Below are 72089 nucleotides of genomic sequence, written 5' to 3' on the forward strand. Positions count from 1 at the left end.
TGGCTCATTGATGCTACCAGATAATATTTACTTGTACATTGTTCTTATTAGTCTGAGTATTGCTATAAAGCTAGAGGATATATAGCCTCTCCACTAGCGGTTATAAAATGTACTTCCAGATGGAAGCTGAGACAAATGCAAGAATAGGACTCTTTTAGAAATATTTCAGAAAGAAGTAAAAGCAACTTGAAGTGGCAGAGGCCAGAAAACTCACAAAGAATACACAGTGTCTTATACAGAGATAATGCCCATTCTTCCCCAGGTCTCATGTCCTGCCTGTAGCGTCCAAAAAAGGTGACACAAAGTGGATGAATGATTATTAGTAACTGTAAGGTCAAGAGGTAAGCCAGCAAGGTGGGTGTTTGCTGTAATTAAATCCAAAGGTTGATGCTTTCTGGAACCATGAGTCGTAATCTTTGCCTCTTGTGTTACTTTCATGATTCCTTCCCACCATTATGTTTGCTCCTTTCCTGTTCTACTTTTATGTCCTTTTCCTTCTTCCTTTCCCTCTACATTTGATGTAAAGACAGGAATCTTTAATGTACCATCAGTTTGTTGAAGAACCCCTTACTAGTCTTTTACTATACAGAAGGCTCTCTAGAATATAGTCCTTATGATGGTAGACTGACTCTATCTTTTTTGAAGCTTAGGGTCTTAAATACACATATGGTCAGGAAACGGAAATAAAAATTGTGCTTTCTGACTCTCTACTTGTAAAGGACCATGGGATTAGTGCTGTCAGAGAGAGAGAAAGCAAGGACTCATCACAATAGATAGTTCAATATGTTTGCCCACTGCTGTATGCTTTGCAGAAATATGGCAACCTTCATAAAAAGTAATAACAGTGGGCAGGAGTAGATTGTTATTGAAAGAGATAGAAGTGGACTAGAAGAAGGCAACTAATCAGAAACACGTGGTCCAATGTCATGGTGTACAACTATCAGCATTCATTACCTTGTCCAGCTTTGTGATAGAACTTCTGTGCTTTCTGATAGAATTTCCGGAAGTGTAGTTAATCTATCCTACCTTCAAATTTCCTCTCCTCAATTCACCATCCTCAATATGGTTTTATTCTTCTGTGCCACTAAAATAGTTTGTAAGATGGACTCAAATAGTCACAGAAATGCTGGAAGTACTAGACAGTTTCCATCAGAGGCTCAACATCATTAAAGTACCTCTTTCCAGAGCTCTTTATTCTGCAGAATTCCATGACACTGGATTCTTCAGCCACTTCTGTGACCACTTTTTCCTTTCTTTGTTGCCAGTTTGGCTCACACTTATTTGCCTGTCTCTTAAATTCTGAAACCAGTTGTGGCTCAACCCTAAGACCACTCCAGTTTTTGAGAGTAAATGGCATTTCCTTGACATCTTATCCAGAAAACTGTTTTGTGTATTTTAACCTCCATGGCATTTAACTCTAACAACTCTAGACTCAAGTATAACAGTGTCTCTTAGGTCTTTGTTTAATTGTTCACAGACAACTCAAACATTATGTCCTTCTTAAGGGAAGACTCAAGAGAACAAATATGCCTAAATATGCCAGTGGCTGATATATAACAAAAAAATCTCCTGTGGATGTAGGATAAAGAAAATAGAAACCAGGAATAGAATATATTTTCAACAAAAACAGTAAGATTACATTTAAAAATGGAATGAATTCAGTGTCGAACAGTCTTTAAATGAAATACAAGGCCTTTCATTATTTTGAAATATAAAAATAGGTATAGCTTACAATATAAAAAATAACAAAGAAAAATGTCTTATAAAGTAAGCAGAGGACAATAAATTAAAGCTCTGTACATATGGGCTGGCCTAACAACATATGCATATTTGTTTTCAACAAAATTCTTTTCAATATAATACTTGAAAATTAAATCCAATCATTTTTTCTTGGCTCATGAAGAATTCAAAGAATGTTCAGAAACATCAGGAAACAAAATGGGTTTGCATCAGTGATAGCTGCCATTTTAATATATAAACATTAATTTTTAAAGGTTTACACTTATCAAAGGAACAAGAAGCACACAACATCAAGGAAAACGAAACAAAGATAATCATAGCTGTTTTTTTTTCTTTTAAAAATATCTAGAAAAAAAAGCAAGCAAGTGGGAAAATAAAACAAGAAACAGAAGCCTGTTTATTTTTCAAAGTGGCACTGAACTCACTGTATAGCCAAGGTTCGAATCAACCTTGGAACAAACAATCCTTGTCAATATACCGAACTGACCGTGATATCTACATAAAAGGGTACATTATAGTGAAAGAAATGAAAAGACATGGGAAGATTATAATCCGGTGGTATCTTTTAGAGTTCTTCAAACTCTTTGCCTGAATCTCCCGACCTGACAACTGAATTTCTGGAAGCAAAAGGCTTTGATTGTATTTTCTCTCATCATTACTTACAATGACATAGACCAGGAACACTCTGAGCACCAGGATCAGTGGGAACATATTTTATCTGGCCCTGTGAAGGGCTGCCTCAAACACACAGAGAAGGGAGCATGGAAAGCTGCAGGAAAACATGGCCTTATCTCAGATTTGTACAAATACTGCCACACAGCCCAGTTATCTGGTTTGTACAAAAGCATCATTAATCTTTTGCTCTCTGAAAGGTGTACATGACTAGAAAAGGATTTTAACTTTTACCCTCCCCCCCCCACTTTTATGATTTCCTTTGTTGCATGTCTTTGACATGTAAAAATGTCTAAGGAAGAGAATGACTTCCTTCGTGGATCGTCGAATGTAAAGCACCTTTCCTTTTCCTCTCTGCACCCATCCATGTAATCCTGTACACTTAGCTTCCCTATGGCTACCTCCCAACACACCAGTTGCTTCTTGTCTGCCTTCATTAAGGTCTCTTGAAACGGGAAAGCAATGCCAGCCTCTCCTGTGGTAGTTGTTCTTACCTTCTGCAAGCATTGATGTTGTGCTAAGACAACTCTGCAGGCCAAGTTTCAGAGGGGATTCTGGTAAATCCTCTTCATTTACACTACATTTATCTATGAGTCCACCATAGCTCCCTGTCCCACTTTCTGTTTACATACAGATTTCATCTCCTCTCTTTATGTGTTGCCAGAACCCAAAGGCACAGTTTTTCTTTTAATGCATTCCAGTTTCCATAGTACTGTAGGATTGGCTGGCTTGATTTTCTAAGAGACAGCCAGCCCTTTTGTTGAATTACAAAGACTTGAGATTTAACCCAAGATAAATGTTTAATGCTACTTATGGTGCTGGCAAGCATCAGATGCTGGTTGAAAGAGTAGGCCTACCTCTAAGTTGAAAGCAGCTTTCTTGAACCTCCAAGTATACATTCCACTTCCAAGTGCTCCGTCCCCATAGACTCTGACTCACCTTGACCACCTAACCCCTCTTGTCACTTAAGTTCTTTCTCCCCCGTGGAAAATGGAAAAAAGTACAGACTCTAAGATCACTCATTTTTGTCTCTCTGAACACAACTTGCTGATTTCATGTGCTAGTCATTGACAGCCAAAATGACCCCAAAATATCCCAATGGTAACATAAAATTTCTCTGTATGATTTTCTACATATGACCAAAATAGTTTCACGTAGAAAACTTGCATCTAAAGAGCAGTTGTGCAAAAATATCTGCCTCACCTTGCCCTTCCATTGAGCCATTGGTGGGAAGAAAGCATTACAATTTCCTGGTGTAAACCTTTTCTTTTTTCTTTGTCACATCCACTTTCTTACTTTTTTCTTTTAATGTCTATCTTTAAACAATGATTTTATTGATAATTTTGTACGTATTTCAGTTATGCTCATGCCACTCTTCCAACTTCTTCCAGATTCTCTTCTACCCCATCCATTAAATGCCAGGGCAGCCTCTCTCTCTCTCTCTCTCTCTCTCTCTCTCTCTCTCTCTCTCTCTCTCTCTCTCTCTCTCTCTGTCTGTCTGTCTGTCTCTCTCTCTCTGCCTGTCTCTGTCTGTCTCTGTCTGTCTCTGTCTCTCTCTGTCTGTCTCTGTCTCTCTGTCTCTCTGTCTCTCTGTCTCTCTGTCTCTGTCTCTGTCTCTCTCTCTCTCCATCCCTCCCTCCCTCCCTCCCTCCTTCCCTCCCTCCCTGCCTCCTTCCCTCTCTCCCTCCTCCAAAGTAAAACAAAACAAACTAACAATAACAGCAAAGTTAAATAAACAAAAGCAAAACACATGGAGACCAGTTTGTATTATTCCTAAGCATGAGGCCTACCCAGTACACATACCAGATGTCATTACCTTGAAGAAAACAACTGACTTTCTTTTCCAGAAACAATCAAATGTTAATACCTCCTTAGCTAGAGCTGGAGGGCATGTTTGTACACACCTCTCCTCCTCAGTTCTGAGATTTTAGTCTGGCATGACCTTTAATAGATCTTGTACACAACAGTAACCATCTGATAAAGTCTTTTGTTTTGAATCTTCTATTTTTTATCATTTTTAATTCTGCATCTGTATGTGTATGTGAGTATGGTGCTTACAGAGACCAAAGGTATAATAATAATTACAGATAATTGTGAGCAACCAGATACATGTTGGAAACTAAATGTGGGTCAGGGCGCTTACAGATCCTCAGGCATAGGATTCCCCCGAAACTGTAGTTAGAGATGGTTGATGCATGTTGGAAACTGATGTGGATCCTCTGCCAGAGCAGTATGTGTTCTTATGTTCTTAACCGCTTAGCCATGGTTTTAACAAACTCATTCTTCTATTTGACTTCATTTGTCTGCTCTACTTTTAAAGATGTAAAGATTGTGTGTGAATATATGTTTGTGTTATTATATGCACATTAATATGTTTATAGGTCTTTCTTTGAATGTGGGATTTGCCTTTTCCCAGCTAGAGTAGTAATGAACTAGTCTCTGTGATTCTTCTGTCTTTATCCTCAGCCTCTAGATGTTGGGTTAAAGGCAGATTGTGGATGCTCTGTGTATTAAATAAATGCTAGCTTTTGAATTCTGACCTTCCTAGTTATATTCTTCAAGGCATCTCTCTATGCCCTTTAATTACACATTTGTCAAAAATATATTCTCAACAGCAATTAAACAGAAGGTTTAAATTTTCCCTTAATGAGTTTTAATGTGAAATTGGAGGTGGAACTTGGGAGTTAAAAGATATCCCAGCTTCTCTAGAATTCAGTTTTGAGCACCTTCTTCTGGCAGCTCACAAATTCTTAGAGATGTACATCAGGGAATATGATGCTCTCTTGTGGCTCCACAAGTACTCACACATCCTTGGTATATCTACAGACACACACTCACACACACACACCACACGCATACACAACACACATACAACATGCAAAAAAACAGAAAGATGGACAGGGAAAGATAGAGAAACACAATAATATAAACAAAATCTTAAAAAGTACCTTAATGTCTCTATAACATCCTTAAATGCTTAAGGTATCGATATTGTACCATGTTATAAACAATGTAAAAATCTTCCCAGTGGTTATTTTGTTGGTGGTGATGGTTGGTTGATTGGTTGAATGGTTGGTCAGTTGATTGGTTGATTGGCTTGGCTTTAGAAATTAACATTTTTCTCAAGCTTTTGCACATTTATGTGGTGGATGTCATTTGTGTCAGCAAAGTTGTCCCCCAAATATAAAAGTTTACAAGAGTTAATTATACTTAGACCTTCTGTTGCAACTGTAGGATTTGCTTTTGTGACTCTGCTCTGCTTGGCAGGTTCCAAGTTATCCTTTAAAGCTCCACTCAAGTGTAGCAGGTTTTGAAGACTTTTCTAAGTCCTTTGGACAAACTTGTTCTTCAGTTACATCTTCATAGTAGTGTTTGAACCTTATTCAGTGTGTATCATGAAATTTTAACCATTAAATTTTTCAACTAATACTACAAATTCCTCCTGTGTCAGGATGATAAACTCATAACTGAACTCAGAGTCCTCTCTGGCATGACAAAGTCTGGCACTGAACTTATTTCAAGACTGCAGGAAGTGTCTGAGGAGAGGTCGTCCATGGGCCTCACAGAATTCCAGAAGGCATCTGTGAACCATGACTGAGACTGGGAAATGAATCACAGCGATGTCTCTGTTATTTTGTTTAAGAAATGTCCTTGAGCCTCTGTGGAATTCAGTGGGAAATGACATCAATTTCCTAACTGTAATAGTAGACTAAATTGTTATTACCAAACTGTCTGACCCAGAACACTGTAAATTTTATTTCCAGACGAAATATTACAAACCCTTGACTCCGCTCACCATTACAATGTCAGGGTTCATTTTGCTTTCCACTCAAAATTTGATCCTATTTCAAGAATTCTCTTAGTAAATTTATCAAACTTACTAAGTAGACAAATTCTGCTATACAATGTGTCAAGTATTTCTCCCTGTTATAAATATGATATGTCTATGATTATATACATATATATTTATAAGTATAAATGGATTTATGATGAGTCTTTCTGGAAAATTACCATTTGTACTTATCTTATATGCACTCCACATATATGATATATGTGCAGAAAAATGTAAGTCTGATCTCATATCTATAAATTTATATAAGGGTTTCGATGCTGAGAAAGCTGAACTCAGTTAACACACACTCATCATCGTTTGTCTGGGATGAAGGAGATTCTTTAGATGCAGAACTTTTAAATTTAAAACCAAGATGCTTGGAGCTGGACAGTTGGCTCTGTGGTTAAGAGCACTCTTGCTATTGCAGAGCACTCCAGTTCCAGGGGATACACTCTTCTGACTTCTGCAGGCACCAGACACACATGTCATACACATAAATCACAGGTGTAAGACACTCATACAAAATAAAGTAAATATTCCTAAAACGATTTGTTTTAAAATCATGAAAGTCAAGAGGGAAATCAGAAGGAAGAGGTTATTTTATCCTGTATCTAAAGTCACAAGCTAAGAGGTAAATATAACCTTCTAAATCTGTCCTACAAATGTCCTCCAATTCTGTTTTCAACCCACATTTTAACCCTATGGTTTGTATTTTATCTATGGCTTTTCTTTCAATATTGTACCTCATATTGTACAAATAAAAAAATCTTCAAATGCAATTCAAATATTCTAGGAAGTACTTTGATTGAATTTTCAATTATTAATTAGTAGTGCAATTTGAATTTCAGCATCAGATGTTCATCTTCTAGCTACATGCTTCAATTACTACCTAATAGATTAACTTTACATAATGCTAAAGTATAAAAAAAATTCCATGTTTTGTGAACCCCAAAATTATGACCTCTAAGCTTAATTTTAAATAAATTTACAATGGTGAGTAATCAGGCAAGACAAATAATATTTGCATTAATTTGCAAGAAAAAGCAGAACTCCAATGGAAGACCTACAGGAAACTGTCTAAGAACAAATGGAACAAGGAAACAATAGAGGTGTACAGACCACTGCGGAAGGCTCCTCCGAAGACTACACTAGAATTAATGTATTATTTTTATTCTGTTTCTTTACCTCATATGTCTGTTCATACACAAACATAATACTTCGTTGCAAAAAAACTTCTAAAGATTCCATTTTTTTGATTCCTCTCTCTGAAGCCATGATTGAAAAACTCATATAGAAAATAATATGTTTCCAATGACCAATGATAATTTGAAACCCAAGAGTCCATGTTAGAAAATATTGACATAAATGTGTTGTTGATAACACTATATTCTCAATCCACAGACAGTGACATGATGATGTAACATTTTGGAAACAGGTTAGGGTATTTCCTCATTCGTTTTAATTCTACTTTGATCATCAAGGTGGTCCTGAGGACGTCTTGTAAGTGTATGAGAAAGAACAATTATTTTACCTGGTTTATGAGCACATGAGCTTACCTATGGGCCATAATGCATTCTGGGAAAGAAAGTGGATAACTTTAAACAAGAAAATGGATAATAGAAGCTAATTCCAAACATAATTTTACATATAGCTTTTTAAAGAAAATTCTCTGAACTTATGATTCATAGAGAAATGGTTAAGGTGAAAATTCCAATCTAGAAATTCTGTCTTATGGTATGTATTTGAAATTTTAACACGCTTCCCTGTATTATCACTATAGTATCAGGAGAACCTGGGGAGAACATCAAGATGGTGGGTTCCACAATGGTCAAAGGGCTGATAAAGGTTATACTAGTACTGAATCATAAGGACATGGTAGCTCTCCGTGTAAGACACGTCTCCAGATTGATACAACAGCTGCCGCACTACATTTTGATTACTATGAAAATGCCCAAGAATTTATTTCTCATAGTGTAGAAAATAGAATCTCTAGAGAATAGAAAAATCAAAAACCCAGAAGGTAAAATGTCTTGAGGAGTCTTTGTTTTCTGTTTTACAGATGGTGCTGTGATTTGTGTTCTTGCATGTGTGGCAGGAAGGATTTTCAGGGGGGGAAGAATTTCTTTTAAAGGCACTCATCATATTCTTGGGTGCTTTGCCATGTGACCCAATCAACTCTTAAATTCTCCTTCCTGAAAGCATCACAGTGAGAGCTGAAATTGCAACACTTGGATTTGGGGGGAAAAACACAAATATGTAGACCATTGAGTGGGTAAATTATCTTCACATAGCCACATGGCAGGGAAGACCAAGGGAAAAGTATGGTACAGAACAGGCTGGAAGGAGGTTTGGGTAATTCAATGTTGAGGAAAATCTTAAGATATATAGAGCACAGGGGAGTTTGCTGAAAATATTTTAAAATGCAAAGCTGTGTTATAGTATACAATTTGTTGTGAGGGGGGAACACATTTAAGCAAACTTCTCAGTAACAATTCATCATGAGGAGAGACAGCTGCAGCTGGGTCCAATCCCAACGAGTCATCATAGAAGAGAAATTCTAAAAACTGAGAGACAACATCTGCATAACTGAAGGCTGACCCCAAAATATCATCAGGGGGTAGGGACAGCACAAGGGAAGGCTTGGGAAGAGCAAATGAAGATTGGGACTTTTTCAGCTGTTAGAGAAACAAAACAAAGCAAAAACAAAGTCATTATGAGAGTTGACATTACTTATTTGAGGAAAGGAACACTTAAAAAAATAAGATGAGACTGAAGAAAATACCCAGTCAGAATACACTTGAAAGAATGACCCAAAGGAGCACACATGGACAGACAGTCAGACAACAAGAGAAGCATTCACAGACTCTATGGGAAACTGTGGTGATGGGTTTTTGGTTTGGTTTGAACTGGGGTGACCAGAGAAGTCTATGTATGAACTTGGGAAGCCCAGGACTTGAATCTAGGGAAAGTGCACAAGGAGACGAAACATGTACAAAGGATTAAAAAAAAATAGCAGTTGGAGGGTGCTTTACAAATTAAAATCAGCCACATTTATGAATCACTATTAAGAAGGAATTCAGTGACATCATCCATAATTTTGGCAAATCCTAACAAACTGGTTTTACAGACTTAGGGGAAGTAATTGCATCACAAAACCAAGAACTACTTTTTCAACAACTGGAAAAAAACAACCTAAATAAAAAGCAAAAAAAAAAAAAAAAAAAAAAAAAAAAAAAAAAACCCATAAAAGTCCATGAGTAACGCCTTGGAAAGCAGGACATAAAAAGTAAAACAGAAGAAGTAAAAACAGAAAACCAGAACATTTGGGAAAAGCTGGGTAGTTTCTACCCATTCACATCCCAAACATGCTGCAGAAAGTTCCCCACCCACTCACTCTTTCCAAAGCTAAAGATTTATCCCCCCATAGATCCCGTCTCCTGTCTACTCATTCATCCATCAATAGCTTCAAAGGTTATTCTTCCTTTCTTTTTATTTGACCTATAATAATTGTACAAAATAACAAGGTACTTTCTGATCATATGATACATGTGTACAATGTGCACTAATCAAATTGAGCTAAAGAAGACAGTCATGATTGAACATACCTGTAAACCAATTATTCAGGCTGAAACAGGAGGATCACTGTGACTTTGAAGCCATCCTGTTTTTCGCCAGCATACCAAGTACATCCATAGAGATATGTATCAGGCTAGCTAGAATTTCTATCTCAAAACCTAAGCATTTCCCTGTGTTGAGATCCTTAGGCTCTTCTCTTTGAGTTCTTTACAGAACATATAATAAATTTCTTATCAGTTGCTGTCTTAAAATGCTATATAATGCTAGAACTTATTTCTCTTATCTAACTCAATTTCTTATCCTGTTCCCAACATTGTCTCCTTTCCCTACTTCCCTCCCTGTCCTCTACAGATGAACACTCTATACTCTTCTGCACTTTCAGGTTACATCCAGCTCACTGTTTGTGTGATGCTGGCTTATTTCATTTACTATTCCTTTCAATTTTATTTATATCATACCAAAGGGCAAACTTTTATCCATTTTGTGGTTGAATATTTTGGTTTAGTATAAACTTTTTTTATCCATTTATCCATATATGGACAGCTAAGTTGATTCTATATTATGTCTATGTGTCTATTCAATAAACTGAATTCATTTCACTTTTTTCCTGACATAACTCTACCCTATGCCTCTTAAGACTCCTCTTCCTAAGTCTCTTTCCCATATTTATATGTTTGTTTTGTTTTGTTTTGTGACCCACTGATTTTAGGTAAGGCCATTTGTGAGACCCTTAGAGTAGAAATGTCCACTGGACCCTGGTAGCCTCTCTGATGGGTAGACAAAAGGAGTGTATTGGTATCTTCTGCTAAAGATATTATCTTAGTTAAGGTTTTATTATTGTGACAGGACATTGTGACCAAGGCAACTCTTATAAAGAAAAAAACATTTATTTCAGGCTGGATTACAGAGCTTTAATCTATTTATTATCATGACAGGAAACATGCATCATACAGGCTAATGTGGTTCTAGAGATGGAACTGAGAGTTCTACAACTTCATCCATAGGAAACACCAAAGATTGTCTACACCATGATGTGCTTCCTCTCCAATGAAGCTACACCTACCACCTCTTCCTTGAATGTCAGTGATGAGAGTTTTGCATACTTGATGGTTCTTTGTGTGTATGCTTTTAAGCCTGTGTTTGTAGCCTTTTTGTATATTTTTGTTTGATCATTTTGTTAGCCAATCTATTAAAATTCCCGTAAAGTCTAAGTATGAATCTCTTATTAAACAGTTTGCAAAGACTTTCTCTTATTCTGTTTGTTTTGGTTCCTTATCTATGTAGAAATTCCTTAGTTTGATATAATCCTATTTAAGTACTTTGCTTTATGTATTTTGTGTTTTTAAACAGTATTACCTATCCCAGTCATTCTTACTTATTAGCACTCTGCTGTTGGGACATAACGTAAAGGATATTTGGATACAATAAAATAAAATTACTACATTTATTTTATTAAGATAAAAATGTTAAATTATAGTTAAAATAAATATAGTACAGGAACTATAAAAATATGAAAAAGAAACCTCAGTATCAAACTGAGCTCCATTATGAATATAACAAAACAAGTCAGGAATTATAATGAAGGATTAGTCTGGGCCAGAAGTGTTGATGAATGAAAAGTAATTGCTAGGAGACATCAATGATTAGGAGAATAAGGGCTAAAGAAAATGTTAATGATAAGAATTCTGGATAAGTAATCGCATAATTCTTGCTGAAGGCAGGTCAGAACTATCAAATATACCTGAGAGATAGAGATGGAGACTTTGATCAGACAATGATGCTTGGCAACTTTGTTAATTAACTTAGAAATATACTTGCTGGATATATCTTATGGGTAAAAGGCCATTACAATATCTAAGGATGACACCTAGCCAAGAAAAGGACATAAGGGAACAGATTAGAACTGGTAAAGGAAATTGTCATTATCAGATGCTCCAAACTATTCCCACCCAGAAAGGAGTCTCCTGACCTTCCGGTGTCTGCCCCAACATTTCTTTAAAATCTTGCCTTATAGAATCATTGCCAAAAAAAAAAACAGTCTTTCTCTTTCTTTTTCCTGTATATTTGGCCCAGTTACATGAATCATTGAGCAACGTGATAAACAAATTTTAAAGTGATGCTCAGTAGCATTTTCTATCTTGCTTCTTCCACATATGTTCATAAAACCAAGCAATGTTTATTCCCAGGTCATAAAACCCAAGTGATGTTTACTGGGTCACATGGAGGACAGCATCATGGTTATGCTTTGAGAAGAAAATAAATCTCAAGAACTGTAATTTTAAAACTTTTAATTGGACTTGGTCTTAGTCCAATTCTGCCAATACTCAATGTTCTCAAACCTTTTAGAGTTTATCTGAAAGAAGAGGAAATGTGTCCCCAAAGCAAATGGACCCCGGAATCATCATCGGTTATGATGTACATCATTAAAGAAACTTTGTTGAAATCAGACAAAAGTATAGTAGTGATCACCATATTAAAATAAGAAGGAATATTATCAAGCATAGGGTATAAATTAAAAATAATTTCAAAGGATTATACACATAACAATATCTAGAACTTAGTCATCTCATGGTTAACATGCATGTTGTTATTTCATAAGACATTTACTGTTTTTTAGAAAGACACTTCATAGGCGTTTTTCTTTACATTGGTTATATTTTATTTACATTTTAAAAGTTATTCCTTTTTCCAGTATACCCTGCATAAATCCTCTATCATTCCCTTCCCCCTGCATTTATGAGGGTTCTTCACCACCCACCCAACAACCTACCCACCCCCCACTGTTTTGCTACCCTAACATTCTCTTACTCTTGGGAATGGTGACTTCTCAGGACCAGAGACTTCTCTTCCCATTTACAGCCAACAAGGCCATCCTCTACTATATACGCAGCTGGAGTCATGGATCCTTCTGTGTGCACTCTTAGGTTGGTGGTTTAGTCCCTAGGAGCTTTGGTTGGTAGGTATTGTAGTTCTTATGGGGTTGCAAACCACTTCAGCTCCTTCAATCCTATCTCTAGCTCCTCCATTGGGAATTGCATCCTCAGTTTAATGGTTGGCGGTAATCATCTGCCTTTGTATTTGTCAGGTTCTGACAGAGCCACTGAGGAGACTATAAAATACCTTGGAGTGTCCTTAACCGAGCAAGTGAAGGATCTGTATGACAAGAGCTTCAAAATTCTTAAGAAGGAAATTGAAGACGATGGAAAGATCATGGATTGGAAGGATCATCATTGGAAAAATGGCTATCTTGCCAAAAGTGATCTAAAAATTCAATGGAATGCCCATCAAAATGCCAACCCAATTCTTCATAGAGTTGTAAAAAAGAAATTTGCAAATTCACGTGGAATAACAAAAAAACCTAGAGTAGTGAAATCTATTCTTAAGAATAAAATAATACTTCTGGGTAAATCATTTTCTCTGATCTCAAGCTATGTTACAAAGCAATTGTGATAAAAAAAAAATGATGGTATTGATGCAGAGATAGGCAGATGGAATAAGGGAACAGAATTGAAGACACAGAAATGAATTCACATACCTTGATCACTTGATCTTTGACAAAGGAGCTAAAAACATTCAATGGAAAAAGGACAGCTTCTTCAACAAATGGTGTTGGTTCAACTGGCAGTCAGCATGCAGAAGAATGCAAATTGATTGTTCCCTATACCCTTGAACAAAGCTCAAGTTCAAGTGAATCAAAGATCTCCACATAAAACCAGGTACTGCAACTATTAGAAGAGAAAGTTGATAAGAGTTTAGAACACATAGGCACAGGGGAAATTTTCCTAAACAGAACAGCAATGAACGGCTTATGCTATAAGATCAAGAGTTGACAAATGGGACCTCATAAAATTGCAAAGCTTCTGTAAGGCCAAGGACACTGTTAAGAAGACAAAATGGCAGCCTACAGATTGGAAAAGGATCTTTACCAATCCTACATCTGAAAGAGGGCTAGTACCCAATATATACAAGGAACTCAGAAAGCTAGACTATAGAGAAGTAAATAATCCTATTAAAAATGGGTCAAAGAGCTAAACAAACAATTCTCAACTGGGGAACTTCAAATTGCTGAGAAGCACCTAAAGAAATGCTCAATATCCCTAATCATCAGGGACATGCAAATTAAAACACCCTGAGATTCCACCTCACACCAGTTAGAATGGCTAAAATCAAAAAACTCAGGTGACAGCAGATGCTGGCGAGGATGTGGAGAAAGAGGAACACTCCTCCACTCTTGGTTGGGTTGTAAGCTTGTACAACCACTCTGAAAATCAGTCTGGCCGTTCCTCAGAAAATTGAACATAGTACTACCTAAAATCCCATCCACTCCACTCCTGGGATCCCAAAGATGCTCCAACATATTATAAGGACACATGCTCCACCATGTTTATAGCAGCCTTATTTATAATAGCCAGAATCTGGAAAGAACCTAGATGTCCATCAACAGATGAATGGATACTGAATATGTGGTACATTTACACAATGAGTACTACTCAGCTCTTAGAAACAATGACTTCATAAAATTTGTAGGCAAACGGATGGAACTGAAAACTATCATCCTGAGTGAGGTAACAAGAGAACACACATGTTATGCACTCACTGATAAGGGGACACTAGCCTCAGAAAGCTCAGAATACCCAATACCTAAGAAACAATTCACAGACATTATGAAGCTCAAAAAGAAGGAAGGCCAAAACAAGGATGCCTCAGTCCTTCTTAGAAAAGAAAACACAATTCTCCTGAGAGGAAATGCAAGGTCAAATAGAGAAACAGGGATTGAAAAAGTATCACTCAGGAGCCGCCTCACCTGGGGATTGACCACATATGCAGTCACCAAATCCAAGCACTATAGCTGATCCCAAAAGTTACTTACTGGCAGGAACCAAACATAATCCCTCAGGGACTACACTAGAGTCATATAGATACAGCTGAACATGTTTGCAGATAACCATCAGTCTGAACTTGGGGATCCCAATGACTTTGCTAAAGAAAGGACCTAAGAAGCTGAAAGGGGTTGTATACTCAAGAGAAGATAACAACATTATCAACCAAACAAACCTTCTAAAACTCCCATGAAGTAAAACACCAACCTCTATGTGCACCTTTAAAGACCTATTGCTCAAGTTGCATACGTAGCTGAAGATAACAGTGTCTGGCATCAATGTGAGAAGAGGGTTTTGTTCCAGAGAAGGCACATTGTCCCAAGGCAGAGGAATGACAAGACAATGAGGTGGAGAGAGGGATCAGAAGAGAGTGCACCTTTGTGAAGGCAACTGGAATGGAAGGGAGATGGGAACAGAGTCGGGTAAAGGAATAACATCTCAAATGTAAATAGAGTATCTAATTTAAAAAAGCTTAAGAAAGCTATCTTTTTTTCCACTGGATAGTTTTAGCTCATTTATCAAAGATCAAGTGACCAATAATATGTGTTTATTTCTGGGTCTTCAATTCTATTCCACTGATCTACCTTCCTGTTTCTGTACCAATACCATACAGGTTTTATCACTATTGCTCTGTAATACAGCTTGAGGTCAGAGATGTTGATTCCTCTGGAAGTTCTTTTATTGTTGAGAATGATTTTTTGCTATCCTTGGCTTTTTATTATTCCAAATGAATTTGTACATTGTTCTTCTTAACTCTATGAAGAATTTAGTTGGAATTTTGTTGGAGATTTCATTGAATCTGTAGATTGCTTTTTTCAAAATGACCATATTTACAATATTAATTTTGCCAGCCCATGAGCATGGGAGACCTTTCAACCTTCTGATATCTTCAATTTCTTTCTTCAGAGACCTGAAGTTCTTGTCATACAGATCTTTCACTGGCTTGATTAGGGTCACACTTAGGTATTTTATATTATTTCTGACTATTGTGAAAGTATGTTTTTTGTTTCTTATCCTGTTTATCCTTTGAGTGGCTACTTTGCTGAAGTTATTTAATCAGCTTTACTTTTTATTATAATCAGTTTTTAAGACACATAAGAAAATCCTTATTATGAAGTTTGGATTGCCTACCTATTTGTATATTTCTACCATAGTATTTGTTTTTAATTAAAACTGAATCATCCATTCTTCTGAAATATCTAAGTGTACATAGATCAAAGGGCCAACTTACAGCAATGGACTCCAACCCTTTATAGGTTTCCATTTGAATTCTTTGACAAGTGGCTCACTTTACTCTGATGATGTTTTCAATTGTAAGGAGTTTTACAGGACAAAAAGAAAAAAAGAAAAAGAAAAAAGAAAAGGAAAGAAAAGAAAAGAAAACTCAATTCATAATTTCTTTGGAATAAACATAACAATATATTCCCTTCGTGATTCCTCTGGGCATGGGAAAGAAATGCTTCTGCAAATGATTGATGTAGAATACCCTCTTACTGCACTCACCATTGTCAAGGGCCAAGCTGTGCAGTAAACAGCATTTCTGGCAATTTTAGGCATGTAATTTTCAAAGTCGAAATCACAATGTGTTTTCTTTCCAGCATGAACATGATGAAACTCTTGTATTGGTTTTCCCTCTGCTCAGCATTAACAGAGAGCAGTTTCATTCTTTCCTCCCAGCGCAGAACAAAACCACTTGGTGTGAAACAATTTTTCCTGTAATAGGAATATTGACCACATGTACTTTGAAAACAGCATTTTATCGTAAACCTATTTAATTAAAATTCCCTAATTGGAAACCATATCAAGTTCAAGATATTGACTTAAAAGTGTATTTATCGCACACATCCTTAAAGCATCCATCATAAGTGTCTCCCAGCTTTTCATTTTTGTAAGTAGTAGTTTTGGAGAAATAAGTCTAAAACAAGCAGTCAGCAAACTACACAGAATTGTTGTTTATGCCATTCAAATAAACAGACATTTACCTAATATCCAACCATGGCAAAGAAGTTTACATATTTGAAGGAGAAAAAGCATGAGCTGTGTATATCATTGGAGCAATAAAAAGTTATACATCTAGGATTCAGCAGAGACAGATCCATTACATACAGAATTTATAGGCCTGGTACTGGGTCACTGCATTACCTCTGGCCAGCATGATGACTTTAAGGACATTGCACCCTTTGATTCTTGTTGCCTTTTTTAATCCTTAAAGTTCACTTATAATAGGATTGCATCATTTCTCCCTACTACCTTCATTCCTCCGATGCTTTCAGGGTCCCTTCCCTCTACCATTTCCCATGGCTCCCCACCAACCCTTTCCCATATTCATGGGCTCATTTTATTTCATAAGTATTATTACTTATATATGCACAAATATATAACTATAACAAACTGAGTCAATATATTGTATGTATATGTTAATGTATGTATGCATGTGTAATATGCATAGAGTTCCAGACTGATGGCTTGGCATTGGATAGCTAATTAGGGGTTTATCTTTAGGAAAGACTAATTTCTCCACTCTCAGCATTTTTTAGTTGCCTGTTGTTCTTTGTCTGGAGGTGGAACTCTTTATGAGTGTTCTCCCTTCTATTTTAACATCTTTAATGGTGTTGTCCTTGTTTAAGTCTTGTTTAGGCAACCATATGTTGGCATATCATGAGAGAAGGTTCCCTGTCATTTCTAGGAGTAGCCTTCTGGTCCTTTTAAAGGTAAATGACAAGACCATGTTCATTAAACTGTCATTTAGAAACAATTTGAAATGGAATAATGTTCATGGCAATGTTCTGGTTAATACAATATAAATATTATAGAAAATATAGAATTCTTTATGTATACACATCACATACATACACACATAATCACCTGGCTTCCATGTTCACTTTGTAAAAATAACATTGAATTATGACTTAGAAAAGATGCCAGAATAAATAAACGAATAAATAAATAGCATTCCTACTGTAGGGTTCACTTATTCATTCAAAATCAACTTAAGAAGATATGAGGTCATAGTAAGTGTTCATAAAGCCTTGTATTGGGAAGCCAACATTAGGGAGTTGAACAAGAAAATTGTATGATATGGTGTGTGTGTGTGTGTGGGTGTGTGTGTGTGTGTGTTTGTGTGTGTGTGTGTGTTTCCCGTGTACAAATCACTGAATAGGAACAAAGCTGAAAGTGCAGGACCAGTCAGGAAGTTATAACAGTGATAAAGGCAGGAAATAAAAGCAGTAAGCAAGAAGACTCAGATGGATGGGAAGGTAGTCTTGGCAAGGTACTGCTGATTTGATATTGATATTGGTTAAAGACTATCTTAAGTAGTCTAAGATATTTTCTAGACATTCTACATGATTAATGAGGAAAACAAACAAAATCTTTCATTAAAATAAATGGGGATGAAGGGAAAACAATCAAACCAGATTTTACTAAAATAAATGGAGATGAAAAAAAGAAAAATAGCTTGAAGCAGAAAGAGCTGAGGAATTCTTTGGGACATCGTGTTTGAGATGGTTCATAGACGCCTAATGGAAGCTGTCCAAATATTAAATGCATACATAGGTGTGACAATTAAGAGAAAAAATAGGTTGAAAAAAATATCTAGTCATCTGCAAATATTTGGGTTTTTTAAACTTTTTGTTTAAACGAGTTAAATAAAAAAATAAAATCTAAAACACCACTTTAGATGTTGTATGAATAAGAAAGTTAGCAAAAGAGGGAAAAATGGTAAGTCGAGCCCAAGTGTCTTTCTCACCATCTTTGATAACCACTATTCTTACATACTTAGAGAAATGTGTTGTGCTGATAGTCTTTTGACAGATGGTTTATTTCACATAATATAATGGCCTCTTTGCTCATATACATTTTCAAAAATAATGGTATTTCCCTCTATTAAGGCTCGATAATGTTTCATTGTATATGCACCACATTTTCTCATGAACATATCTATTGATTAATGTCTTCAAGCTGTCTGTATTTGGAGTACATTGCAAACAAAACTGGGTTAAGCACAGAAGAGTAGGTATTTCTACAATAAACTAATTTGATGGCCTTGTGATATATATCTGCTAGTGGGACTGCTAGGTGATATGGAATTCTTTGAGAAAAATACTCACTGTTTATGTAAAAATTCTTAGGTTACTTTATTTCTCCACATTCTTACTGGTAATTTATACCTTCAATTGTTTATGATAGCCAGTTTTACTAAGTGAGATAATATGTTATCTTGATATGAGTTGTCTGTTTCCTAATAACTAGAAATATCGAAACTGGCAATATTTTATCTTTTCCAAGCATTTATGAGAGTACATAATGTTTGTCTTTGAATGCCTAGTTTATTTCACTATTGTACTATCCTAAAATCTTGCACATATTGTTGCAAATAAAGGAAAGTCTTCCTCTCCTTCCTAATGCTGGGTAAGAATTGTATTGTATATATAAGTCATATATCTCTATCATCAGATGATGGGCCCTTTTACTGCCTCAATAACTTGGTTAGTATAATGAATGATACTGGAAAGAGGACAGGATCATAGAAGTGACTTTGCTATACTGATTTTAGTCTGAGGGATATATTCACAGAAATAAAAATCTGAAACATATGGTAATTCATTTTGTCTTTAGTGACCTCTCTATTACTTTGCATTGTAGTGTATTTTCCTATGAATAGTGTATAGAGAGTTTTCTCTTCTGTCTCTGATACAGTGATATATAATGTAGTTCAAGCTGACACTGGACTCATTGTGTAGCCCAGGATAGCCCAAATCATGATCTTTGGATCTCTGCCTGTCAAGCACTGAGATTAAAAAAAGACACTACTAGGTTGCAGTTTGGAGATCTATTTTTAAAATATATAGTCATTTTTTATTGCTTAGGGTCTTGATGGCACATATAAATTTCTCCCAGGCAATTCATATGAAAACCTTCAATATTGGTCAATTGTATCCATTTTAAAGGGGGGGTGGAATAACCAGAAAATAACCTCAATGTTTCTGTGCAAACCAAAGCAACAAATGGAAGAAATAGTAACACTGACATTCAGTGGGCATTAAATTGCAAAGAAATGGCTTCCTTTATCCACTAGGAGCCACTAATGGCAAGAATTCTACACCCTTTAGAAAAAGAAGCAGAGGAGGCTGTGTGCAGGAAAGAGCATTCTAAGGTTCAGGTGAGGTAAGGAAAGGCCAAAGAGGACCTAGCACATTTTAATGGACCTCAAAGTGGTATGGTTATGACCAAGTCTAAGTATTGTTTAAATAAAGATGATTCCCCCACCTTTCACCTACTCTCTTGCTGATGGCATAACCATAGCAAACAATGCCTGCTTCTCAGTCACGCTCTGCTCTGTATGGGGTCTGTGTTTGTACAGTCACCAGGATATATGTTGCTGCCTTCATTTTCCTCTTGTAACTGCAACACACACACACACACACACACACACACATACACACACACACACACACACACACATGCACACACAGAGAGACTCATATATATATACTAGTAGAGAGTGTTCCTAAATTATAAAAATTATAAAAATTGACTATGTGATTCAAAACCTTCTGGAACATAAAACAAATATTTTGTTTGCTTCTAAGATCTGTCTAGAATGCCAATTTGACAACATCTCAAAAGAATGCAGTCATTTCTGGTTTTTACTGGAAACCTCATAAACTGTTGACATGAATTTAAGAAAACAAACAGATGGGCATGTCTCTGTGACCTCAGTTGGGGTTGGACATATAAATATTCAGAGATAAAAGACAATGTCTCTTTTAATGTTTGTAAATAGAAAGAATGTATCTATGTCATCTGAGCCACCCATGCTTTGCTTAGTTTGTGGGGCGTTTAATGTGACTCGAGCTGTGGAAGTTGGGAAAATATTCAACCATTATCATAGGATTCGTGGTATTTCTCTTTAAAGAGAGAAATAGAGGGGGAGGGAGGGGAAAAAGAAGGAGAGAGAAAACAAAAGAAAGTGGAAGAGAAAAGCAGAAAACAACCCAAAACTTTTTTTTGAAAGTATAAAAGAGGCTATTAGATCAAGCGATTCAAAAATGTGAGGATAGCAAAACTTTTCAGTAATGGCAATATGAAAAAAACATTTTCAATAAAAATAATTTTTAATAAAGATTTATTTTTTATCTTACCAAAAAGCAAACAAACAAACAAAAACCAGGCAACATTTTGCATAAAATTGCACTAGACTTCAGCCAGTCGGAGGTTAGTTTAGAGCTTTGTCTCTCTTTTAATCTGGAAAAATCTAAGCAAAATTATAGTTTCCTAGCCACCCTTTAATCATCCATTTTAGTTGAGGAGGACCCCAGAAAACAGTGATTGTGTAACTTTGAAAATTGAGGCAAAAGAATTTAGAAATCACTGTTACTTAAATAGTACTGTGTTGGAGCAGCCACAAGAGATGACTACTTGGACAGTTTTAGCCAATAAAAAGTCTTTATTAGCCAGCTGGCGACTGCACTGGGTGTTTGGGATCCCGGTGAAGCCCTGAACCTTTTCTAAGAGTGAGATTTTAAGCACGAAGAAAACAGAAGCTAGGTTGACATACTTCAGTTAACAAGATCAGTTAGCCAGGACAGAACTACAGAAACCGAAAGACAAGGTTGGTCCATTTAGGAACTGTTCAGGGCAGGTGACCTTCTCCACTTGTTGATTTATAGCATGATTGCTATTTGCATTATTCAGTCCGTTGGGCTCAGGTCTGGGTGCCTACTAAGGTCTCATGCCTTGTTATAATTTGAGAAAAACTCTACCTTTGCACACAGCATTTGAGATTAAAAGAATGTATGTGTAGGTGTACTATTTTTCTCTTTCTTCATTTGAAGTCACCTCATCAAGAAGTCACTATTTTTTTTTTTCATCAAATGAGATCAGACCTTAACTGTTCCTTTGTAAATTGTAAAATGTAAAACTCATGCATATCAATGGGGCTCTGTAATATTTTAATACTAGTAACTATTTTAGAATGTTTAAATAAGGGTAAGTATACCTCATTCCTCAAAAAATTGATCATTTTTTTAGGGTAAACTTTCTTAGTTTTTTTTTCTTTTTCGGGGTATCAGACATCAGATCACATTATTTTTGTCTGTTGCCACCATAATGTGCAACAACAACAACAACAAAAAAAAAAAAAAAAGGATCCTACTCAGAGCCTCTTATTTTTCATTTAGCTTCTGTTTTTACTATAACTCAGCACATAAGTTAATAAACAGAAATTATATTTGACAAGTATAGTATCAGAAATACTACACGTTTCCACGGCTCATTAATAAATGGTTCTTACATATTCACTGAGTACAGACATTGGTGTCAGCATTAATATTTTCAAGGCTGACCTGGTGGCCAAGTTCTATAACCCCCATTAATTAGGTTGCTGAGAGGGCGGAAAGAATGAGCATCTCAGAGAGACTTTGCCTCAAAAATATAGAAACAGATCTGTAGCATAGTTTAGTGGTACAGCCCTTACCTAACCTAAGTGAGCCTTTAAATTTAATGGCCAATGTAACAAAGACAACAATAATAAATACAAATTAATATATTAATTTTTCTATCTTGCTTTTCTACTGTTCAAAAAGGAAGATTGGTCAAACCAATCTTTGACCAAGGTAATTCGATTGAACTTATATCTGGTGGATCGTTATGCTCTGGCAGAGGCTCTGCCCATGTCACAGATATTCAGTAAGTGGTGTGTAATGAGGTCCTCTCACTTTTTCCTACAAAAATCAGGGGCATAGTAATGAAATAAGCAAAGAGACAGAAGGTCCTGTGATAAATGGATATTTCCTGTTGGAATCTGCAGAGTAACATGAGCTCCCACATTCAGCAAAACTGAATTGTATATCTGAGACTTGAACTTATGTCTCATCCATGTAGAGCGAGCTGATGTACAGACTAAAAAAAAAAAATCAATCTTATTTGGGGGAAAAAACGTTTCTAAAGAAATTTTCTGGATACCTTGGTGTGGTGTTAAAAACAATTTAATGTAATATTTCAGCTTTAGGAACACAAAGGTACATAAAAATTTTGAATATTAAAAATGTATCTTAATGCCATGAAGCTAAATAAAGTATATTCCTCTTAATACATTCAGAGCTGGATAGGTAAAATGCATTTGTGGCTTTGAGAGGGAGGAAATACAGATGTGTGAGTTGGAGGCTTGTTCTGGAGAATGCCCCTCTGCCTTCCTCCACTCGGTTGAGACGTCTATGCCCAAGCAAATGCTCATGCTTCCTGATGAAATTAGATGTCAGTTCAGTTGAGCACACAGCTTTCAGAATGTTCCCGACTATCGTCAGGATGTTCTAGACAATGGAGATGCCTGTCATGTGGGTTAGAATACCTGGCTGTGTTACAGACACACTATGCAGCTGAACAGATTGGTTTTCCCTTCTATTTTGCAGCTGTTATGACAATGTATTTTGCAAAATGTCCAACTCTAAATGTCTAAATAAGGAGTCATAGAAACCCACAAGAAAATGGTAAATTTCACTATTGACCAGAATTTTTTTGTTGTTGTTTCCCAACATTTCCACTTGTGGTAGCTTCTGCCAGAAAAAAATACTTTGATTCATGCTCTGACAGACAACTTAAGAAAAAACAAAGTTCCTGGCTGTACACTTCTCATAAGAGGTTCTCATAAGGGGGACAGAATGACAGCAATGAACATTTCATTCCTAATTCTTTTCTACCAGATTTGCAAAGGAGAGCATCAGAGCCCAGTGTGAGAAAACTTGTACCCATGATGCATTGGAGGCACATTCTCCTATGCAATTTTTCACTGTCCCCACAGTTTCTTATACACCATTCAGAGAAGGAACAGACCTTTGTCAGGTAGGAATGGAATTCATCAAATGAACTCTAAGATAGGAGGAAGGGGCCTCGAACAACGAATTGGTAAGCTACAGACACACTGAGGCAGTATGTACAATTTAAAATTGATAAATTGGGCGAAAAAGCAGGACCCTTTTGCCACCTTGAAAATTGAGAGGGGGCTGCTTATTTGTTTGCTTTGATCTGTGTAATGTTGCCAGAAGCTTGTGAAGGGCAGTGAAAAGGATTCTGGGAGTAGGCAGTGATCCATGAAGACCTAGACAACGTTCTTAAAACTGAAGACCTGTCTGGTGAATTTGATGGCTGGGATAAGAAAACATGTACCATCACTGGGGACTTCTCTTAGCTCTATTTTATGAAAGCAAATATAAAATCACCTTGATTTAGAACAGTTGGTGACCAAAAGACTAGCAAGTAGACATGGTATCTGAACCCACCACAGTGTTGGTTAATCCGGTGTTGCTAACAGCTGTGGCTATTATAAACAGAATTATCTCTAAGAGCGAGAGTTAGGATAACATCTAGATCTAAGCACGGCTTAATGAATAATGCTTCTATTCAGAAAGGCAGAAGGGTCCAAACCAGAAGATGTATGTTAGTGATCCTACACTGATTTCCCGTAAACAGGATGATCCCGTTTCTATGCTGAGGAATGTGTGTATATGCCTGATTTGTGATATATAAACACCCAAGAGCTCAAGCACTGATAACACTTCAAGCCCAGATCAGATCCATGCAGAGGCCTTCTGGACTTAACTCAAGGATTCAAATAAGTTTACAGTCAACTACAAATATTATTCTTTCTTTACATAAGGAAAGTCTCATAACTGACATTGCAAAAAACTATTGATGTTTGCCAGGCGTGGCCTGTATGGTGGCTCCTTAGCAAAAGTCTAAAGAAACACAGAAGTCAGCATTCACCAACGTCTACTCTGGAACTGTGACCAGAGGGAGAAATACTAGAAGTCACAAACATGGATTTGAGTCTGAGGAAACATTTTGAAAAGTTGTCTTTATTATTTTGTACAAAGCATGCAATGCCCTGGACTTAGCTTCCTTGTCTTAATATTACAATTATGCTTATCACCCTCGCTCTAGCAGTCTAAGGAGTGCATTACTTTTGTGGACGGGGCTCTGGAAAGGTGTGGTTGGCCGAGACTAAATCCTCATAGCCACTCAGCCCCTTGACTTCATGGCTGCCTATTGCAGTGCTGGCTACATGTTAGCCACTCAGTGGAGGCTTTGAAATAAATCTTAATGATAAGCTCAAGAGAAAAGAAACAAGGCACCCATACAGACCCAACACTCACAGGTGAAACAGTCTTCCAGAAGGCCAAGGAGACAAGGGCAGAGGTCCATAAAGTGACTGACTTGACTATTGTTCATAGATACTTGCAAGTTTACTTCTGAATGTAAGTAAACTATGAAACAAATACACTTAATGATTGCCCGTTGACTTGAATGTCATGAGTGCAGTTGACTTTGTGTCCCATTCACTCCATGACCTCTACAGTTAGTTATCTACAACGAGACTATCCAGGGAAACTTTCTACACTGATAGCAAAGGCTATCAATGCTGGAGGCTTGCATAGCACCTTCTGGTACCATAAAAGCAAGTCCTTAAGAAGGAAGAATTCAGGTCACATCCAGCTCAGGGGCCTCCAGGGTCTGTTTTTGAGGTTTATGGTGTCTCCAGCAATAGGGACTTAACTTCTGCCTGTGTGTAGGCAACCCAGGATAATAACAAGAGGCTATATGTTCTGGGAGTCTCCTGGACACCCCTGACCAACAACTCAAAAGAGGGTATTGTGCTTCTGAGACCCTTCTTGATAGCCATATTTACCAAAATACTCCTACCATTTGGGCTCCGGGAAGATTCTGAAAGATGGGATTGGAAGAATCATAAGGGTAGCAGGAGATACCTGAGAGATTGTGTCTACTGGTAGTATCAGAGGCTAGACCAATAAAGCCTCACTAGCATGAATGCTGAAACATGAGCTTAGCAAGAACAACAATAGACATTTGAACCTGGATGGAGAAAGGCCACAGGGCTATGGCTATCCACAAAGAACTAAAGACACAGAAGGACTGCTGAGAGAGAGGAATGATCTTTCTTGTGGAAGAGCACATCACTTGGCTATTCATGACCAAATAGTCAGGCATGACCACAGACATATGAGCAACATACAGAGTGAACTAGTTATATTTAGGAATATATATGAATGTTCCATATATGCATGTAATAATAATTAATAAAATATGACATGAAATTGAATAAAAACAATGAAGGTTATGTGAGATGAATAAGAGGAAGACATGATGTAATTACATTATAATCTAAAAAATAAAAGATTCAAAGGTAAGTTATACAATAAAAGTAAATTAAAGAAATAAATGACTACCCACATGTGCTCTATCCAATATGGCCGCTATCAGCTACATGGAGCTTCTAACAACTTCAATTAGACTAACAATGCGACAGAAATCAACTCATAATTTTACATAAATTAAATTAATGTAGAGTTCAACTCAACAGTCCTACGATTAAAGGGTACTCTATTTAATGGCATAGGGCTTTAACTTACACACCAAACAAACGATCATATGTATTGCTGGGATTCTCACACAGCACCGTGGCCAATATGAGCATATGCCCAAAGAAGAATCATTATGAGGAGATTCCAATTGTCAGAACAAAGGTTGTGCTTCCCTGGGCTCAGATTCTAAGGCATCTCTTTGGTAAATCCTGTGCAGTCTCCCCAGCGTAGGGAAGTGGGTGTTGAGTCCTGTCCCACTGCACACAGGCCTCCAGATTTCTGGGATTCGGTGTCTTCCCTTATAGAAGGAAGTTGCTAGGTTTATACAATATGTGGAAGGATTCATATATTTGCTTTTAGGGCTCCTCTGTTACTTCCGGTCTCATGTGGATTTTTCCAGCTTGCTTTTCCCCCTTGCTTCTTCCTTTTGGTTGCATTTCAAAAGAGGATCTCCTGATTCAAAAACTTATTCTTCAGAATTTGGATTGTCAGGGAGATGTGTTTATAAAAAAATATAGACATGTATATATGTGGCTTGCACACTTTAATTAAAAGGATAACTGCAAATAGATCAACATAACTTTTTTAAAAGAGACATTAGCCAAAGATCTAAATGGAGAAAAGATCATTATAAACTTAATAAAGGATTGCAATGTTAAAACCAATCTAAATCACAAAACCCAATTTATTGTATCCTAAGAGGTTTTGAGCACAAAGTAGCTGAAGTTGCAGAAATGCAGATTACTGAAGTGGCCAGTGAACAACTAGAGTTCAAGAAAAAACAATTCTGGAAACTCTCTGGTCCCTCTGGCTCCCCTGGTTCTCTGCTCCCTGGTAAAGAAGAAGATTACACGAGCCCCACCTACTGGACGACATGGAAAAAGCAGCCAAGAGCCCAACTTTAAAGTCTGTTAACTATTAAATGATAGTAATAATCATTTCAATCTTAGAATTCTATTTTGAAGTTATATCCCCAGATATATAAAAGTAAATCTCTATAGAATTGGAAAGAAATGCTTAATTAATAACTGAGCTCCGACTTTCCAGATTTTAGAAATTGTGTTAACTGTGTCAGATCTTGTAACACATTGTGTTTGACATAACAAAATAATGAAATCCTAAGCCACATCCTACAATCATGCTTTTATTTTAGGCTTGGATATGAATACATATATTTTAATAATTTAATCCAATTCCATTTAATCCTTAGAATAAATACTTGATAAATATAGCCCTTAACTTCGAGAAGTGTCCTGTTTTAATATTTAGGGGAAATTAGAGATGTAAATCCTTTTATTTTGCTCAAGAAAAAAAAAAGAGTCTTGTTTATTTTTATCCAGAATCAGTAATGAGCGTTCACGCTGAGCTGTTGTGGGCCTGCAAGTCAGAGTGAAGATTTTTATAAAGTTATTAGAGAGATCAGCCATATTACTGGGTAATATATAAGCATCTTTAAGGCATGAAGGCATACCCTTTCTGTGACCGTATCCATAAAGCAAAAATTCTCCATCAAAACTGAAAGTTTCCGTGATCTTTAAAATGCCTCAGGGACGGAGCTGGGGAATTATCTGGATTGGATTTCAAGCCGTACGTAAACATCCACAAGTCTGGCGTAGATGTAGTCTTCACTGGCTTGGTAGATTGAACTCACATCATTGAACAGCTTCTGTTTGCTTAACGCCATCCACAGAGCTACTTCACACCCTCAAAACCCTTTTAGGTAGAACTAACCCGAAGCCTGGACGATTCTAGGACGAGTGGCATCCGAGTTTCTCCGACTTCATTCGCGCAGCACCTGCGCTCATATAACCAGCTCCATATGAAAGAGGTAAATGGTCACTGCTGTTCAATTCACGTTATACCACATACACTATCTTCATTAGTTTCTAGTTGGTTATGAAATAATCATGGAGATTTCAAAGCCCAAAAGGAACACAGCCTGTGTAAACTCCGCTGGTTTTTGCAGAACATTGTCGCTGCCCTGCGCGGACCAATGTGGATTTCGTGACCTTTGGTTCCCTGTGGATTTAACAACGTTAAATAATTGAGAAAATGCTTGCTGAAGTGGCGGATGAGAACGCTGGAGTTAAATCCCTAAGCCTGCACTGCCACGGTTGTCACGCAAAGCTCTCCCTTTCCAAAACCCTCAAAATAACTCATAATGCCACGTTCCATATGTGCTGTAATAATTGGGCGTACTATGGTACTTGCTGTTGGACAGTCCCTTTTGGAACAGACAAAAGCTATAAAATTCAGCATTTTGCATTTATCCTGCTTTTCGTTTTGAGTGTTTTAAAGAGCATAACGATAATACCACTTGACAACTTGGCAAGCTCGGGACTGAATAATGGGCTCTTTAGGGGTAGGCAGTTTTAGGCTTTTTTAGTTGCCGTCTTTTTGAGACATCTGTTGGGATTTGGAAATCAAAGCGATAGTATAAACGTACAACTCTTGAATCACAAAAATTAAATAAAGAAACTTAAAGGTATAACTTAAAGGATAGTTTTGCAAAGTATATTTTGTAGCTTCAAACACATCCTATAAAACATCCCCCTATTTTTAAATTTTTGACTGAGATTTAAAAGCCCCAAAGATAATCTTTTATTTTATTAATTAGCATTCTCATATTGGGTCTATTCCTATGAGTGAAGAGCATCTCTCTAACCTTGAGTTTACCACATTCATTTAGGCATGTACACCTAGATACCACCAAACTGTTTGCATGAAGCACATGAATGAGCAGACATGAACGAAGAGAGGAAGATTTTGTTGTTTGTAGAATAAGACCAGGATGGCTTAAATCCATTCGTGGCTTTTTTTTTTTCTTGCCATTGTTCATTTATTTTTATTTATTTGTTTATTCTTTCAGGGCAATAAAATGGTTGGGTCTTAAAACAACCTCTCTAAAGCTTTAGACAGATACACAGAGTGAAATACATATATGTATGCACATATACACCCACACATGCATATACATCCAGAGAGAGAGAAGAGAGAGGGGGGGAGGAAGGGAGGGAGGGAGAGAAGGAGGTAGGGAAGAAGAGAGCGAGAAAAGAGGGAGGGAGAAAGGGAGGAAGGGGGAGAGAGCACTCAGGTCAACAAAAAGATCTTTCCAGAATGCAGATAATAAAATGTATTCTTGTAATAAAGGAATAAACATATCTTTCTGATATGTTAATGGGGATAAATCCTTGCTATCTGGTGATGCATTTAGTTAAAACTCAGAGAAAGCACGAAAAACAAGAATGCACAATCCCTCAATACCGAGCCTGTGAACCCAGGATGCTGATGTTGCTCTCAGTGGCCAGGGCTTGAGCTAACTTTTATGCACTGTCATTATGTGTATGTTTATGTATTGAAGGAAGAAAATACCTATACATGATTCTTAAAGTTTCTAAAACTTTGTTTTGTCTTTCAAAATGAGATATAAGTTTGAATATACAGGTGTAATTATTTTTACATTATGTTTGCATGGCTCTGTGTGTGAGACACAAGTCCACATACACATGCACATACAGAGAAAGAGAGAGAGAGAGAGAGAGAGAGAGAGAGAGAGAGAGAGAGAGAGAAAGAGAAAGAGAAAGAGAGAGAGAAAGAGAGAGAGAGAGAGAAAGAGAGAGAGAGATGCACTTCTCACTGACTGCCACACCATGTACTGATAAGATAGAATTTAGACAGTGTCATGGCCATTATCAGAAAACATATATCCATTAAAAATATTAAAAATTTAATGCATATAATTAAAATTGTTTATACCTCTAGACAGGAATTGTTTCCATACAGAGACTTTTTTTTCAGCCACACTTTTACAAACTGGAAAATATATATCACTCCTTAATATATGATATCAGGGCAACATGGCTATGAATTCATGGGCTTTAGCATTTCATGCTTATTCTTAACATGATATAGCGTTAATAATCTAGAATCTTGTAATCTTGTGATGTTATTAACCTCCCAAAGCAGGAGACTTTTTGTGAACATTTAGTTGTTCTTGCCATGGTTTCGTAGAGAAGTATTTATTCTAGAAGTTTCCTGTTCAGATACATACCATCTCAATCAAATTAATCTCAATGCACAGAGTAAGGTTAATGTCTTTAAGAGGACAAGTATTTCCAAGGCATTGCCCGCTGAGATGTGTGAGTGAGAAACATGGACCTTCCTTTCATTCATCCATCAGTTTGTCTGTCCTTCTCTTTTATAATCACTGTAAGTGTGGGAACATCACATTCCTCTAGAGCAGTGGTTCTCAACCTTCCCAATGCTGTGACCTTCAAGTACAATCCCTGATGTTGTGGTGACCCCCAACTGTAAAATTGTGTTGCTACCTTATAACTGTAATTTTGCTACTGCTATAAATCACAATGTAAACGTTTTTGGTGATAGGGGTTTGTCAAAGGGGGTGTTGACCCCACAGGCTGAGAACCAATATCCTAGAGGATCTAAAACAAGGTGAGAGGCACCAGCTTTCCTAGTTGTACTAAGGAGAGTGCAGACATTTCCACCTGGTTCCTCCACACAGCTCTCACTACTGAACACACTTGGGTCATCCCAAGGAGAGGAGGATGAGTCTTGCAGGCATATGGAGTTGAACTATTTATGAGGAGCCTTCCTCTTATCTGATGTTGGTAACACCGTGGGGACATTTGTTCTCAACTTTTAGTGGCCCATTATAGGCTGTCAGAAAAAAAAAAAAAAGAGAGACAGAAATAATGTTTATAGTTTCCACTTTTCAAAATGCAGCTTTCTCTACTAGACCCAGGCTGCTTCTTCACAGTTTTGTTTGTGTGTTTCCCTGCACTGAAAAGCTGCTGCTGCTTACAGCAGATTTTTCAAATAGCCAAACTAGAGGTTCTCAACTAGATTTCTTCTAGCAGTTTGGAGAGTCAGAGAAATATTATTCTCAAGTTCCTACCCTAGGAAACCTTGTTTTTCAGTTGTCTACCCTGAAGCCTTAAAAGGTACATATGAATAGGGCCAGGAAGATGGCTCAGTGGGTAAGGGTGCTTGCTGCTGTGCCTGACAACCTTAGTTCGATCCCCTGGACCCGCACAGCAAGAGGAGAGAACGGACCTCCCCAGTTGTCTTCTGACCTCCAAGGCTGTATACAAGACGCCAAACTCATATACACCAATCAAATTGGTTTTTGAAAAAAAATAGTATATTTATCTGCATACATACACATGTATGCGTGCCTTCATTCCAACAGAGCCTGCTAGAGTCTGGTTCACACAGTGAGCATCAAACAAAGTAAAAGTGTAATCAAATGTAATCATGGGGGGACCTCCACCTTCTCAGAGGTGAAGGGGAGAGGGGAGGACCCATATGATGGGGGACTAGGAGGAGGAAGGGCTTCTATTGGGTTGAAAAGTGAATAAATAAGTTAATGAAAAAGTAGTCTTTCCTAAAATATAGTTTTCCTTTTCAGTTAGCGCACTAAGCAGCAGACATGGCAATGACATCACCGCACATGCGTATAACTATACTTTGATCTCCCAGATACTCTCTCTTGTCGCACCTCCTTCCTCCTACAGGTGAGTTCCTTCCTTCCAAAGGGCTCCATTCTGCTCTTATATCTAAATTTATGAACCACTTATGAGAAAAACATGGGATTTTTTTTGTTCCATTTCATTATTCTCTTTTTTCCTTTGAGGTCCCTTCCCCTCCCAGAACAAGGTACATCTCCTATATTCATACCATATATAAATACTTAAGCAGTATTTAAACATATTCAAATATTTAAATATATTCAAATATAAATGACGAAACATCTGCACTATTGAGTATATTTAGGTAATTAGGTAGCCAGCATTTAAATATAATGAATCCAGATTCTACACATGAGAGAAAACATGTGATATCTGTCATTCTGTGTCTAACTTATTTCACGTTGCCTGATCTTTGGTTCCATTTATTTTGCTGAAAATATTATAATTTTTTTTACAGATGAATAAAAGTCACTCTATGTATGTGTGTTCCTGTGTGTGTGTGTGTGTTCCTCTCTGTGTGTTACTGTGTGTGTGTATGTGTTTTCTATTTTACCCATTCATCCCAGCTAGAACTATTCCAGAACTTAATTGTTGAAAATAATGTTGCCACTCATTGAACATGGAGCCAGCTCTCAGACATGTGTGTGGTCTTGTTGTCAGCACAGCCAGGCCTACACACAGGCAACCATGTCTAAGACACCTGCAGTTAACATTAATCTTGGCACCACCTACTCCTCCTGTGTGGGTGTCCTCCAGCATAGAAAACTGGAAATAATTGCCAATGGCCAGGATAACTGTACCATACCAAGCTATGCTGTTTTCACTGATGTAGGACAATTGATTAGGGATGCGGTTGAGAATCAGGTTGTAATGAGCCTTACCAACACAGTTTTTGATGCCAAACATCTGATCAAACATAGGTTTGATGATGCTGTTGTTCAGTCTGATATAAGCACTGGCCTTTCATGGGGGTGAATGATGTAGGCAGGCCCAAGGTTCAAGTCAAATACAAAGGAGAGACAAAAAATTGTTATCAACAGGAAGTATCCATAAAGGTTCTGACAAAGGTGAAGGAAATTGCAGAAGCTCACCTTGAAAAGACTGTTACCAATGCCATGGTCACAGTGCCAGCCTCCTTCAATGATTCCCAGTGGCAGGCAACAAAAGATGCTGAAAGTATTGCTGGTCTCAATGTACTTCGAATTATCAATGAACCAACTGCTACTGCTATTGCTTATGGCTTTGACAAGAAGGTTGGAGCTGAAAGGAATGTGCCAATTTTTGACTTGGGAGGACACCAGTGAGAACAAACGAGTTGTGTGGTGTCACCACACTGCCTGTGATTGGGCCAAGCACACCATCTCCTCCAGCATCAGACCAGTATTGAGATTGATTCTCTCTATGAGGGAATTGACTCCTATACCTCCATTAACCATGCTTGATTTGAGGAATTAAATGCTGACCTGTTCCATGGCACAGTAGACACTGTGAAGAAGGCCCATCTTTTGCCAAACTAGACAAGTCAGAGATTCATAATATTGTCTTGGTAGGTGGTTCTACCAGAGTCCCCAACATCCAGAAACTTCTGCAAGACTTCGTCAGTGGAAAAGAACTCTATAAGAGTATTAACACCCATGAAGCTATTGCCTAGGATACAGCTGTCCAGGTAGCCATTCTATCTGGATACAAGTCTGAGAATGTTCAGGATATGCTGCTCTTAGATGTCACTCCTCTTTCCCTTGGTATTGAGATGGCTGGTGGAGTCATGACTGTCCTCATAAAGTGCAATACCAGCATTCCCACAGAGCAGACACAGAATTTCACCACCTAATCTGACAACCAACAAGGTGTACTCACCCAGGTATATGAAGGTGAAAGGGCCATGACCAAGGACAACAACCTGCTTGGAAAATTTGAGCTCACAGGCATGTCTCCAGCACTCCGTGTGGTTCCTCAGATTGAGGTTACTTTTTACATTGATGCCAATGACGTCCTCAATGTTTCTGCTGCAGATAAGAGCACAGGAAAGGAGAACAAGATCACCATCACCAATGACAAGGTCCACTTGAGTAAGGAGGATATTGAGCGCATGGTCCAAGCAACTGAGAAGTACAAGGCTGAGTGAGAAGCAGAGAAATAGGGTTTCCTCCAAGAATTCACTGCAGTCTTACGCCTTCAACACGAAAGCAACTGTTGAAGATGAGAAACTTCAAGGCAAGATTAATAATTAGAACAAACAGAATATTATTCATACATGCAATGAAATTATCAGCTGGCTGGATAAGAACAAGACTGCAGAGAAGGAAGAATTTGAGCATCAGCAGAAATAACTGGAGAAAGTCTGCAACCCTTCCATTCCCAAGCTGTACCTGAGTGCTGGTGACATGTCTGGAGGAATGCCTGATGGCTTCCCTGGTGGTAGAGCTCCTCTATCTGGTGCTGCTTCTTCAGGCCCCACCTTTGAAGAGGTGGATTCAATTAGTCCAAGTAGAGCGTGTAGCATTGTTCCACAGGGACCTAAAACAAGTAACAGGAAATAATAAAACTATTTAAATTGATACCTCCCACACACAAAACAAAAGTAAGAAAGAAAACAAAGAATGTTACCATAATCACCAATGTCCAAAGAATCTTTTGGGACATGCTGCCCTTAATTCCTTTATGTACAGTGAGTTCCTAAGCAGCCTCATATATTTGAATGCTTGGTCACCAGGGAATAGCACTACTTGAGAAGGATGTGTGGCCTTGTTGGAGTAGCTATGACTTTGGTGGAGTAGCTGTGGGCTGCTAGTTGGAAGAAGTCCATCACTGAGGGTGGGCTTTGAGGATTCAAAGAGACAATCCCAGTGTCTCTTTCTTCCTGCTGCCTGTGGATCAGGATGTAGAACTCTTGGCTTGTCTAGGACCAAGTCTGTCTACATGCTGCCATTATTCCCACCATAGTGATATTAGACTAAACCTCTGAAGTATAAGCTAGGCCTAATTAAAACTTTTGTTTGTAAGAGTTATCTTGGTCATAGTGTCTCTTCACAGCTACATAACACTCACTAAGACAGAATAAAAAGACTTCAGTTTTCTGCCCATTCTTTCACTGCATATTCTGCCCATATTCTTTCACAAAATATTAGTTACCATTTATTGATATCATTTTATAATAATATTTATAGAACAAATTTATACAAATATTTGATTTATAGTTAAAATGTATCATTAAAACTACATCTTAAAATAATTTAATCACTTATAAAAAGTTCTGAATTTTTTAATTACTTAATCGTTAGGTGTTCTATCCATACATTATTGAATTACTTAGTTAGAATGTGTTTATACATTATTATTTCTTTCTTCTGAAAAGTTTGAGTGATATAATGTCTTTCTCCCCATGTTAATGACTTATCCCTCTATATAAAACTAATCATAACAGGACAGCATGCATGGTTCTGAAACTAAAGTACATATTGCATGTTATTTTCACCCACACAGCAGGATCTCTAATTAAACACTAAACTTTGATAGCATAACCCAGCACCACCACCTGCTGATGAAAAATGAAGTTTCAATTTAGTGCAAGGGTTCTCTAGAAATGAATCCTCAAAGCTAAATATTAGTGAGAATTGTTGTGAGGATAAATGCCACAGTCACCTTGACTGCTCAGATTTTCAGTCTTAAATAATTTGTTTTCTGAGCATGTGTGCTGATTTTACAGTCACACTACTGAAGTGGAAGAGCCAATGAGAAGAAAGTGAGGAAAGCCAGGGTGGTAATGTCCTTTTCCTTAAGTACTGTGCTGTCCCTTAAAAGGAAAAGGGCCAGTTGTTCTGCCACAGTATCTCTACACAAGTACAACACTTACAATAAAATCAGAGAAGATAGAAACTAGTACTGTTTACAACCTAATCTAGTAATATATATTGGTTGAGAATTATCCATGTTTCTTAAACTATTGTATTTCTTGTGTGTGTAGTCACCCCTGATGGAGTGCAGACAAAAAATAGGGCCATCTCATTCTGGGTTAATTCCAACCATCCCACTTGCTAATGCTGCCAGTAGCCCAATCACTTTTCTGAGTTTCAGGCTGTACATATTATAAGTCAAAACATCTGCATGGGCCTTGTGAGATTTTACAAGAAACTGAAATAGTGTTTGTAAAACATCCTGTGTAGACATTGGGCATTGAAAAGCATGGCTTCTCCAACTATATTAGGTTCTTTTTTTAAATTCACAATGTTAGATACAGGAAAACAATTGAAGCCAATCATCTTAACTCGTGCTACGCACATATTCTGGGATGTGTGCCTTTCCACTAAAAAATGGTAGATATCAGGGGATGTGTTCTGAAAGACAGGTAATTCACTTACTCCCAACAGTAAAAAGTGGGGGAAGGGACATAAAGCAGGCGGTGTAGGGAAGTGGTCATACATCTGGGAAGCTTTGGAGAACAAGTGTGAAGTCTAAACTTTTCCTAAGTGCACATATATTAGCATTTATGTTTTGGCATAGTGACTTAGTTCACTGGTTTAAGTTCATTTATTATCCTACTTCAGAATCTATAATATGATCATATGCACCCTGGTTGGCTTAATAGAAACTGTCACTCAAATTCCAGGTTTGAAAGAGTTCAGACAAAAATCACAGAATGAATTGAAGACAGGGAGATGACAAGACAGAAAAACATTTCTTTGAAATATATGGAAGATTGCAGCTTCAGTCAGACACAAGGTGAATCCCACAAGCCCATAGTAGCAGACTATGGTTTTGATCTATAGAAGTTAGAGCAATTCAGAAAGAAGATTCCCTCTCATTAATGAGCTTTTAAAGAACAGGCTTTTATCTCTCTCTTTTTTTCTGGTGAAACTCAACCACACCAACCCCACTGAAAAGATTAATTTTCAAATTTAATATAAGATTTTTAGTTCTAAAATACATAGATGTGCTTACTGGTATTGAGAGAATTATTAAAGCAGGCTCACCAAACATGTCTTAGTCAGGATTTCTATTCCTGCACAAAATATCATGACCAATAAGCAAGCTGGGGAGGAAAGGGTTTATTCAGCTTACACTTCCACATTGCTGTTCATCACCAAAGGAAGTCAGGACTGGAAACAGCTGATGCAGAGGCCATGGGGCGGTGGGGGAGATGTCACTTACTGGCTTGCTTCCCCTGGCTTGCTCAGCTTGCTTTATTATAGAACCCAGGTCTACCAGCCCAGAGATGGAACCACACACAATGGGCTGGGCCCTCCCATCTTGATCACTAGTTGAGAAAATGCCTTACAGCTGGATCTCATGGACACATTTTCTAAACTGAAGCTCCATTCTCTGTGATAACTCCAGCTTGTGTCAAGTTAACACAAAACCAGTCAGTACAAATAAGTATAAGTCTTTGGTAAAACTTGAAGTGATAAAAATCAAATACACCTATACATAAAATGGTATAATGAGTGAATAAGATATTAAACAGATGTTTGAATTGACACATAGCTGTAAAATGAATAGAGAGCTCAAAACTTTACCAAGACATAAAATACAACACTTAAAATAAAAGCAGAAAGGATAGAAAGAAATTAGTACTGTTTACAACCTATTCTCGTCAGGTAGGTAGGTAGGTAGGTAGATAGATAGATAGATAGATAGATAGATAGATAGATAGATAGATAGATAGATAGATGGTAGATAAATGATAGATAGATAATGTCAAGAATTATCAATGTGCTATAAGTCCACAAAGTTTGAGAAGCAGGATGACTACACATCTTCAGAATAGATCTTAATGAAATAGTTATTGAATCCAAATGGAGAAAAATGGTGAATGGTATATTGGAGACAATTTAGGGATACTACCTTACCCAGTGGACAAAGCTAAGTGAATCTCACAGTATAACATCATCATGAAAGGTGCATGGTTCCTGTTGTATTCCTAAGAGAACAAAAGCAACTTGAAGAGGAAAGGGCTGATCTTATTTGTTGGTTAAAGCCTATCTTCAAGAAAGTCAGGACAGAAACTCCAGGTAGAAAGAAACCAGGAGACAGGAGCAGAGGGAGTAAACATGTGGGAATACTACTTACTATTTTTATCCTTCTGATTTACTAAGGCAACCACTCTTCATCATCCATGCCTCAGTAGATAATGATACACCCATGTTCACACAGTGGACCCTAGTTAATCTTGGTAGGTAACAAAGCAAAACAAAATGATATAAATTTGGGAAAGGAACCTGAAGTGGGGAAGATAGGAAAGCACTCATAGTGGGCAAGAGAGATAAGGAAGGGGGTGAATCAGAATATATTATACACCTGTATGAAGTTACCAAATAATAAATTTTAAAAGTTCATATTCTTTCATCCTTAGGTAGCAATATTTATTTTGATACTAAAAGTAATAAAACTAAGTGTTATTTCCATCTCCCTAATTGAAATGTCTTCTGATTATTTTCTTTGTCCAACTTCTACTTTAATATTAGACAAAATTAATCAGACTAGACATCTGTGTTGAAGGTTGGTCTGGTGATGCTGTGTATTCAAATGCTAATACTGCCCTCCAAGATCTAGTTGGCCCCAGACAACATGAAAACATACCTACACCAAAGCCTTAGCATAAATGAACACAATATAGCAATAGCTTTAATAGACACAGGTGAAAATTCTTAACCACATTTTAACAAATTTAATTTATCAAGGATTAATACACAAAGTTCAACAGCAATAGACACCAAGGGTCTAGAAAGAACCAGAGAAATAACATGAATAATTATGTTTTTGTGCTATGAGTAGCTTTCATATCAATCAACTTACTACAATGAAGTCACCATAAAATGTGGTTCTTACTTGTTTTGGTGAAATCTCTTAGTCTTTATTGACTTTTGTTTTCATAAGACCAGTAATTTAAGATTACTGTCAAGTATTTCTGTATTTTGAAGTGAGTTCTTGCTGAGGGCCATATGAGAAGATCAACAAATAGCTTTACTCATGGAATGCTAGCACAGTCATGATGGGTGTGCCTTAGAGAGGCAGAGCTGGAAGGACTCTGTGTCTGGAGGAATTCATGCTGTTGTGGAGTGTAGCTCTGGCTGTTGCCCTTGCATCCCTCCTAGTCTATAAATTTGTATGAAAATTCTCAGGGGGCTTCCACCTCCTCACTGGGCAGTATCTTTGGCACTCAAAGTAATAGTGCTTGGTTTTTTTAATGCATTGCTGCTGGAGCACATTAATGATTCAATAACCACCCTTGGGGGAAAAACTCAGAAATGTAGCTTGTCAGTAGGGACCACCACCCTTGGAAAGAATTTGGAGGTGAAGATTGTTAGTAAAGTTAAGATGCTTTTGTTACAGGTTCTGATATAGGAAATCTTAAAGAACAATTTGAAGTTCAGAAAGACACAGTCTTAATAGTTGAGCTAAGGACTTGTTTAGGTCAGGGAACAATGGCAGCCCAACCAGCACTAGATGACTTACCTCTCTTGCTAAAGCTAGGGTGGTGACCAAGATGATGATTAATCTCTGGTACTCATTTTTACCCTCAGCTTCCTAATATAATTTAATGAAAAATTGCTATAGAATAGATATCCAACCTGAGGATTCAAAGTAGAAATTACCAATTATTTTTATATAAATGTTTAGATTTGTGGCTCTTTTAAGAGTTTTGTTGCCCTCTGAGAGTGCTCACCCTGTAGCTGACTCAGACAGATACAAACACCGATAGCCAAACAGCGGTGGAGCTTGGGGACCCTTATGGCCAAACAAGAGTAAGGGTTACAGGTCCCAAAGAGATAGAAATGCCACAAGAAGACCAACAGTGTCAACATAGACACTTGGTGCCCTCAGAGTCTGAATTACCAACCAAAGAACACACACGGGGTGGACCTAGGCCTCCCCACACATATGTAGATTTACAGCTTGGTTTTCATGTGGGTCCTGAACAACTGGAATTGTGTCTATCCCAAAAACCATTGCCTGTATGTGGGATATATTCCTTCAGCTGCCTGCCTTGTCTGATCTCCGTGGGATAAAAGGGCCTATCCTTGCAGATACTTGGAGTGCCAGGGCGGGGTGATACTCAGGGCCCCTACCTGCTCAGAAGAGAAGGGGAAAGATGGAAGGATTGTGAAGTGGTAACCATGAGGGAGGCAGTATGTGGGATGTATGTGAATAAGTAAAAATAATATTAATAAAAGGAAAAAAAACCCAAAACTCTAAATTCAAGATCCATATAGACAAAACAATAAATCATAGGAGATGATTGCATTATCAAAATAAAACTCATAGTCTTCTACAAGGAAAATTTGCCTCTGGAAAAAAAATCTCATAAAGGTGCCATGAGGCCAGTGTGGGGATGTGGTGGAGGTGGCACGGCATCTCTGAGCTCATCCACAATAGTGTAACTGAGAGGAATCCCAGTGAGGTACCAGGATTCAGAGTGTAGCAGAAGCCAGAGGCCTCAAACCAGACCAATGACTTAATGCAATGAACTTTTGCCAATAAAGAAGTGTGAACAAAATGGTGTCCTGTCGACACACTGTGACACACTACAGCTCACACAAGGAGATTTTCTTCTTTTGGGAAGTAGGTTATAAGGGTAAGGGAACAACAAAGGGATGAGGATGAGTAGGGTTGAGGTGTACGATGTGGAATTCACAAGGAATCAATTAAAAGTTAAATAAAAAAATTTTAATGAATTTTTATAAAGTTAGTTTTTAAGATAAATAATAAAATAATAAATCCTATTTTTGCAAGCACAAATTGCAACCTGCCAGGAAGAAAAATTAACTGAGAAAATCATTCTGCTTTCTTACACTTTGCTAATCTATAACAAGCTGATCAGTTACACATATATGTGGATTTTTAGAAATAATATGTTGTTTTTACCCGTAAAACATAAAATTATCTATGTACAGGTATCAAAAAATACTATTTTTATAATCATTTGCTAGAGTAAAAATATATAATAACATTGTAAATTTTATATTGCTTGAAATATTTTGCCAGGATATATGAGATGGGGGAGAAAATAAAGTTATTTGAGCTTTCCTTCATCCATCAAACATATGTATGTATATGCGTATGTATCTAAAGTTGTTGGAGCTTTGTTCCACTCACCAAATGTCAAGTGTGTATGTATGTGTGTGTGTGTGTGTGTGTGTGTGTGTGTGTGTGTGTGTGAAATTATTGTAGCTTTGCTTTATCCATCAAATGTTTATGTATGTATATATGAAAAGTGGTTGGAGATTGTTGAAACTTACTTTATCTACCATGTGTGTATCTGTGTGTGTGTATGTGTGTGTATGTGTGTATGTATGTCTATGTGTTCCTATGTGTGTGTTTGTGTGTGTGTGTGTGTGTGTGTGTGTGTGTTCCCCTCACCCTTATTGCCAGTCTCAAAGAGTATTTTGGTAGCCTGACGAAACTTCTCCCTTACCCCAAAGAAACAAGTTTTATTCCCTCAAAGAATACTCTGCTGAGTGATCAATTGCCAACTCTTTACCCCACCTCAGTTTACCCTGGATGTCAAAGCCATTCTCTGACAATTTCTAATGCAACGTTATCATACACCTCCTCTAGTCGTAGGAATGTTTAAATTTAGAGGTTTGAAAATTCCTCATGATGACATAAAGTTTGTAATCAATTTCGTGTAGCTCTATATACTTAGGTACAGTGTGATGACCTTGATGTACATCCTGCTGCTTGGGGACCTCTTTGGCAAAAAAAAAAAAAAAAAAAATAGGAACACTCAAGTGCCACTTGAGCATTCCCACATATTTCAATGCAGCATCAGCCGATAAGGTCTCTGGAGAAAAATTTTCTATGAAAGGAATAAATTGCTTTTTTATGTATGTATGTTTGTTGACATCTGCTTCTGATGGCTATGATTGCATGATGCTTGGGTGGTATCTTATTTGAGCCAATGGTATTGAATGAATGTTTGTATTCTCACAAATTCATGTGTTGAATTCCTTAGTGCCATATCATGGTGTCTGGAGGTGGGAGCTTTGTGACATGTTTAAGTCATAATGATGGAACACCCATGAATAGGATTCAAGGTCCTATAAGAAGAGAGATGGGGGCTGCATAATTGTAAGGAGAGCCTCCCCTCTCCACTATGTACAAATGAAAAGAAGGGTGTCTGTAACAAAAGGGTGACCTTAACCACACTGTTGATCAGCCAACACCTTGATCTTTTCTGGCCTGCAGAATAATGGCATTTTTTCTATTTTAACAGGGTGGCATTACCCTAGTAGGACAGAGGATTCTAAAAAAAAATGCTTTTATGAGTAATCAGTGCATCTACACTTAATTACACAGTGAAAATAAACTCAGTGGGAAACTCAAAGGCATCCTTCCTTCCCTTTTAGGACAGAACACTTTAAACATGACTTTCATTTGGAAGGTGGCCCAAGAGGGGAATAAAATCTGGAGTATAAGCATAAAAATATACTCTTTAAAATAAATAAAAAATATGAATCAGGTTTTTAAAGCATCATAATGCCATTTTTTACACTGACACACTGAGCAAGTATATTGTTAGTATCAAAGACTTGATTAAAACATTTCATTAGCTAGTAGATACAATAGCTTGTATTGTTTATCCCTTTAGTGTGTATGAACTGTGGCAACATTCTGGGCATATACATGTGTGTGTGTGTGTGTGTGTGTGTGTGTGTGTGTGTGTGTGTGTGTGTGTATTTAGCAGAAGTTTAGAAGCAGATTGAGGATTTGCTCTTTAAATTTATGCATGTAGTAATACTTTTAACAAATACCTATTGGTTAAGTAATTTATTTAATAAGGTAACAATGGAAGAATCATGTATATAAAATGATGAATGAGATTCCCTTTGAGAAGGTCACTCTAGGAATGGACAGCGGCATGTGCCAAAATCTCATAGCAACCATATGCTTGATAATGTTTTTAAAAATGGCCAATGTGCTTGCAAAGACTGGGAATTAGATTGAGAGAGTGTTAGGAATGAGTTTCAAAAACTGGTAACCCCATTTTCAATTATTTTAAATTCTGAACTTAAAGTAAGTGGCTCGCAGCAGCACCTTTTCAACACCTTATGAAATGTCTCTCATGTGATATTATCTAATATCAAATAAAAATTTTAGTTGTAATTCCAGGAGGGATGTTTGCTGGTTTTAGTCCCAATTTTGCTTTCCTTTTTTATCATCTCTTTGGATACTTCTGTCTGGGAAAGTCTGTTCCAAGTGCAGCTAAGAAAACTCAACTACCTCCTCTCTCCAGAGTCCATCCATAAAATTACTGAAGTACTCTCATACTTCATCTGCCCATTATGCTCTCAAAGTTTTAAAAGCATGCAAATAAACAGATTTTATTTTATCATGACAGAGTTGTGCTGAGAAAGTTTTCTGGGTTCCAGCTTAGACTTGTTAGCTGTATTTACCACTAAATGAAGGAATGCAACAAGTTCTGTGCAATCCTGAAACCTTATTGTATATGAAACCTTACCAGGAAGAAACATTGATAAGAATAAAGATGTCCTCAATAGCATACTGTTGGCTTGGTTCTGTTTCTGAGAGCTGTTATAGTATTGTACATATAAAAATGAAGCAAGCTTCGCAGAGACTACAGGGTTTGGCTTTCAGAGTGTGTAGACTCACAACGCAAACACAAAAAATTATACAATAATTTATAAATAGAATTTTGATTAAAAACTGAGTATTTTTTCAGAGTGATGAATTATATTTTTATCTAATCTATTAGATATTTAATAGCCAGGTGTAAGACTTAATTTATGTAGAATTTCTATCCTAAGTTATAAATGCATGTCTTCACTTCAATTCCATGCTAAATCATATTGGACCTTTTTGCTCTTCCATAATAGAGGTATGATACTATCTTTGTCCTGGATATGGATTCAGAAGCATATAAGAAAAAGCAAGTACTTAACGAAGCAATAGTTATGATTAAGCAATCCAGTCAAGTTTACATTCAGTGAAACTGGCAGCCAAATGAACAGGTAAATAAGATGAATTCCTTGGTGGCTAGAACAAATTTAATTGCTGGATTTTCTGCATGAAGAAGTCCTATCTTTTTATAGTCTTTCTATGTGCAAACTATTAGCAAAAGGCTTATTAAAAGTACATTAGAAATGAACGTCACTCAGCAACAATGAGGTAACATGGAACACTAGCAGTGAATCTTAATCCAAACAATACACATTAGGTCTGCTATAGAAATGGACAAATTCTCGTAAGACTTTTCTTAGCTGCTCTTTTACATATTCACTACAAGAATGATTTGTTCAGCTGTGATTTCACGGGATAAGAGTCCACAAAAATCTTAGGAACTCCTGGCCTGTGGGCTGCCAAAATGTCTAGAAAATATTATATTAATGAGTGAGTGGAAGGTCCCTGGGCTAGTAAGATGGCTCAGTGGGAAAAAGTATTTTTACAATAATCCTAACAATCTGGATCAAAGTCACTGTCAAAGGATAGAAGCAATTCCTAGACTTTGTCCTTTGACCTGCATACATGTTCACTGCCACACCATACACACACACCACCACCATCACCACTACCACTGCCACCACCGTACCATACCACCACCCACTCCTCCTCCTCCTCCTCCCCCCTCTTCCTCCTCCTCCTCCTCCTCCTCCTCCTCCTCCTCCTCCTTCTTCTTCATCATCACCTTCATTATCATCATGTTCATCACAATTATCATCATCTCTTTTAGCATCATAACACTAATCAACATTTACTTTTAAAATGAGAACAGAATGTCTTTTGATTGCTCACCATTCACCACTCTCATTGGCAAGAGTAAAGCTGCTTAAATTTGATCCATTTACAAAGATGTGGCATGAACTCGTGAGGCTTAACACACAGAATTTAAAATAAAATAATAATATCAACATAATGTCCAGATTAATGTGATCATCAGGCTTCTGTTACTTGGAACAAGAAGTCAAGTGTCCGGGACACCATGCCAACTACTCGCCCGTAGGCTCATATGGCCTGTTGTGTTTCCTTGTGTGACATTTATTTTAGCTTCTGAGTATGCAGGAATTTTCTTTGACTTCTTATTACAAATAGTTCAGTTCTTCATGAAACTCATAGACCCAAATCATCGAACATTCCTTCCACATTAAAGGATGTTTCTATCACCAAAAATAACTCAGCATCAATTTCTGCAAGATACATCCATTTCTACAAAATGCCCAATAAGCACTAAAGTTGGAAACATTCATAGATATTCAAGATCTTTCTCATCATTGGTTGGCAAAAGCTACAAACGGTTGAAACATTTGTTAAAAATATTACTATTTAACAGAGTTAAAACGAGCACCAATCACCACTTTCTGGATTGAGTACAGAGAAATATAATATTCCTTTGTGTTGTTTAAAAAGGACCAATTTTTACAACAGATTATTTCTCACAGTACTGAGGTTTTCCTATTAAAGTGGAGGCAGGAGACAACATCAAAAATGTTGCCACGTTTTTTATAATTCTTGTGTTACTGCTGCTGTCCCCCTTATGCTTCACTCCTCCCAATAGTTTCGAATAGCTTCACTATGCTTATTTTAAATATATATGAATGTATTCATTCCATGTGTGCCAATGTGCCCTCTTATTCTATTTCTCAGTATTTCTACATGTTCTAGATTCCTATGTCTTACATCACTGTTGTTAGTTGACCAAACCAACCTCAAACTTGTTATCCTCCTGTCTCTGTGAATATTACCACTGTGGGGCACTATGCTCAGCTCGTCTTAGGATTTTATCAAACCTTTAAATTGTCACATAAATGAGTTACATAAATTATACTAAAAAATCTGAGCTAAGTGTTTTGGACAATAAAATATGTTTACTAGATGCCTGAATTTAATAAAAATTTATTTACCTAAGGAAAGTAATAAATCTAGAGAAAGCAATAAGAATGTCTGCTATGCAAGCCTTTGGACCTAAGTTTGAATCTCCAGAATCCATGTAAAACAACAAATGTGGCTATGTGTGTCTGCTGTAGACAAGAGAGTATTGTTGCAACTTGCTGGCTGCCAGTCTGTCACTCTGTTCAATGAAAGACTCTGCCTCAAATATAAAAAGAAGAGGGTGATAGAGAAGGTGCCCAGTATATTCCTCTGACTTCTTTGTATTTGCAGGCACAAGCTACACACAAAGAGAAGGGAATATGTTCAAAAGTGCTAATATACATGCTCTTTTCATACCTATCTCTCTTGAAGAAATCCTGTGGTGCTGGGGTTCTCTGCCCTGGTAGAATTCTTATTCTATTAGGTCCTCAGAAACATGTTTTGTACTTCTTGACATCCTCACAGAGAAAGGTCACTTACCAATATTCTTGGTCTTTGGTTTACTTTATAAGTTATTTTATTTGTTGATCAAAGAATCACCTGAGTTTCCACATCGTTATTCTTTTAATGTTAAGTTCAAGACAAGTTTTTGGAGGTATGATCTGACTTTATGCAGGGTATGATTGCTAACATTTGTTGAAACTGTAATAGTTCTATCATATAAGTATGTAATTGATTTTTTCCATCTATTCTAATGAGAAAGGAAATATTTTCTTGTCTAGTATTCTGGGTGTATAAATAGAGGGACAGACCAAAATTACACTTTTTTATAGCACAGCAAAAAGGAATTTTGAGTCAGAATCTATGCCTTTTCACCAGCATCTACTTCTGCACAATACTCTCTAACTATCTCAGAACAGATGACCTGTAAGAAAGTCATGTGTGTCCTCTCTATTATGAATGGCAGTTAGCCCCAATATTGGAAGTTCTGGGTTCTTATTAAATTCCACTGTATTCAAAGCAAGTATAAAAGTATAATAATAATTGGCATGTTAGGGAAATTGCAGAAACTTAAATGAGTTTCTTTTCAAGTTAAGAAAAAAAAATGTCTTGGAAGTTATCCTAAAAGGGAGATTGGAAGACAAAGTTGATCTAATTAGGAATGTGTGAAGAAAATATCCAAATGCAAAACACACGGCTTGTAATAGTCTGGAGGTAAACAAAAAAAATCTGTCTTGATGGTCTGAAATGAGAACATCATAATTGTACAAAACTTCGAACCAACATATTCACTTACAGAACAGATGTTGGCCTAGGCTGGCTTAGATAAAAGCAAGGCTGAGGACCAGACACAGGTGGAGTGTGTTGCAGAAGGGGATCAAGGATGACTTAACCAATAGAGTCGGTGAAAGAATTGCTATGGTCACAGTGAGAAGGCAAAGTAGATGTTCTGACCCCAAGTGTACGACCTATTCTGTGCCATCCCATAATAGGTTCCTCAACAGTGTTGTCTGTTCATCTTTTCTCCATATCATGGATGCATAGGTCTCCATTGGCCCTGCGTAGTATAAAGAAGTGTTTGGTTAAAATCAAGGATTTGAATAGGTAATGGTGGTGGTGGTTTCTATAAAGACATATTATATCATCTATACTAACAGGCTTGTATACTGAGGATGGTACCTATTTCTGTTGATTTGTTCCTAATTTTAGAAATATAAGAATACTAAGTCTACATTTAGTTATCCAAGACTAAAGACAGGAGCATGACGTAGCATGAGTGGCAGGACTGAGATTCTACGCTATGTGAGTCTGCATTAATTATTCTCTACTCTCCACGGTAAGTCTCTCACACCACTGGGTTCATCTTACACCCAAATAATGAATCAACTCCAAGCATCTAAAGTCTGCAAGTTACTATGGGCCTTTTCATATTATGTAAAAGTTAGGTAAATACATACAGTATAGCATCTACACAGAGTTAGTATTCCTCCTAAAAACAATGCTAGCACAAGTAAAAGTGAAATAATTTGCCACCACCAAGCCTTTGACTCCCAAGTCACATCTCCAGGCTTGACTGCTGCTGCTTCTGTGAGAATCTCAATGGCAACTGGACCTACAGCATTTGACTAAGGGACAGAGATTTCCTTTGTTTTTTGTCTAGGCTCTGAGTCTCAGAAGGCTGCAATCCACAGGCATGCATTCATCTGTAAGATGGTAAAACACAGACACATGCTTGTGGTTTTTAATTAATAAACTCATGCACTACATTGAATGAAATTTATCATTTTCTTTATTGTTTCTAAAGCTATTGTCTTATCAAAAACATCAATCTGATGCTCAAATTGATCATTATTTTATTTGAAAGCACTTTGGGGAACCTCTGACTGCATAACTCTCTTCCTGCATTGAACCCTCAGAGTTGAAATTACGTGCTTGCACCAGCATCTTGAGGCATTAAAATAATTCCTCAAAGTATGTAATTCTATCTTCAATGATCTTTATATATTTCCTAATTTAAATCAGATCTTGAGATAAATAGGTATTTTGATTTACATAAAAAGAGAAAATAATTTTCTGATTAGTTATCTTCATAAAGCTGTTCTCAAAATAACCTTAACAATTTTATTTTGAAATACTGACTAGAGGTAATCAAATTTAAAAAAACAAAAAACAAAAAAACAAAAACAAAAAATCTCAGAGCTTGGCATATGCTTAGAAACACTAATTGTAGACGTGGGTTTCTCAGTGTTCTTTGGGAAGCAATAGAACAGTCTTTTCTCTAAGAAACTGAGATAATGATGCGAACAGCCCACAGTCACAGGAAGAAATTGGAATCAGAAAAGAGTGAGAAGGAATTCCAGGGTTAACGCCAACATACCAAGACAAAATGCACAAAGTGATTGATCGCAGCTCCTCACCTTGCAAAGATGAGTTTTTCAGGTCTTCATGGAAAGAGCTGGCTAGAGAATCCTGCTCACAGAAAGCTAGATTTTGCCACGTGTAAAGGTTGCTGAGAGCAGCAGTTACCAAACCTGAATGGCAGTTATTCTTAAAAGCTCACTCTTAAATCTCATTCCTAAGCAACTAAAACTGGGGACAGTGCTGTCTGTTGCTAAAATGACGGGAGTCCAGTAAACTGCTGTAAATCTCAGACCATTAACATTCATGGAGATGACACTCTTGGAAACTCAGATACAGCCTTGAACTTTTTAATAGTAACAGAAGTCTTTGGCAGGCTTTGTGGAGACAACTGAAGGTTGTTTTCATGCCACTGCCATAGAGAAGTTCACCTTTGAAGCCACTGATGTATTGAAAATAGCGCCAACCCATTATAAGCCTAATAAGTTGCATCTCTTGTAACCCATATTGATCTTCTTGACAAATAGTGTGAGGAGGGTTGAAAAGATTGTGAGAACAAGTTGAAGCTCATTTTCAAGGGTTCCTTTGATCGAATGGGCAGGTCTGGTAGCCATTGGTAAGGGCAAAAGAGAGGAAACCTAACAGTGATCATTCCTCAGCTGAGATTTGGTTTCAACAAGTTTAAGTCATATGTTATGGAAATGAAGAGTAAGATAAATCTAACTTTTCTCATTAAGATTATTCATGAAAAATATCCTGAAAAATATTCAGAATCTTCAGAACAATAATAGCTGTGTTCAAGCTTACTATATCGTCATAAGTTTTGGAATGAGGAAGAGATTGAGCTCAACGTGAAAACTAAGTTATCCTGATGATCTGCATCCAGTGGGCAGGATGGGAGATAAAAAAGAATTAAAAAGTATCTGGAAGAAACGTGAATAACAAGAACAAATGGGGAGCTTACCAAATCAGCACAACCTAATTCTTGATGACAGCAATCCAAAGTCACCCAACATGGAATCCCATCAGATATGCACAGTAATCACCTAGTAATGATGGGAAACTCAGGCTACACTTTAAATTCTTGGTAAAATTGAGCATATAAAGATGAAGTCTCAGAAGTCATGGTTTTGTTGAGAAGGACATATAGATTAGAGTTTGATCAAAGAGACAACCTATCAACATCCTCCAAAGATTTATATTTATATATTTACTACATTCATAAAGCAAAAATCATTCATCTTATAGACATTGTGTAAGATTTTTATATCATGTTTATACATCATTATTTTATATCATAAAATAATATATTTCAGTGCCTCAAATTAGGGCACACATTCTAGATGTTTCTTAGGGTAAATGGTAGAACATGCCTTCATCTTCTATCTAAATGAGCGGTGAGCAAGACGAGTTCAGTCCTAGGTCAAGCAGGAAAACACTAGGCAGGTCATTTAGTTTATCTACAACTGTTTTGCCCTGAGTTTGTTATGTTCCTTATAAGCATGTATGTATGCATGGGTTTTCTATTTTTGGTTATTGATCTTTGCTGTTTGCCCATCCCTTCACCAGTGACATTCTGTCATTATTATAGCTTTTAAGATAACCTCATTACTACTACTACCACCACTATTATTATTATTATATCATTATTATTATTTGGAATGGGATATTAAACCACGTATCTCACACATAGTAAGCAAGAACTTTATCACACAGTTACATCTTAAACTCCTTTTTTAAAAATTAAATAATTTATTTAGTTACATTTCAGACATTGCCCCCTTCCTATTCCTTCCTCCCACAGTTCTTCATCTCATCCCCAATCTCCTTTGTCTCTGAGAGGGTGCTCCCCCACTACTCTGCTCCCCCCACCCAGTATCTCCCTTCTCTGGTGATTCAAGTGTATACAGCATTAGGCACATCCTTTCCTACTGAGGCCAGACAATACAGTCCTTTGCTATATATGTATTGGGGTGTCAGAAGAGCCACTGTATATTTCTTGGTTAGTGGCTTAGTCTCTGGGAGCTCCCAGTTTAGTTGAGACTGTTGGTTTTCCTACAAGGTTGCCATTTCCTTCATCTCCTTCTGTCTTACCCTCATTCTTCCACAGGGGTCCCTGACATCTGGTTAGGTGTACTTATCTGCATCTGTCCTAGTCAGCTGCTGCTAGGGCATCTCTGAGGACAACCATGCTAGGCTCCTATCTGTAAGCACATCACAGCATCAGTAATAGTGTCAGGCTTTGGTGCCCCCCATCCTCACCTCCCAGATGGGGCTGTCACTGAATAGCCTTTCCTTCAGGCTCTGCTCCATTTTGTCCCTACAATAGTTTTAGACAGGAACAGTTCTGGGTCAGAAATTTTGACTGTAAATGGTAATCCCATCTTTCCCCTTGGGTCCCTATCTATCTACTGGATATGGTCTCTTCAGGTTCCCTCTCTCCACTATTGGGCATTTTGACTAAGGTCACCCTCAACGAGACCTGAGAATCTCTCACACTTTTAGGTCTCTGGGATTTTCTAGATTATTCCTCCAACCCCCAGAAGCTTCATATTTCCATTTGTTCTCCAGGCCATCTGGGCCTCTCTCCTTATTCTACCCCTCTTTTCCTCTGCCCCTCCCCTCTCCTACCCAGACACCTCCCTTCTGTGTTTCTCCTTCTAAGTGGGATGAACGCATCTGACTTGGGTCTTCCTTCTTGCGGGGCAATTGCTGGGCGGTGAACAAACAGTATCCTAGCTCTCAGTTGAGATAAGTGAAGCCCCAGAGGACCCCAAGGAACAGTAGGAAGCCTCCTCGTCTCCCAAGAAATCAGGCCCCTTCATGCCACCATAAGCACTGCACTGCCTCCACCCCCCTAAGTGGCATCAGTCACACCCCAAATCCCTCCTTCGAAGGAGAGGATGTGACATGGACCCCAGCCAGATCAGCCACACCACAAGTCCTTCTTCCGCAGGTGAGGTAGGCTCAGTCATGCCGCAAGACCCTCCTCCACAGGTCATGTATGTTCCAAGCAGAAGCAGGACAACCCAAAAATATGTAGACAAGGTTTTCCCAAGCCTTCAGGCCAAGCCACTAGGAAGTAACTGTTGTCAGACTCTGAGCTATCCCCAAAACTGTATATATATGGGGGAACTGTTCAAGAGTAAAGGTGTGCAAGAATCATTCTACTGTCTGAGAGCTTCTGTCATAAGAGCTGTTAACACTGAGGCTAAGTTAGTGGATTCTCTGGGTTTTCTTATGGCATCTTTGGTCTTTGGCACTTCTGCCTCCTACAATCCTTTTTTCTCACTTCCACAGTGTCTTGAGCTCTGCCTAATGTTGGCTGTGGATCTCTGCACGTGCTTCTATCACTTGCTACATGGAGCCTTCCTAATGGTGATTATGTCTAAGTATAGGTAAATACAATTAAGAATTAAGAATTGTTTGTTTTGTTTTTGGTTCTCTCTCTCTCTCTTCCTCCCTCCGTCCCCCCCTCTTTCTCTCTTGTTTCAGCAATATTTGTTTCTATCAAAGGTCCTGTCATCAAAGGTCCTGTCATCATCTGTTCTCTAGTTTCTGGTCCTCCAGGCATTATCAGCAATGAGATCTTTCTGATAGCATAGGTCTCAAGTTAGAACAGTTATTTCATAGAATTATGTTAAGAATATATGTATGTATATATATTATATACATATATACATGTATGTCTATATATCAAAACTGTCCAATGTATTCTAGAAGATAGCTAACTAGCTGAAACATATTAAGACCTGCAATTCAGATATTCTGGATAAACAAGTACTCTGTTTAGTGAAGGTAAATACCGTGTTGTATTTGGGACATACTTTTTTTCTAAATAATCATTTTTGTCTTGTGTTTGTGTGTGTGTGTGTGTATGTGTGTGTGTGTGTGTGTGTGTGTGTGTGTGTTTTCTGGTGCCCTCCCCAAGTACAGGCAATATATTGGGCCTAAGCTAAAAAAAGTACTTCTGAGGGACAGAAGAGAAGAAACCAGAAATGATTTATGCCTGTGACTTACAGTCTAAATATCAGTGAAGTATAGAAAACACGAACCTCTGAGTGCTGATTACAAATCACAATTACATTTTATCATAAATTTAAAACATAATAATAAAACCCCAATTACCTACCTATCTGCACAACAAAAGTATTACTTATTACTAGCACTTCTATATTAAGGATTGTTAATAGTAATGGGGTTTTGAAGGTACATTAAACTATAGGTGACTAAGCTGAGGGATAGGGATTTGTGCAGAAACTGAAACCAGCATTTCAGGAATAAAAGCTTGTAAAATTGCAACATTCCATTCTAACTTTTGTTTGATAGATTTGAACTTAATGTAGATGATTTCTTTTTCTGTTATTCCTCTTAGTACTAAAAATTGCTAATTTAAAATCAGCCTTGTATGGGATTCCTCCCCATGCACTGGAAAGTATGTGCAAGTGTGTGCCAAAATTTTATGTCACTTTTTTTCCTTGGATGGAAGGGCTGAAGACAAATTCAGATAAGCCGTGCCAGAACCTGAAAATTCACCTTTGTTTATGAGTTGGACTAGCATATTATGTCTTAAAACACCAGCCCTGGTTTTAATGACTTCTGTCACATCTAGTTAATGAGTAAGTGGGAGACTGCATGTTAGTCATCATATAATGAGCATTATGTAGCCACTAATCAGTCAGGAAGCAGACAGTGGCTTGGAGATGCAGCAGCTGTTAATGTACTCCAACAAAACACATAGGAAAGGTGGTCCCACAGACACCTTTCTATAATCCAAATATAGAATTCATTTCTGTCAAACAAATGGCTCTAGAGCATAGTGTACAAAAGGCAAATAGGATGAGGAGACAAGTTACCCAAAACATCTGCACAAGACTGTAGTGGATTTGCCTGATGCTGCTCGTATACTAATGTTAACACCGGTTCCTCGAGAGGTGGCTGCCCCTGAGGAGCAGACCTGTCATGTACTCAATTGATGCCATGGAAATTTTTTGATCAATAAATGGCTAAAGCCTGTGACTGGGCAGTGGAGGGAAAAGGTGTACCTGGAGGCTGGAGAGGGAGTTGCAGGTAGAGAGGGAAAAATAAGAAAGTGGAAAAAGGCCACAAGAAAGCATGGCCATGAGGGCTGGACAATTGGAGTTAAGAGCAGCCCAGATAAAACATAAGAAATAACTCAGGGTTATCAATATAAAAGTAGATTCTAATGCCATAGAGAGTGCCCAGCCTTAGTGCTATTAAAGGCTTATTGAAAATGCAAAGGTTATCTGCCTTTTTTCTGGGAAATGCATGGTCAACAGCAGGTGTCTTGGTCAGGGTTTGTATTTATGCACAAAATATCATGACCAAGAAGCAAGTTGGGGAGGAAAGAGTTTATCCAGCTTACACTTCCACATTGCTGTTCATCACCAAAGGAAGTCAGGACTGGAACCCAAGCAGGTCAGGAAGCAAAAGCTGATGCAAAGACCATGAAGGAATGTTACTTACTGGCTTGCTTCCCTGGGCTTGCTTGGGTTGCATTTTTTATAGAATTCAAAACTACCAGCTCAGGGATCACAACAACCATAATGGACCCTCCTACCTTTGATCACTAATTGAGAGAATGCCTTACAGCTGGATCTCATTTCCACAAGTGAGGCTCCTTTCTCTGTGATAACTCTACCTTGTGTCAACTTGACACACAAAACCAGCCAATATAGTGTGGTAGAAGCTCTGGATTGAGATTAAATGCTTTCTACAACAAAAGACACATCTGGAATGACTAGTACTCAAAACATACTCAGAAACCCTAAAACTTGGTAATGAGAAAACAAACAACCCAATTAACAAATAGGCCAAGCCCCATTGGGAAAGACAGTGTGTACGGAACTCATTAATATGTAGATGTCCAGCTGGTGGCTACATAGAGCATTCACTCTTTTATTCAAGCACCTTTTGTACAACAATCTATTCTGCCCACAAATGAGAAACATAAACATCAAGGCAGCCACAAACTCTTGAATCTCCAATGGTGTATTACCTATAAGATATGTTAAGGTAATTATGGCACAAACCTAGTGGAAGTCACCAACCAAAACTGATTTGATTTAAGGCCCATGTCATGAAATGCAACCCATATGCCACATTACCTTTGTGATCGAGAACCTAAAGCTAAATAGCCCAGGGACCTAGTGGAAAACCAAATAACACTGGTCTATAAAGGGGGCGGGCACTAAAATCACTCCTAATGATATTCTGTTCTGCTTTGATGAATCGGGACTTTGTTCATCTATCATCAAAGAAGCTTCCTCCTACAGCAGATGTGAACAAATATAGGCACTCATATTAAGCAGAAGGTGGGAAACTTGGAACATCCAGCCCTGCATTTGACATCCCCGGAAAGCCTTTCTCTCGGAGCTCCAGAAACCCATGGAAGAGAAGCTTAAGAGCAAGAGGGGATAGAGCACACACACACACACACACACACACACACACACACACACACACACAGGCCCTCCAAATCAATGTGAGCAAAGCCTACATGAACTTAGAGTCTGAAGCAGCATGCCCTGGGGCTTCAAAATGGGCACAGGTCCTCTGTGTATACATAATTTCCTATGTACTACTTTACGGGACTCCAGAGTGTACACCTGAGTGGGGCTGTCATTCTTGTGCCTTGTCTGGGGCTCTTTTCCTTATGGTAGCTTTTCTTATGGTGTTTTTGTTTTATCTTTTTACATTTTTAAAAGAGTGAATGAATGGATGAATGCATAGATGCATGCATGCATGAAAGCTAGCCATTAGCATAAATGTAACAACTGAACTGTCATTTATACCTGCTGGAAGAGGAAAACTCAATTTTTTACAATACAGTAACACTGGTATATGAGCAACTCCAGGACTAGCCTCATGTTCAGAAGTTGATGACCAATATAACCAACAAAAAGTTTTGGGGGTGTTTTGTTTGTGTGTGTGTGTGTGTGTGTGTGTGTGTGTGTGTGTGTCCGTGTGTGCATATGGGTGTTTTGTGTGTATGTGTATGTCTGTGTGTCCTTTTATTTGGTTACATTCAGGGCTTTTGGTGGGGATGGTATTTTGTTTTATTGATTTGGAGGTTGTCTTGTATTGTGCTTTTTTTTTCTGAGAAAACAAAAGTTAGGTGGATAGGGAGGGGGAGACCTTGGGGAAGGACATGGAGGAGGGGAAGACTATGATCAAATATATCCTTACACTTTTAAATTGTTTTAAATAACAAAAAGTATAAAGAAAGAAGAAGAAACGGTCAAAGGACCTGAGCAAACATCTCACTAAAGATGTAAGGATGAGATATGAGCATGAAAAGACACTGTATGATGTCTGATTCCTGGCCCACTAAGAGTGCTCTAACAGCCTGAGCAATTTATCAAAAAGAAAAACAAACAAACAAACCAACAAAAAATGTCTGAGTCCTGGTCCACTAAAAGTGTTCTAACAACCTGAACAATGTATCAAACACAAAACCAACCAAACAAACAAAAATTGTATTTCCCACTGTTTTGGAGACTAGCTTCAGAGTCTTGAGGACAGAGCAAAAAATTATACTCTCCCCAATCTTGGTTTGTGCAAGAGAATTTCAGAAGCCAAGGCCAGAGTAAGTATCCCTGTGATGCGTCCCACAGCTGCCTGCTGCCTGCTGCAGTATCTGTTGGCACCTGACTCTTCTCTCCTACAGGTGTCTTTGTCTTTCTATCACTGTAGCAGTCACTGAACTGTGATCTTAGCCAATTGCCTCAACCTCCCTGAGCTTCCCTTCCATTATCTGTGCCCAAAGGCTACATAAGTGCCTAAAAATATGAATTGTAGTAGGGGCTGGAAACACTGAATAGGTAAGGTGCTGAGCAATGTCTCTGGTTATCAGAAATCAGTGATAACAACCAGGAAATGTTACATTGGGACTCAACATAAGAGTCCACACATAATTCATGGTCATTAAACATGGATTAAAGTTCAGGGCCTGATCTGGGGCTCTTGTAAAAGTGTGGTAATTTTCCCTAGCCTCCAGAACCTTCTATGGCCCCCAGCAGATGTTTACCAGTGTTTCAACAGTTGTGTTGCGAGTCCAGTGGGGGTCCACAGTTACTAACTTTGTATTTTTATGATTAGATAAGGTGTCTTGGCACAAATACATCATAATTTATAAGAGCTTTTGTGTGATCTGCATTTCTGGTGCTGGCTTCAAGGTGACTTTCTTTCTCCATAGGAAGACAACCCAAAGCATTTTTTTCCTTTGAAAAATGAAAAATCCAGGAAATGAGAGCTGGAAAAAAAGTGGGTAAGACAGTGTAACAAAAATGCCTGAACCTAGCCAAGAGTTGCTGCAGAGGCTTGGTACTGAGTTGAGCTGCAGCGCCATCTGGTGGACACATGACATGCTAGCCAGGTGCTGCATTACAGTGAAAGCAGTTAAGTTGATAAGTCAAGGTCACCATTCTCCACCTCTGTTATGAATGCCCAAGACATGAATCTAAGAAAACAGATCACACGTGACGTGTTGCAGTGGAGTAATGCACAACCACTGGATGTGGGACTGTCCTCAAACATCTGAGTTTTCATGTGTAAGTGCTCATGAACCTCAGTGATCTAATGTTTAAAATGAAACTCCCTATTTCAGTAATCGTTGTCACATACATGTATGCGTGTGCGTATGTGTGTATCCTGCATTCAATCCACCTATAATTAACATAAGTTATATGTAGGCTTATGTGCTAAGTCCCAAAGGAACACCAACAATATTGGTAACAGACACCCATACGTATTCCTAAATGCACCTTTCTCAGTATGTATAATGTCACAAGTGTGCATGCTTTTAGGGATGACCATTTGATTTTGGGCCAACTGACCAGTTGTGCCCTTCCCTGGGGAAGACTAACGTAGTCTCATAATTCTTCACTAATTTGAGTGAGAGCAAGAATTGGTACAAGAGAGTGTGTGGAGGAAGAAATGGAAGAAAGGGACAAGTTGGACTTTCATATCTCAACAAAAAATAGAAACAATACAGCACTGAACTCTGTATTGCTGTAAGTATAAATCAAATGACTGTGTAAAAGGACGTAAGTCAATAGATTATTAAAGAAGAAATCAGTACATTAACTTTAGATATGGAAGCAGATACGCTGTCATTCAGGCTACACATGAAATGTACTCTAATTTAGTCAGAGCCTCATCTAGGAGTTATTCCAGGCCCCTGCATATATGATATTAGACCTAAGAGGTGAGAAACCAAAGGTTTATCCTTAGGGAAGTATCAGCCCCGTAGTAAAGAGATGTGTTTATTTTTAAAACAAACACAGTGTGGAACACGAGTGAGTAGATGCTGAGCAGGACACACACTTAGTTCTGTCCATACAATCCTGGCAGTGAGACAGAAAACATAACTCTATTGGAATTCGGTGTGACACAAATGTTACTCCAAGGCCAGGGTAAGTGAGGATAGCCAGAGGAAATTCTGAATGTAGAATTTTAATATCGAGGGAAATAATTATAAAGAAGAATATTATCCTGTAGTTAAGAAAGTATCACTGTCTTTAAAAATCCATGGCTTGTGCCATGCACAGTAACGATTTACGCTCTCCCAGGACAAGAACAGGAAAACCTACTTGGTAAGCAAGTAGCAGGTGGTCATATACTTTTTATGAAGCTGCACCTTTCCATGGTTAGAGGAATAGGGGATTTCCAAATGCACTGAGAACCTGGTTACGTCCTTTGTCATTATTGATCTTTCATCCTTTTCTACAGTCCAGTTATTACCCCCTGCTTCCAGTCCACCCTCTAGCTGTTCCTCATTCCCTTCCCTGTCTCCAAGAGGATGTCTCCATTCCCCCACCCCCACCACACCAGACCTCCCCACCGGGGGCCTCAAGCAAGTCTCTCAAGGGTTATATGCTTCTTCTCTGACTGAGTCCAGCCCTGGAAATCTCTGCTGTATATGTGTCAGGGGCCTCATAGCAGATAGTGTATGACGCCTGGTTGGTGGCTCAGCCTCTGAGAGATATCAGGGGTCCAGGTTAGCTGAGACTGCTGATCTTCTTATGGGGTCACACCATCCTCCTCAGCTTCTTCCAGCTTATCCCTAATTCAACCCCATGGGTTCCCAGCTTCTGTGCACTGTGACTCTTTCAGCTGCTTCTTGAGCCTCTCAGAGGACAGCCATGCTAGCTGTCTATAAGCACACCACAGCATCATTCATCGTGTCAGACCTTGGGGCCACCCAAGATGGACCTGTCACTGGAACTCCTTTCCCTCAGGCTCTTCTCCATTTCTTTTTCTTGCAGATTTTTTTCTTGCAGAACAATCCTGGGTCAGAGATTTTGACTGTGGGATGGCAGCCCCATTTCTCCATTTGAAGTCCTGTCTTTCTACTGGAGGTGGGCCTACAAGTCTCCTCTCCCCACTACAGGGCACTTCATCTAAGGTCCCTCCCTTTGAGTTCTGAGCATCTCTCATCTCCTAGGCCTCTGGTACATCCTATAGTGTCCCCCTACCTCCTACCTCTTGAGATTGCCTATTTCTATTCTTCCTGCTGGCCCTCAGGGCTTCATTCCTGCCCCCCCCCCAGTACCTGATCATGTTCCTATACCCCTTTTCCCCTTCCCCTCTCCCACCCAGGACCCTCCCTCCCTCCCTCGCCACCACTCCTTATGATTGCTTTCTTCTCCCTCCCAAGTGGGACTGAGGCATCCTCACTTGTGCCCCTCATCTTGTTAACCTTCTTGAGTTTTCTGGATTGTATTTTGGGTATTCCGTACCTTTTTGGCTAATATCTACTTATTAGTGAGTACACACCATGCATGTCATTTTGGGTCTGAGTTACCTCACTCAGCGTGATATTTTCCAGTTCCATCAATTAGCCTGCAAAACTCAGATGACGGCACAGGCTGGCAAGGATGTGGAGAAAGAAGAACCCTCCTCCATTGCTAATAGGATTGCAAACTGGTACAACCACTCTGGAAAACCATCTGGAGGTTCCTCAGAAAATTGAAAATTGATCTGATGACCCAGCTGTACCCAAAAGGTGTTCTATTGTACCACAGAGGTACATGTTCTACCATGTTCATAGCAGCCTTATCTGTGATAACCAGAACATAGAGCAACCCACGTGTTCCACAATGGAAGAATGGGTACAAAAAAATGTGGTTCATTTGCACAATGGAATACTACTCAGCTATTAAGAACAAGGACATCCCGAATTTTTCAGGCAAATTGATGGAACTAGAATATATCATGCTGAGCTGGTTACATCTTGGGATTTGTTTTGAGCCTCCCCCTCCACTTGCCCACTGCTCAACAAACTGGTAACCTCTAAAGCATGTGTCCTGTTCTAATGCCGCTGAGGTTGCACCTTCTGCCTTTGAGTACCTTCCTATCTGCCTCACCTTTTTTTTTTTCCTGAGATAACAATTCCAAGTGATTCCCACAATCCCGTCCTCTATGTCTCCTGATTTCCCACTCTGTCTCACAAACCTTCTCCATATGCTTCCAATGAAAGACTCAGAGAGCCTTTGTATCTCCGGGAGACCGCCTTTCAAAAAGACATGGAGGGAGTAGTGTGGAAACGATGCCCCAGCGGCCCACCCTGCCTTGGCCTAAAGGACTTTCTTGAGTAAATAATTCTCAGGAGAATTGTAAAATGTGCTGACTGATAACCATCTGACCCTCTAGAGTCCCAGTTAGGGTCCTGACACATATGCTCACTAACCAATAGGTTTAAAGGTCAATGTGCTTAGCTAATGAATTTAAATTATAACCTTGCTGATGTAACCTGTACCCCTAAAAAGTATAAAAACTGCTTGTAACAGCTTTTGGTGTCTCCTCTCCTCTGGATATCGGCCACCCCAGTGCACTGGACTAATAATAAGGAATGTAAAGAGTGGAAAAGCCAAGAGTAGAGAATTTCCCACTGTGACTTCTTTGCCAGGGTACCTCCTGCTGTGGTACTGGGGCAGGATGGCTGCTTCACTGACTGCAGGCAGAGCCCGTTCTCCATGCTCTGCAGTGCAATGTAGACTTCCTCCCACCAAGTTATCCCTTCATCATTTCACATCTAGACTAGTCGTGTGACTGACTAGAAGCAAATGAGTGCTGAAGAAGGCCACTTTCCTTGTTTCAAGCTAGATTCTAGACTTTTATTTTAGGATTTACTCAGTCCCAGCAGAAGATGCTCACTGATATCTTATTTTCTTTCTAGAAGCCCTGGTATATATATATATATATATATGAAGAGAGAAACAGTGTGCTGGAGAGACAAAAAAAAAAAAAAAAAAAAAATACAGACTAAATGCTGAAAAGCCCCAACATTATAGAATAATATACTCTATCGTGATATCAAGTGGGAAAAAATAGCTTTGTGAAGTCTTTAGACAATGGTTGACATTAATCTTCACAGAGACATTAAGTAGCACATTTCCTGATCAATTAGTTATTGACTACAATGCATGATGTTGATCTTCACAGAGACATTAAAAAGCACATCCCCTGATCAAGTAGTTACTGACTACAATGCATGCATGGTCAACAGCAGATGCTAAGTTAGTACACTGTGAATTGACGTATGAACCCTTACCAAATAATATCAATGGCATATTATAGGTAATATATACATAGTAAATGCATTAAGCAGGATAATAATGTGATAAGTAAATGTCGGCAGGGGTTGTTTAAGATGCTGTGATGAGCCGTGAAATTAATAAACTTCACCTCTAAGAAGCAGATTTAGTGCAGATGCCTGTCTCACTTTGATTCAGTCACCATGATCAGAACTATCATGTGAGGAAGATAATAACAACTCTGGACCCGGGCATCAAAGGCAAGTGAAATACAGTGGAAGAAACTTTCAAGCCCTGCCAAGGTCTCAACTTAAAGAGGGTTTCTGAGAGAAGGGTGTCTGGGAGCAGAAAAAAAGGACTTGAAGTCAAACTGTGGGTCCCCAAGCTGAGGACCTGTTTCTACCTGATACAGCTTTTCCAGTCTGCTTCTCCCTGTGATCTACTTTCTCTCTGAAGATTTCTCTGTATTCTGCTTGCTTGGTATTCTAAGGGAGCTCTCTGTCCATGTCCTGCTGGCTTGGGTCAGTTCTCCAAGCAGCTCTCTTTATCCTAAAAAGTTCTCTAGATAGCTCATCATCCTGCAAAAGGCAAGTCCAGTCTTTTATTTTACCTATCAATCAAGTCATTTCCTCCAGATTTCCTTCTATTACCTTTTAAATCAGAATACCCATGACACAGCCCTTTGATTCTATGAAGACAGCAACCTTATATATATTTTTTCTTAACTTTGCAAAAGAATTCAGAGATCTGTCTGTCTTTGTTAAGTACAGATGATAAGCTAGTTGGGTGGAACTCTGCCCTGTAATTACCATTTCTACCACAGCTGGGCCTAACCTTGCCTGGTCTTTGACTGATCCTGAGCTCAGGAATCTATCTGCCTTTGTAAGCATAAACAAAAAATGTAGCTGGGTGGGATCTCCTGTGATCACCACTTCCTCTCTTTATCTCCTTCCTTAGTAATTTTCTAACAAGTTGGCTCAAAGAGCAGCTGCTTTTGTTCATTCAGATTCCAGAAGCCCCTCCTATAATTCATATTGCATCCTTACTTTTTGCAGAGTAGAGAAATTATACATTTTCGAACTCCTATACTTAGAGCTCTTTTCCTTAGCTTTAAGAGCTGTCTTGACGGTCCCAGTGTTTAGTTTACCTCTTTGCTGAGACAGACACACCCTGGACTCCTGACCTGCGGCTATCTTGAATTATCATGGAATCATTAATGTTAGTTAACAGGGAGGAAAGAGTCTTCCATTGCTAGTGGGTCCAGGAAATATGTACGTTATTACTCTAACAATCCATATGGCCAAAGCAGCCACCGACACTCATGGAGGTTCACACTGTGACCCTGCCCCAAGGTCAGAAACTATGTCACTTTGTCCCCACCAAGGCCTAGCCAAGCTCAGCAAAGCACAGTGCCTAGTGAGTCTAATGTGTAGCATGCTCTTAATTAATGGTAATCACCAGCTTGACTGAACTTTGTATACTGTATATTAAATCAGAATATGAAGATACATTTAGGTCAGTCTTGGATGCAAAATATAAGTAAGTTACACTCACCAAACAGCTTCAGAACAAACAAAAGAGTCAACACTTTGTGAGAATGTTTTAATTTTTCCCGGCGTGTAAGAGTAATTCAAAAGCTGACCACTAGGGGACGATAAATATACACCAAAAAAAAAAAAAAAAAAAAAAAAAAAAAAAACCCTACCTTCTTCTTGGATCCTGATTCTGTTAAAATTTCTTGTAAGTAAAATAAGGTACAACTGTTTAAAAGTACAAGAAAAAAAAGAAAGAAAGAAACAAGAAGAAAAGAAAAAAGAAGTCAGTGATTCAAATTGTTAATCTATTCGTTAACTACAATTTCCTCCCTCTCTGTCTCCATCTCTGGGTGTGATCCTGTGATCCTAAATCTCCTATTATCTCTCTTTCCCTCTGTCTTCCATTGTCTCCTGACAAGGCCTATCCCTTTACTCCCTAGAGTCATTTACAAGGTGTGACTGTGCATTAGTGAAGAGGCAGAGCTGAGAGAGCTGGCAAGTGGCTGAGCTGGACACAGCTGCAGGACAGAGCCCTTTCCTTTACACCATTCTTAGGCCCATTCTGCAATGGTCATGGCTCCATCCCCTTGATTTCTCTCCAAAGCCCCGGAGATGCAGCTTCTTTACAAGTAAGTGCCTTTGCTCATTTATCTGTCGCTTCTGCCATCACCTCCTCTTCCTCCCGGATTGTCAGGTCTTCATTATCAACTGGGTCCGATTTAGAAAGTCCATGGTGTGCGTTTGAGGGAGAGTCCAGAAGGGTTTAACTGAAGAGGAAAGGTCCACTCTGAATAAAGGCAGCACCACCCCTGGATGGGTCCTATACTCCATTTTTTTTTTTTCTTTTTCTTAAGGAAAACTAAGAGGGGAGGAAAAGGAGGAGGAAAACTAGTAAGCTGGGAAAAGTAATACACACCCACTGAATTTGATATCCCCAAAAGACATCTCTCCCCTGGGCTTCAAACAAAACTTATTTTATCCACTGTTTTCCAGATGCAAATTGTTGGGCTGTACTGCCATGACAAAGCACCACGTGTCAGAGGCTTCACACCACAAAATCGGTTTTCTCAAAGTTCTAGAAATCCAGAGTTGAAGACCAAGATGCCGGCAGGGCTGGGTCCTCCTGTGTGCTCTCATTCTTTGGTTTACAGATGGTCGCTAGGCTTGGTTGTCAACTTGACTGTATCCAGAATGAACTATAATCCAGAGATGTGAACTATAATCCAGAGAGATTTTCTGCTTGGTTTTAAGTAGGTGAATCCACTTTCCGTCTGGACCTCTGAAGTGAGAAGACACAGGCTTGTAATCTAGCTGGTTGTTGTTGGATTAACTGGACTGCTGTCTATGAGTCATTTCCATATGTATTATGGGGGGGAGGGAAAGGGAGAAAGATATTCATTCTCTAAGTTCTGAGACTCTAGAAATCCCTAATTTATGACCTTACCCTATATTTACACAGGGTCTTTGCTGTGTACAGATCTATGCCTAAATCTCCTATTATGAAGACACCTGTCATGCTAGGTCAGTGGCCACCCTATTAAACCAGCAGGGGCTCAGTGCTCACCAAAATGAACCAACCGGTGCTTAAGCGTTCACCTGAATAAACCAACTGGTCCCATTGCTCACTGGAATAAACTAACCAGTCCCCAGTGCCCATCCTAATAAATCACCAGAGCTCAGTGCTCACCTGAATAAACAGCCAGTATTCAGTGGCCGCCCTAAGGAACCCAGTGGCTAGTGCTGGGTGTGGCCAAGCATTAGCAAACAGGAAGTTTTATGGAGCAAATTACTCTCTTGCCACATTTAACATGCTACATATGATAATATTCAGTAATTCGTAGTACTGGGCATAGTGTCCAGTGTGCTAATCAGGGCTGCTCTGAGGTTACTACCTTCCGCCTGTTCTTCTTCAGCTGAGGCGTTTGTGCAACAAGGATCTGGGGTGACCTGAAACTCAACATCCTCTGCTTTTTCACTGTCTTTGCTGCTACTCAGGACTCCAAAACTCTCTCCCGGTGTGCCCTTGAGCTTGCAAATGGTGCATGGAGAGGCCCTCTCCCAAATTAACCACATTGAGACCATCTCAAACCCAAGGCATGGCAAGAGGTGCACATGGTATGTAAAAGAGCCAAGCAAATAATATTTTACATCAAGGCATCGAGGATTCAGACACCGTCAATTATTCCTTTACCCTGTACCGTAAATGAAGAGACAGTCCTGGCTGTCGTTGTGCATTTTGTTCTATCACTTCACAGTTAATTTACAAAAGGTAAATTCCCAAGGTACTGCCTGGAAGACACTGAGTAAACACCGTTTACTGAGCTGGGTTACTGAGCATGCGCACGTGGAAGGGGGGTTACTGAACATGCGCACATGGAGCCGGGCAAGCCTACACGTGCACAGCTATATCTGCTCCACCTTCTCTGGGACTTCGGATAGCTCATGTAAGCTTTCTCTAAGCTTCGTTTTCTGCAGTTTAAAACTAGCAAACAAACAGTAACAAGTAGTGAAAGACATTAAATAAAACAATTACAAACTCAACGCCAGAGTTTGTGTTGTTCCCTGATGCTTATTATACTCAAAGCTGAGAATGAAAGTTGCCATGCATCTGATACTCAAGGTGGACATTAGACACGTACTGCTCAATACCTGTGGCCAGACTCCTTCTAGAGGTCACACGAAGACAGCCAAGGCTTTCCCACTATTCCAAGGCACTATCCCATCTTTCTCGGTCTGTATCAACACGGTTCTGGGAAGAGTAACGAAAGAGACATGATAAATATACTAAGTAATTAATAACCACAAGTCCTCTCTGTTCTTCTTTGTGAACCTGCACTCATAGAGTTGCTGGTCCCTTTGGATGACACTGTCATCTATAAGCTGAAGTATATGGTAGGGCATCTTGTACCAAGATGACCTGTCAGGGAAGCATTCCCATAGAAGGTAGTTTATCCAAAGTACCCAGTACACAAAGTCAGACAGAGCCAGACTCCAGGGAATAGTTCTCTCAAAGTTGTATTGAAAACTTGGGTCTTAGAAGTAGATGGAGAATTTCACATGGATCTCTCTAAATTCTAGATCTCAACTCTTTCTTACAAGGAGGGCAATAGAGAAATTACATCGCCCCTGTGGCTGTGTTAGATTAGAATGGGTTTCAATGAAGAGCATTCATTTATGAGAACATTTCTTACCTTCCTTTTTTCCTTCTCTAACTAATACTTTTAAAACTCCTATTTCCCAAGCTTGGAAAGAGTAATGGTTACATGAAATGGCCAAAATGCAATTCTGAGTCAAAAACCTCCCCAACAAAATTAGATATTCAATATACATAGATTTGTCATCTTGGGGGAATGAATGGCTTACACAAAATGCTAACTTCTGTTGAAACACTGCAACAGATTTCAGAGCTCAAAGCCCTTGTTTTTATGCAAGACTAAAATTGAATATCAATCAGAATGCCATCCAAATTCCTAAAGGCGGAGAGCATTTCAAAGAGCCATGAGACTTACATTTTGCAAAGAATGAAATAAGCAAATGACAGTGTGTTCTTACTACAGCAAAGTGCATGCTGTGTAGTTTCTATGGTGTTTTGTCGATAAACAAAAACATTCTCTTGAGTATAAAACTGTACCTAAACATGAATGAGATCCCCTTGCCCAAACTGTGTTGTTCAAAACTGTATCACATTTGCTTTTTAGAGCAAAGGGCACTCAGCCCACACTAGTGCTTATGCACGTTTATTTTAAGCATTTGCAATCAAGGATCTGTGTAAATAAGTTTCACCTTAGCAAGGAAGTTGGAAACCCCACAGTGTGAAAGCTGGGAGCAGTCAGGGATGAATAATAACTTTAACCCAATGGGTCACAGTGATCGCAATCAACAGTAATGGAAGGCACTTCAAATCTTTAGGCTAAAAGTAGAGTGGCCCTGCCTACATGTTTGCCCTGGAGATCCTCAGTTCTCATCTTCATACTCGGTCATGCAGAGACATAAACAGACGACCAACTAAAGACAGCATAAATTGGCAAGCCCTGAAAAATGTCTGCTGTTGGAAATTCCTGCTGTTTGAGTGTCTGCTTAGTGTTTTCAGACATCAGTGAGGATTATTATCTACTCATAATAATGAATGAATATATATATATATATATATACATGCATACATATATATGTATATCCTCCTTATAAATGAGCACAAATTAAATTTACATAAGGCCCAAACCAAATTATGCATGTCATTTACAGATGTGAGCTTTGCATATTCCTTAAGAACCTACCATATATATGGGGTATTGAAGATCTATGACATTTTTTTTCCCCTTTGGTCTTCTACATTTGTATTTAATGTTATTTCAAAACATGGAGAGCTTTGTCATATAAAGGGTAAAACCTTTAAATCAACTCAGCTTGCTACCCTTCTTCTTCTTTCTCTTTTTGTCTTCTTCCTCCCCTTCTCCCTCTTCCTCTTTTTCTTCTTCTTCTTCTTCTTCTTCTTCTTCTTCTTCTTCTTCTTCTTCTTCTTCTTCTTCTTCTTCTTCTTCTTCTTCTTCTTCTTCTTCTTCTTCGTCTTTTTTATTATTTTTTTAAAATCTGTTCTCGAACCTCATTCCAGTGAAGGTGCTGCCTTTATCCAGAGTAGATTAAACTTTTCTGGAATCACCCTTAGAGGGAGAGTTCTGGCAAGAAGACCTTGGCTTCCTATTCAAAGGACTGAAATAAGGGGTCACACAGATCCGCAAAAATAGCAAACTAGTGTTTTTCTTTCTTTCTTCCTTTGTTTCCCATAAGTAAGCATTATGTTGAAAGTCTGATAAAATTAGCAGGAAACAAAAGATCCTTGTCTTTGAAAGTCAGCCTTTTAAATGTTGCTAACAGTAGATAAATAACCACAAAGCAATGGAAAACCAACATTGAAACACAATCTTGGTTATGATAGAACTACGTTTTATAGACCATTTCTCATAAGATACATTTTTAACAAATTGAAATAAATCTACATCAAACTAAAAAATAAGTCATGGATGCTATTTGTAGATGTAAGCCTTGAATTTTCATTAAAACCTAACATATCTGTTGTATGAAAGATCTATTCTTTTTCTCATGCATTTTTATTTAATATTATTTCAAAGCATGGAGTGCTTAGTTATAGAAAGAACTATGTGTGTTGGTGACATACATATCTGAAACCAAAGAACAAAGTTTTTAATGACACTTCCATTATACTGGGCTTGTTTATGTATAGCATTGCATTATGCAGGTTATAAAAGCATTTCTATTAGAGACATAAATATTGAGTATAATGCTCCAATGAACACAGAGATTCAAGAGAAGCATTGCATTTTTGTGACCAACACTGGTTCAATGCTAATAATTTATGATGTATACAAGCAACAAATTATACATTAAAATATACATTAATATAACATTATTTACAAACACAGCATCTAATACCATGATGTCAAGATTTCATTTTGAGTGATACTTAAGCACTGTAAGAGCAAACAGCCCCTTTCCATACTGGCAAAGTATATTTCATATGGAAGGGATCCCTGAAGCAAAAGTCACTCTATTGATTAACACAAACCGTTATTATTATCACTCATTATCTGTTACCTCTTTAAAAAAATCCACAAAATTAAATATTTTCTAGAATCTGGCACAAAGTAACTTCTTATGCCCTAATGCATAGAGTTCACTAAGAGAGAAATTATTGCAAACTCATGAGTTTTAGAGAGAAACACTGCCTCAACAATACTTTAATGAGAGGAGAATTTATATTAAATAGGACCCATTTGGTCAATGTTCTGTTAAGTTACAATGTTAGTATCTGCTACATAAATCATGCCTTGTATCTCAGATAGCATTACATGTACTTTGAAGGCAATGGGAAAGAATGGATAGAAAGATACAGGAAATGATAAAATCAATTAAATATAGTGTTTGAGTTTACCTTCTCTCTTCACAAGGAACATTTGATTTCTCCTCAACTCTGTTGTCATGTAAAGGCATCTCCCAGGATCCTATTAGAATCAAGTAGCATGATTAAGTCTTAAAAGAAATGGTCTACTTAGAGTAATATACAAGGAACCTAGAAAATGACAGCAGGGGTGGGGGTGGGGGATGGCGGGACAGGGGGCAGGGGAGGGGAGTGGGGTCGAGTGGGGACAAGCAAGTCCAGATACCAGGCACTGTGGGGAGGGGCCACTTTCTCCCTCTGCTATCCCAAAATGCAAACATGCTGAAAAGCAGAGATTGGTAGAGGACATAGTTTTATTCAACTACTTACTGCTGAAGACACTGGGCCAGAGATAACAGGCTCACAGAGAAGAGTTTGTCCGTTTTTCATTTTTAAAAAGGGAAATAGTCTCAAGTGGTATTACAGGACATTAAGGGTCTTTCACCTCCGGCCTCTCTTGGAAAAGCCCGCAGGCCTAACCTAGGGTCATCCTGTGGACACACTAAGAAGTCTCCCTCAGACTTAGAGTACCTTGTAACAGAGAAAGGAGGCTGGAGGAGGCAGGGCTTGCAGGGGTTTGTTTACATGCAAACACCCAGCAAAGGATGTGCTTGTCCCTCCTCTTGACTCATGCCTCTGCTTTTACAAATTCACTTTTATCTTCTTTTGGTAAGTTTTAGTCTGGTCTGTTACAGCTACAATGAGCGAGGCACTTTTTTTAAAGCATGTTTAGTCACAAGGCAGGCCAGGAAAGGAGTCCTTACAAGATCCCAGCTGAGTCCTTGCTGCTGAAAGACAGTGACAGGCCTTGGGCCGGAGCGTAGAGCCAAAGTGCAGTAACCCGGCTGGGGAAAAGAGAGAGAAGAAAATACATCCCTTGTCCTTCATTGTGAAGATGCGTACAGTGTGCGCTGAAATGTCTCCACAGACGGATGGGACGCAGAGGCAGAAAACTGACACTAATGTGAGCTATTCTGTTAGCCAAGAACTGAAGCCGGTTCGTTAAGGAGCATCGTTCTTGTACGTGTGGAATAGGAGACTGCTATCTGTTTACAAGACTATTAAGACATTTTTAACTTTTTGTTGGTTGGTTTTCTATATTTCAGTTCAAATTCTTTGAAGAAATGTATGAAAGACTAGGCATCCAAGATTAACAACTCATCTCCACTAACTCTTTCAGCCAACCTACAGTAAATTTGGGTCATCACCGAACAGAATTGGGCATGCCCAGAAGTGTCTCCTCCGATAAAAAAAAAAAAAAAAAAAAAAAAAAGTTCTCCAACAGAAAACCAGCTGCAACTGGTATAAAGAGTAGCTGACACAATTCTTTTCTTTAATAGTGTTTATAATAACAACAGGGACTAAAGGCCACGACTAGGCCTTGGGGTGGGAGGGTGAGCATTAGACTACAAACAATACTCATACAAGAAGAAGCCTTAAAAGAAGAGGCTTCCCTTAAAGCCTGGAATTGTGCTTGGAGGAAGGGGAGTCTGGGTGGAAGAGCCTATTTCAAGAGCAGCCTTTATCTTTAGATCAAATCCCTGAGCTGAGCAATCTCCCTAGGTAGCCTTGAATCAACCCCCAGAACAAAGGGTCAACTCTGTATAACCTTTATGGAGCAGGAAGTTTTGCAGCACGTGATTTAGTCCAGCAAAGTGTATGTGACAAGGAGCCCAGGGGACAAGGTGCTACAGACTGAGAGATACAAGTCAGGGCACTTCTCAAACTGATACCCCAGGCAGAGTTCCAGGAAGATGTAGCCTGCTTCAGGCTTGAAAGTACAGGCTGTGCTCTCTCATACCTTCTGCCTTTCCATTTTGAGTACCTGTGCTTGAACCTGCTTTAATATTGGCGTCAAGAATGACTATCTAGAAGGTTCCCAAGTAAATCACTTTTGTTTCTGCTCTTTGGAGGGTAGTGATGTTTTAAAAAAAAAAAAAATTATGCATGTGCCTCCATTTCTGGTCTTGGGAACTGAGTCTCACTATTCTTCTGTTTTCTGGTTGTGCTTTTAGCTTTTCATTGATGAAGAAGGGAATTCAGGAGGTCACAGGAGGTTAGCAGAGCAAGACATGGCAGGCAGAGGAAGACAAGCCTGAACAAAGTTCCCCTCTCCAGTGGCTTCAAAATTTGTTATCCAAACCCATATTCTGTCAATGTCCTTTCCAGCCTATACTGTCCTGTACCTACAATGTCCTATATAACTATCCATAGTTTGAATAATCTGAATTGGAAGAGTCAAAAAGAAAAGATTTTGCATATTGGTTTTCCATTCGTTTACAAAATCTAAGCATAACCAACCCTTCAAAGTCCTAGGTTTTGGGTTTTGCCTTGCTTTGCTTTGTTTGGTTTTTATCCCGCTCTGATGGGACATCTGTGAGATTATTACTTTGTAAACTCAGAAAAGTACATGGACCGGAATCTGCAGTGGTGCAGCGGAGAGTGGGGTGTCTTTGTTTCTTTACACAGGAAACATTCAAAACTCACAGGGTGCTACACTGAAGACAAGGAGAGCAGAGGGGCAGCTGCTCCTGAGAAATGTGGGGTTTTTATAACAGGAAGTTGGACAAGTCAGTAAGAGGAGAGTCGGGGAGAGAGCTGAATTGATAGTGTGAAATTGGGGGCCCTCCAGAGACCCCCTGAAGTCCACATTTAAGGAGGTAACAGCAAAGATAATCCAGAAACTTGCTGTAAGCCCTAAACAGTCTTCACAGGAGGCTGGAGGCTTGGTTAACTCAGGCTGTTCTGACAAAACACCACACAGAGATGTCAGACATTTCTTTTCTTGAAGCTCTGGAAACCCAAAGTCAAGGCCAAGATTTTTGGCATCTCGGAAGGCTTCCTGAGTTCTGAAAGAACTCTAGTCTAATTCAGTACCTGCTTAATATGAAGCAGCCTTCTCCCTCTCATCTCCTTGCCAATTTCTAGCAACCCTTTATTAAGAGGGAACTTCACCTACTGAGAGAGAAGAAACTCAGTCAAGTACTTGTCTTGCAAACATGGGAACCTGAGTTTCATAGCCAGAACCCACATCAAAAAGCCAGGTGTGGTAACAGGCCTAGCCAGCCAGAAAACCTAGCTTAATTAGTGAATTCCCCACCAATGAATGACCCTTTCTTAAGAAGCAAGTTTCACTGTGCCTGAGGAACAGCAGTCAGAGCTGCCCACTAGCCTTCACATGCATATATATGTACATGAATATCCTCCCAGACTGTACATGCACACACATGAAAAGTTCTCTGACCGTAAGGGACTAATAGCATCTTTTACACTTTCTCTGATACCACCCTATATTTCAGTGGCTCTACAGCCTATGTATGTATGTCAGGGTCAAGGGGTAACAGTCTAGTTTCTGGTTCAGCAGATTAGGAGTGATCTCAAAAGTCTGATTTATCAATTACTCAATGACATGGCTATTTTGGGGACTACCATTTCAAAATGATTTTTATCTGTAAATATCCAATTTGCTTCTATTAAATAAATAATAGATTAAGATAGTAAAATAAATCCTAACCCTATCTTACCAACAGTAAGTTGCAAACTCCTCAGGAGTAATGGCTGCCTTTACTGTTGCTTTGTGCCCAGTATTTGCACTGTCAGGAACACAACAGCAAGTCGACCAATCATTTCATAAAATATAAATGAGTGGACGTGGGAATTACTTACATCCAGAGAATACTTTTTTGGAAGAATATGCTTTCAAAAATTTTGTTGTACCAAGGCTAATTTAAAACACATAAACAAGAGACTGAGCATTCATTTTGAAAGGGCTAAGTGTCTGAAGCCATAATGTTGTTTATACTGATTTGATATATACACAGAACCGTTTTATAGGAACTCTGGCCAAGGTT

General features: G+C 38.4%; 1 pseudogene across 1 annotated transcript; it reads left to right on the forward strand.

Annotated features, from left to right (window-relative positions):
• The first annotated feature begins 32254 nt into the window (after positions 1-32254).
• Positions 32255-34107, forward strand: LOC308434928 (heat shock cognate 71 kDa protein-like; annotated as a pseudogene). Its single transcript has one exon. The product of its transcript is annotated as a heat shock cognate 71 kDa protein-like (transcript).
• Positions 34108-72089: the final 37982 nt, after the last annotated feature.

The sequence above is a fragment of the Micromys minutus genome (genome assembly GCF_963924665.1).
Source record: "Micromys minutus genome assembly, chromosome: 22".
Taxonomy (NCBI): Eukaryota; Metazoa; Chordata; class Mammalia; order Rodentia; family Muridae; genus Micromys; species Micromys minutus.